The sequence below is a fragment of the Oncorhynchus nerka genome, linkage group LG6, assembly GCF_034236695.1.
Source record: "Oncorhynchus nerka isolate Pitt River linkage group LG6, Oner_Uvic_2.0, whole genome shotgun sequence".
Taxonomy (NCBI): domain Eukaryota; kingdom Metazoa; phylum Chordata; class Actinopteri; order Salmoniformes; family Salmonidae; genus Oncorhynchus; species Oncorhynchus nerka.
This window is the reverse complement of record NC_088401.1, coordinates 32,174,775-32,246,863: the sequence shown is the minus strand read 5'-3', so window position 1 is coordinate 32,246,863 and position 72,089 is coordinate 32,174,775. Positions and strand designations below refer to the sequence as shown.

Below are 72,089 nucleotides of genomic sequence, written 5' to 3'. Positions count from 1 at the left end.
TCACTAAACCCTAAACTTCAACTAAATCTTGTAAGAAATAAGGTGGAAATTGAGCAAGTTGAGGTGACTAAACTGCTTGGAGTAACCCTGGATTGTAAACTGCCATGGTCAAAACATATTTATACAACAGTAGCTAAGATGGGGAGAAGTCTATCCATAATAAAGCACTGCTCTACCTTCTTAACAGCACGATCAACAAGGCAGGTCCTACAGGCTCTAGTTTTGTCGCACCTGGACTACTGTTTAGTCGTGTGGTCAGGTACCACAAAGAGGGACTTTGGAAAATTGCAATTGGCTCAAAACAGGGCAGCACGGCTGGCCCTTGGATGTAAACAGACAGCAAATACTAATAATATGCATGTCAACCTCTCCTGGCTCAAAGGGGAGGAGAGCTTGACTTCATCACTACTTGTGTTTGTGAGAGGTAATGACATGTTGAAAGCACCGAGCTGTCTGTTTAAGCAACTAGCACACAGCTCAGACACCCATGCATACCCCACAAGACATGCCACCAGAGGTCTCTTCACAGTCCCCAAATCCAGAACAGACTATGGGAGGCGCACAGTACTACATAGGCCATGACTACATGGAACTCTATTCCACATCAGGTAACTGATGCAAGCAGTATCATCAGATTGAAAAAACAGATAAAAATACCCTTTATGGAACAGCGGGATTTTGAAGCAACAAAAACATAGGCACGCAATACACACACACGTACACATGGATATTGTGTTGTAGATATGTGGAGTAGGGGCCTAATGGCACACACTTACTGATTTGTGAAATCTGTTATGAATGTATTGTAATGTTTTTAAAATTGTATAACTGCCTTAATTTTTCCAGACCCCAGGAAGAGTTCAGCAGCTAATGGTGATCCATAATAAATACAAATACTACTCAGCCCATACTTTACACAGACCAGTGTGGCATAAACAATCAGAGATGCAGTAGGACTATATGCAAATAGACAATTGCCATATATGGATCTATGCCATTTACTTTGAACTGCACTGTGTTTACAGCATGAGTGGTCGTGAGGAGATGCACTTGTTTTGAAATCAAAGCGAGAGCTGCATGTAGCCATGTGTGCACATTTAGTTCATATCCTTTGCTAGTTAGTGAGTTATTAGCCCAGTTATATATCATTTGTAGTAAGCAACAGGGGAGTGATTGCTTCCTACAAGAGCACAAAACATGTACATCTGTGCAAATTGAGTCAGCTGAAGAGCTTTTCTATGTCTTAAAGGGGCAGTGAGACAGTTTGAGACAGGCTTGAATAAGATAAGTAGCCAATAGGCAGAGGGTAGCATAATTTGTCTGAATCTCTCTAATAATGGTATGGGAATAATAATGCATTTTATTTTGTAAAGTGGTTTCTGGCATCAAACATCACAACAACATTTTCAGTCACCTCCTTGTCTATCTCAGGTTAATGCATGCCCTGCATGTTCTTTTTTTCTCAAAAGTGTAATCCGTAATGGAATGTAGGCCTACAATAATACAATGAACACCACACATTGGCTTCTACTACAGGTTGAATGATAGAACAGCTACTTCCATGTTAAAATGTTATGGGATGCATTTTCTCCATTGTTTTTGATGGTAAGCCACTCTGGTAGGCCTACATTATGATCAAATGGCCACTGTTAAAATTGTAACTTAAAGTGGGTACAGCTTCAGTGTTCACAGTAAACGCTGGAAGTTGCACTGAATTTTCTTAGTGGCCAAAACATTGCATAAAAGGATAACCCCAATGCAATTCTGAAGTTTAATTTCAACAGATTATTATTTTTTTGTCAACTTAATTAATTATTGTCTTTTGTTTAATTTATATAACAACATACCAAACTTGTTTAGCATGATCTAATCCAATTCTGGCATAATTCCACAATTGTTATAAATTTGCGGCAGGCTCAATGGGGGACTTTTATTTTGAAGGCGAACCGCCAATTCTACTATTGTTGCTCACGCTAATGTTGTTCACGACACACACAACCAAATCGCGCCACACGTGGGTCGGCACATTAAAGCCCCCTCCCTCTGCCGACTCCTGACGTCATTCATTCTATTCTTAGGTAGGCAGAGTTTGTAGGTCTATGTATACGACTTTTCCTCAGGAGGAAAAGTAAAAACTATATCCTCCAGCAATTAATTGTTGTCTTCTCTAATGGACTTTTTGGTCCGTATCGCTAAGGCCAGTCATGCCACTGTCTTTGGTCATGTAGTCCGTTTGAGAGGACAGAACATTCTCGGCTTTTCAATGATTCTACATGTGTGAGGGTGTCACCTTGATAATGAGCGCGTTTGAACGTAACATGCTGACCACACCGTTGGCGTCGCGTGCGCCAGTGTCTCAAAATAAATGTACACCTACATGTTATTCAATCATTGCCCCCACACTGCTTGCGCAGCAAGCACATGGCCAGGCGCTAAAATAGAAATCGTTTCTATTTGTGAGCTCAACAGTTTCTATTTATGAGCTCAACAGACTGCAAGTCCGGCCTCTCCCAACTCCTCGTTGGTTTTAGGAGCATATACCCACTTGGGTGATTGAAAGATGAACTTAGGTCCACACTCCGGTCAGTTGTAATGCTGTCTATATAAAGTCCAAAGAAGAAAAAGAAGCCTGGAGGAAGGAGGAGACATGACAAGAAACTAAAACCGGTAAACGGAATATCTATGGATTAATTGTCGAGTAGACCTTGTGCATTTCATGTAAAATACCAACCTAATGTTTATATATAGGACAAATTATCTAGCGACCGCAAGCTAGCTAGCTAACCTGCCTTAAATGTTTAATGTTTTTTGACTTGTCCCCAAATTAATATAATTGGTTCAGAGTTTGTTTTGATATTTCAACCTGCATGTCCTGATCGCGTGAGGACAGACGCTGGAGACGAGAAGCAAGTACAGGGAGCAAACATTTGAATGAAACACGGACAGGAACAGAATACAGACAGGGGAAAACAAAAACGACAATAATGCTGACACCGGGATCTAACCAAGGAACAGACAGATATAGGAGGGGCAATCAACAAGGTAATGGGAGTCCAGCGTGCGCTGATGCACGTAATGATGGTGGCAGGTGTGTGTAATAATGGGCAGCCTGGTGCCCTTGAGTGCCAAAGAGGAGGAGCAGGCCTGACAGATTGCTTCTGGTGTGGGTGAACAAAATCAACATGCACGCAGATGTGGTCAGGTCAGCATATAACATGCTGACCAAACCGGAAACACGCGTAGGTTGATTTTTGTCCCCCAACACCAGACACGATCAGGACACCCAGGTTGAAATATCAAAACAAACTCTGAACCAATTATATTCATTTGGGGACAGGTTGAAAAACAAACATTTTATGGCAAATTTAGCTAGCTAACTTGCTATTGCTAGATAATTTGTCCTGGTATATAAACATTGGGAGGTTATTTTACCTGAAATGTCACAATCGACCAGTGTGGACCTCAGTTTATTTTTCAATCCCCCACGTGAGTATATGCTCCTAAAAGCCAATGAGGAGATTGGAGAGGCAGGACTTGCAGGGCGTCAAGCATCACAAAAAGAATCAAGTTCTATTTTAGCGCCCGGCCACGCAGACACTCGCTGACACGCGCAAGCAGTTTGGGTGCAATGATTAAATAACATATACATGTACATTTATTTTGTGACACATCCGGTCTGGTCAGCATAAAAATAGAACTCTGTTCTATTTGTGATGCTTGACTCACTGCAAGTCCTGCTTCTCCCATCACCTAATTGTTTTTAGGAGCAAATACCCACGTGGGAGATTGAAAGAGGTCCACACTCCAGTCCAGTTAGTAGTGTTAATGTACCTTAAAGTTGGTTTCCAACCGCCATATAAAGTCCGAAGAAGAAGCAGCCTGAAGGAGGAGACATTACTAGAAACAAACTCAGTTTACCCTTTTAACTGTGGATTAATTGTTGGAGTAGAGGACCTTGTGCATTTCAGGTAAAATAACAACCCAATGTTTATATCCCAGGACAAATTAGCTAGCAACAGCAAGCTAGCTAGTGAAATTGCCATTAAATGTTTAATGCTTTTCAGGCTGTCCCCAAATTAATATAGTTGGTTCAGAGTTAGTTTTGATATTTCAACCTGCATGTCGAAAGTCGGACACTAATGTGGTTTTCCAACAGCAAGGCTCAGATCAACATGGCAGTGTTGCCATTTGTTTTTAAAAGTTTTTCTGGCTGCAGGATGAAGTTGGTGAAGAGCAATTGCAGAAACTTGCAGTCAAAACTTAATGAATTTGATCACAGCATGTTTTGTAACGTTCATTCGACATGTAGGTGTAAGTCGGACAATTTGTAATGCAACACACATTGAAAGATGTGACCAATGATGGTCACTGACTTGACAAGTGATCCACTCGAACGTAACCAATGTTTTTTTCTGGTTCTTCAAAATGGCTACCATCACAATTACCATCATAATTAGCACATTTTATGGTAAGTGTGTGTAATTGTGTATTATAATTTTTGTGAGTTTGATATTCAAATTGTTTCTAATAGGTAAATATGTCAGGAATAGTTTGCTGAGTTTGCAGAGCAGTGTAATATTTAAAAAAAAAACTTTAAATAAGAGCTTGTTAATAAATGTCCTCTGTAGTGGACATAAGGATATGTTTTTTTCTATTGTCCCCATTTACTGTAATGTTTGATTTTTCATATGTACCCTCAACCAAGTCCTAATGGCAAATTCAGTGCACATTCAATAAAAAAAATCTATAAATATTTCACCCCAACACTTATGATGTAAAAACATGTTTAATCATAATCCAAAACCTTTTTTTGTTGTTGCTCAGTCTCAGGGGGATAAAGTTAGTCAGCTGAATACATTTTAAAACACACTACTAGCCTACATAAAATATTTTGACAGTATCCTCCAGATCCTCCACCACAACTTTTTATGGGGGTTGTGCAGTAAAAAGGGTTGAAAAAAGCAGCAAAAGGAATATGTCAGGAACCTAAATAGGAAATTGGTGCAATAATATACTTGTAAACTTACAACATTGTATGCCAAGGACAAGAACTCAGTAAGGGCAGTCCCAAGCATTCTAATCTTGGGGTGAACACTAACCACAAGGCCACTGAATTGTGAAATGGCCCTAAACAACTGTTGAATCAGTGGCAGTGAGTTAAAAAATAGTCTACTTTTTACTTCTGTTTACTTCTGCAAGGACTAGGTCTCAAGCTAAATGATATGAGTGATTCCATATGAAACCAGGACAAAACATTTTTTTTCTCACAAAAAGGAAGTAATTTAATGGTCCTTTGGAGCAAGGATTGTTGACATTTATTATAATTGTTTATCTAAAAGCATAATTGAGAAGTAATTAATAATAGTTGCCATATTTATTACATTTTGGCCTTACCCGGGCTTCCTTTAAGAGTCCATCATGTTGTATCCGTAGGTGCTACAAAGCACAGCTTGCTCTGTAATATTAGTATAGTATTTTGATTTAATAAAAATAAAAGTACATTAATTTATGAATATTGAAAAATATTCTGTCAAATATATTGTATACCACCTGCATTATCTATGGACATGACTTATTGTATACATTGTTTGTATACACATTTTATTAAATTGGAATTTAAAAGAATCCAAATCCAGTAGCATCAACTGGCCCTGACTCCACCTGCATTTATTAGATAGGGGCTATCTTCCATGCATTGTTTATCGATTTTCATCATAAACACTTTTAAAATCGTGTTTTAAGACCATTTGTCTCTATATTCATAAAATAAAATCTAAAACACCACCTGTTCTGATGTTGCACTGTCGAATTTTAGATGCCAGGGGGTGCTCTACAACCGTACAATTTATTTATCACAGTATGCACCATTGGTACGTTCTATCAATTTAACGGAACCATTCTCATATCTAGCGCATCACTACCACATGTCTGTTTGACCGCAGCATGGCAGTAGCAAAGCTGCATGGATAAGAGGTAGGCTACAGTGCCATGTCAATCGAACAACCGCCTGTTTTCATTGAGGACATTCCAATGTCGTTCTTCTCCTTCAATGTGTTCATTTTTTTAAACGAAACTTAGCAGTACATGTATAACTGGCCTGTTAGAAGCCAACATCTTATCTCCTCACTACTGATTATATTAACCTTGGTGTGGCCAAAGGCAAAGCTCATACCCGACACATATCAGGAATTATCAACTGGGTTCACCTGCAGCAGTAGCCTACCTAAACAAGCATGTCTTCTTGCTGTATGTTGCATGTCTTGTCAATTAAGGGTGTATCCATTATGCCGATTATGTTGCAAAACGTTTTCTAAGACCAAACGTTTTGCAACAAAAAATAGTTCATATTTGACAAATTCAGGTAGGCCCCTTTCATTTCCTTCCGTTTGCTTCTTAAACGGTAAAACGGTTTTGTTGCAAAAGGTAAATGAATACACCCCAGGCAAAATATTTCATCCCCTCCTATAGTCACCCTTACTTTGGGGAATTAACAGGGGGAAACATGTAGGCCTACTGAAAACCCTGTTTGAAACATTTATTTTGATGTATTTGATGACAGGCTTTGAAGTGTTGTGCACGTGAACTGGTCGTGCATCTTCTCATTCCCGCATCAGATTTAACTCAACTTTGGCAAGGTAAGTATGCTAAATAACTTTGTAAAAAATTTTTTGTAAATGCCAAATTTGAGGTCAGCAGTGGGCAGTACAATCTCTACTTTTATGCATGTATGCAATTTCCAATAAGCACTCTTTTACTTCTCATCTACTTCTGATTTTGTGTATTATGCACTGTGGAATAATGCACTTTTGAAACTCCTCCCACTTAATTCTCCTTCCGCAACAAATAGTTCCAGTTGAATGAGGATCTCCTGAAATAAATTCCGATGACTGAATTATGTGAATTCGAACATATATTGAAGATTGTAACGTGAATTATCATCGATAGTCAACACGGGACTCTTCATTATTTACTTAAAAATGCAGTGGGTGTTTGGCGGGAAAATTGTGGCGGAGGGATACGTCAAATGTAGAGCACAACAACCTTTTTATTGAACCCCGCGGAATACTCAGCTGTGATTCTCATGCAGCAATTGATAGGCAACGCATCTTTCTACATCGCGGACCAAGCCTGAGCGCTTTATGAATGCTTCTCAGACAGCAATCATTTTACTAGGAAAACATCTCACTGCCGCACACGCTGGCAGGGATTAACGTAACTATCTTGTTGGAATACTTCTTACAAGCTCCATTTTTCGCGTTTTCGACTTCGACATCTCGGAGTGAAGTACTCTCCACTTTGTTTTCAAAATTAAGGTAAGGAAGGTGTTGATGACATTGCATTCTCCGGTGTAGTTGACGGTTGGCTAAGTAGACTTGCTTGGTATCTATCTGGTAAAGATTTTGTGAACTTGTAAGATATGTTACATCTTTGCATATGTCTTATATAATAAATGCACTTTTACTAGCCTCTGTATTCTTGCGATGTCTACTCGGTTTAAATGTCCTGGGCGCCACACACCGACTAACTACTTAGTATTTGTATCAGCTGCTGCTGTTTGGTTTTGCATGCTTGCTAGCTGTTTGACAGGGCTTTTATGAACTGGCATTTTATGTGCATGCACCAATATCAGTTTGCATGCAAGTTGGTGCATTCGATTTTTTTAAAACCAACTAATTTACCTCAACCATCTTTTTTCACTCAGAAAAGAGCCACCATGCCGCTGAATTCAAGTTTGGCGAGTAAAAACTACGACTACGACTATGATTCTATCCAGCCATATTTTTATGTTGACAACGAAGATGAGGATTTCTATCACCAGCAGCCAGGACAGCTTCAGCCACCGGCTCCAAGCGAGGATATCTGGAAGAAATTTGAGTTGCTCCCCACTCCTCCTCTCTCCCCGAGCCGACCATCACTGTCTAGTATTTTCCCATCGACTGCTGACCAACTAGAAATGGTGACCGAGTTTCTCGGGGACGACGTTGTAAACCAGAGTTTCATCTGCGATGCCGACTACTCCCAAACCTTCCTCAAGTCAATCATCATTCAGGACTGTATGTGGAGCGGCTTCTCTGCTACCGCCAAGTTGGAGAAAGTGGTGTCTGAAAGACTCGCATCGCTCCAGGCTGCTAGGAAAGATTCAGCCGTTGGCGACAACGCAGAGTGTCTTACTCGGTTGAACGCAAACTACTTGCAGGATCCGAATACTTCCGCGTCAGAATGCATTGATCCCTCAGTGGTCTTCCCCTACCCAATAACTGAGACTCCCAAACCAAGTAAGGTGGCACCACCCACGGATTTGGCATTGGACACCCCACCCAACAGTGGTAGCAGCAGCAGCAGTGGTAGTGACTCCGGTAAGCTGAATAGCAGTGTTATAATTTCTTGCTATTTAGGATTTTTGACTTGACCGTTTTGTGTAATGGCAGTTTTTTATTTGAGCAAAATGCATTCTCCCTTTGCACATGTTAACGCTGATTTGACGCTGTCGAATATGCCTACAGACTAGTCTGAGGGGGAGGGTTTCAGGCTGCAATGTTGAGAAATCAGCTGATGTGGAAAAGGGGGTGGGGTGGAATGCAGTGATTTTTCTGACTAGGGCATGATGTGTTGTATGTTGCTGTTTCTCCTCAAAAATAATGTAAATGCTGACTAGTTTTATTTAATATCATTGCAGAAGATGAGGAAGATGATGATGATGAGGACGAAGAGGAGATAGATGTCGTGACTGTGGAGAAGAGGCAAGCGGTGAAGCGGTGCGACCCCAGCACGTCAGAGACCAGACATCACAGTCCCCTTGTGCTGAAGAGGTGCCATGTCTCCACCCACCAGCACAACTACGCCGCCCACCCCTCCACACGGCACGAGCAGCCAGCTGTCAAAAGGCTGAGGCTGGAGAACAGCAGCAGTCGGGTCCTCAAGCAGATCAGCAGCAACCGCAAATGCTCAAGTCCCCGGACATCGGACACGGAGGACTACGACAAAAGAAGGACTCATAATGTACTGGAGCGCCAGCGGAGGAACGAGCTCAAGCTGAGCTTTTTCGCTCTACGGGATGAGATACCGGATGTGGCCAACAATGAGAAGGCAGCCAAAGTGGTCATCCTGAAGAAGGCTACAGAGTGTATTTACCACATGCAGACAGATGAGCAGAGACTAGTCAACCTCAAAGAGCAACTAAGGAGGAAAAGTGAACATTTGAAACAGAAGCTGGCACAACTGCAGAACTCATGTTTGAGCTCAAAGCGCCATTGACTTATTGGGCTCCGCATTTTTATGCAAGTTAAGACTTGGTGTGTATAGTTGATATTGAAATGCGAAAGTATGTTTTTTGGGGGGGGGTGCTGTCTGATTTCAATGTTAAACTGACTCAATTGAAGTTATGGGCAGTAAAATATTTAAAGTTTATTTTTATTAATAAAATATAAAAAATAGGGCTACACATGTTGCATGCCCGATCTAAAATAAGGATTTTATGTTTTGTATATAATTATTGACTTTCTTGAAATGTATTTTTGGATCTCAATTGTCTGGAAGTTCTGACACTTGTTTTCGCTGTATGGTTTTCCATATGTTCATTTGAAATATAAATGCATTTCTTTTTGATCATGCCTCGGTCTGTTTTACTTATGGAGACACTTGCATGAGCTCTGTTTGCGTTGACACTTGACAGTATAAATACACATCTAAAATAGATGAACATATAAGGTGCTGATGGTAACCGTTAACAAATATATTTCACTCATGGGAAAGGGTGTCAAAAACTGTTAAAAGGGACACAGGTTGCACCAATGTATTCTCTCTGAAGTCTTAAGTTATAAAAGACCAATGGAATTGCAATCACCTTTATTCGCCTACGCATTTACACGTGTCAGGAATTTGACAAACTATTTCTATTTAGTGGTGACTAGCAAAACCAACTGACATTTTAAGGGTCATGGGTAAAATATATTTAGGGTGAATCAATTTCTTATTGAAGGTTTGGTGTTTTATGCCTCATTTCTATATTAGATGAGTGTAGGCCTCGCAAGAATTAGTGATGTCTTAACCTGTATGGTCCAGATGGAAGAAAAACCAAGGTAAGTTGAAAAAGGACCTGGACTGTCATGATTCTCCACCCTTTTAGAATTGTGCACTTGCACACTTCCTGTTATGGATTCAAAAGCATAGGAATGTAAGCATTTGCTGGAGGGAATTTTCACCCATTTGTTAAATCCATGCAAGAAGTTGTGCAGAATTTGGATACAACCCTCTTCATTAACTAAAGCCTTGAACCTGCTGACCTCTGAAGTTTACAAGATAAGTCTGAAATCATCTTCGACTAGTCTCTTGTGACCGAACATATGTTACCTGAGATTTTGTCCTGGGTTGCCAAAATAATTTTCCACACACCATTTTTCTTGCAGTCACTCCCTGCTCATGGTTGTTTCTTCTTGCGTTTCGCTGAGCAGCGCAGAGCTGTTGGGATTGCAGGACCTCTCGCCCTTATCTACCGTTGACCAATCATGTCTATGCTGAGCTATACGGAGCCCTACGCATTGTTTCAACATTTGGGATGTGATCGGAGATGCTGTACGGAGCCCAGTTTGACCTCTTGCTTGCCTTTGAAGCTGTCGCAATTGCATCACACCCTCCATATGGAGATTCCATCCACATTTTTGGATTAAGCATACATTGACTTTTAGTGACATCCACAGCATTCTCTTAATTCTTGCAGGAATTTGTCTTTATTATCCTTAGTTCTTTCATCACCAATGACCATAATAGGAGTTGTCATTCCTATATCCATTCCACTCCACTGGCCCTGTGTAACATATGGACACACCTGCATTTAAAATGTTTTTAGGTAAGGTTTTGTGTCACTGGCCTACACACAATACCCCACAATGTCAAAGTGGAATTACGTTTTTAGAATTGTTTACAAATTAATTGAAAATGACAAGCTGAAATGTCTTGAGTAAGTAAGTTTTCAAACCCTTTGTTATGTCAAGCCTAAAAAAAGATCTGGAGTAAAAATGTGCTCAATTAACATAAGTTGCTTGAACTCACTCTGTGTGCAATAATAGTGTTTTAACATGATTTTTGAATGACTACAGTACCAGTCAAAAGTTTGGACACACCTACTCATTCTAGGGTTTGTCTTTATTTGGACTATTTTCTACATTGTATAATAATATCTAAGTCATCAAAAACTATGAAATAACACGTATGGAATCATCTAGTAACAAAAAAAAGTGTTAAACAAATCAAAATATGTGTTATATTTTAGATTCTTCAAAGTAGACACCCTTTTCCTTGATGACAGCTTTGGACACTTTTGGCATTCTCTCAACCAGCTTCATGAGGAATGGTTTTCAAACAGTCTGGAAGGAATTCCCACATATGCTGAGCACTTGTTTGCTCCTTTCCTGCACTCTGCTGACCAACTCATCCCAAACCTCCTTCTTGGTCAAATAGCCCTTACACAGCCTCAAGGTGTGTTTTGGGTAATTGTGCTGTTGAAAAAACAAATTATAGTCCCACTAAGCGCAAACCAGATGGGATGGCGTATCGCTGCAGAATGCTGTGGTACCCATGCTGGTTAAGGGTGCATTGAATTCCAAATTGATCACAGACAGTGTCAGTAGCAAAGCACAATCACACCTCCTCCATGCTTCAAGGTGGAAACCACACATGCAGAGATCATCAGTTCACCTACTCTGCATCTCACAAAGACATGGCGGTTGGAACCAGAAATATCACATTTGGACTCATCAGACCAAAGGACAGATTTCTACCGGTCTAATGTCCATTACTCTTGTTTCTTGGCCCAAGCAAGTCTCTTCTTCTTATTGGTGTTCTTTTAGTAGTGGTTTCTTTGCAGTAATTCGACCATGAAGGCCTGATTCACACAGTCTCCTCTGAACAGGTGATGTTGAGATGTATCTGTTATTTGAACTCTATGAAGCATTTATTTGGGCTGCAATTTCTGAGGCTTGTAACTATAATGAACTTATCCTCTGCAGCAGAGGTAACTCTGGGTCTTCCTTTCCTGTGGCGGTCCTCATGAGAGCCAGTTTCACCATAGCACTTGATGGTTTTTGCGACTGCACTTGAAGAAGTTCTTGAAATTTTCCAGATTGACTGGCCTTCATGTCTTGAAGTAATGATGGACTGTCATTTCTCTTTGCTTATTTGAGCTGTTCTTGCCATAATATGGGCTTTGTCTTTTACAAAATAGGGCTATCTTCTGTATACCACGACTACCTTGACACAACACAACTGAGAGGCGCAAACACATTAAGAAGGAAAGAAATTCCACAAATTAACTTTAACAATGCACACCTGTTAATTGAAAGGCATTTAAGGTGACTACCTCATAAAGCTGGTTGAGAGAATGCCAAGAGTGTGCATTGTGTGCATCAAGGCAAAGGGTGGCTACTTTGAAGAATCTCAAATATAAAATATATTTTGATTTGTTTCACACTTTTTTGGTTACATGATTCCATATGTGTTATTTCATAGTTTTTGATGTCTTTACTATTATTCTACAATGTAGAAAATAGTCATATTAAGAAAAACCCTTGAATGAGTAGGTGTGTCCAAACATTTGACTGGTACTGTACTTCATCTCTGCTACCCCACACACAATTATCTGTAAGGTCCCTCAGTCGAGAAATGAATTTCAAATACAGATTCAACCACAAAGACCAGGGAGGTTTTCCAATGCCTCACAAAGAAGGGCACCTATTGGTAGATGGCTCAAAATTGTAAAAAGCTTTGAAATAAAACATTGAATATCAATGTCAGCATGAAGTTATTAATTACACTTTGGATGCTGTATCAATACACACAGTCACTACAAAGATACAGGTGTCCTTCCTAACTAAATTGCCAGAGAGGAAAGAAACCGCACAGAGATTTCACCATGAGGCCAGTGGGGACTTTAAAACAGTTACAGAGTTTAATGGCTGATATTGGAGAAAACTGACGATGGATCACCAACCTTGTAGTTACTCCACAATACTAACCTAATTGACAGAGTGATCAGGAAGGAAGCCTGCACAGAATAAACATATACCTAAACATGCATCCTTTTTGCAATAATGCACTAAAGTAAAACTGCAAAGAAATGTGGCAAAGAATCCCTGCCTGTGCCATTAAACCCCTACAACTCATCCAGAACGCCGCAGCCCGTCTGGTGTTCAACCTTCCCAAGTTCTCTCACGTCACCCCGCTCCTCCGCTCTCTCCACTGGCTTCCAGTTGAAGCTCGTATCCGCTACAAGACCATGGTGCTTGCCTACGGAGCTGTGAGGGGAACGGCACCTCAGTACCTCCAGGCTCTGATCAGGCCCTACACCCAAACAAGGGCACTGCGTTCATCCACCTCTGGCCTGCTCGCCTCCCTACCACTGAGGAAGTACAGTTCCTGCGCAGCCCAGTCAAAACTGTTCGCTGCTCTGGCCCCCCAATGGTGGAACAAACTCCCTCACGACGCCAGGACAGCGGAGTCAATCACCACCTTCCGGAAACACCTGAAACCCCACCTCTTTCAGGAATACCTAGGATAGGATAAAGTAATCCTTCTCACCCCCCTTAAAAGATTTAGATGCACTATTGTAAAGTGGCTGTTCCACTGGATGTCTTAAGGTGAACGCACCAATTTGTAAGTCGCTCTGGATAAGAACGTCTTCTAAATGACTTAAATGTAAATGTAAATGTAAGAAATGAACTTTATGTCCTTAATACAAAGCGTTATGTTTGGGGCAAATCCAACAACACAAAACTGAGTACCACTCTTTATATTTTCTAGCATGGTGTCATGTTATGGGTATGCTTTTAATCGGCAAGAACTAGGGAGTTTTGGGGGGATAAAAAGAAACGGAATAGAGCTAATCACAGGCAAAATCCTAGAGGAAAAGCTGGTTCAGTCTGCTTTCCAATAGGCCAATTCACCTTTCAGCAGGACAATAATAATCACAAGGCCAAATATACACTGGAGTTACTTACCAAGACGACATTGAATGTTCCTGAGTGGCTTAATTACAGTTTTGACTTGCATCGGCTTGAAAATCTATGGCAAAACATGAAAATGGCTGTCTAGCAATGATCAACAACCAACTTGACAGAGTTTGAAGAATTAAAAAAAATGGATAATGTGAAAATATTGTACAATCCAGGTGTGTAAAGTTCTTAGACACTTACCCAGAAAGACGCACAGCTGTAATCGCTGCCAAAGGTAATTCTAACATGTTTTGACTCAGGGGTGTGTGAATAATTATGTAAATTAGATATATTTCCCCAACTGGCAGCCCGCGGGGCTGGACGAATTTGGCCCGCGGGGTGGTTTTATTTGACCCCTCAAGTTTTCTGAGCATTTTCATTGTTGGACATAAAAGACTGTTAAAAACACCAGACATTGAGCTTCAAGTGGTTTTAATTTGGAAACATTTTCCCACCTATTCCCACGCATAATAGAGAGACACGTGATTGAATACAAATATAAGAAAGGTTTGAAATAATGATGTTTTAGCCAAATATTATATCTGTGTGGGCTTCTTGCGGACAATTTGCAGTCTACAAATGATTTGTAATTATGCCCTGGCCTGTGGCTAAATCTAGTTGATGATCCCTGAGCTATACCTTCCCTGTATGGGTTGAGTGCCCTATACTGCAGTGCAGGCTGTTGCCTTTTCATCAGGTTGTAATGGAGAAGCCCACCTGCCACTCCCAAAAATACTCATTTTAATAAATAGACAAGACACATGACAAGTGCTGAATGGTACATCCACATTACCATCAAGCTGCAAGTATTGGCAGTATGTGGTGGCTATTTATTATTGCATGCATTTGCAGAAATATGAATTACACCGACAGCATTTGCCTTATTTATAGCACGAGCCCAATAAATCATGCGTGCTGCACGTCGATACGCCGATGTGGACGTGATATTATCATCATCTCTAGACTTTGCAGCTCCTATGTGGCTCGAGCTGACTTATCGTGACGTCACCCACTGTATCTGACTGTATGCAGCTCTTCATGGAGCGCGTGGCTGCGAGCACATGGAAAGGAGGTCGAGATTTGTGCTTGAAAGACACGCACCTATTCATCCGAAATGGAATATAAATAATAATGCGCAAAATAGAGTCAGAGAACGGGTAAGAGCTCTCTCTATACTATCCATATCGGGTATACATCGCTTTATGTCGATGTATGTGTTAATGTTCAATCAAAATCCTTTCAGTGCATAGCATTCTAATAATGTAATCTAACTGCGGTAATGTTTTTATTCAAATGGAACCTGTAATATTTTTTTTTCATGTTAAAAGTTATTTTGTATTTGGTGAGCTTCCAGATGATAATTTAATGTTTTTTTTCAACATGTTACCACATTTTTGTATCACTTATCATGGGCTGGATGTTTATTTCGTACAATATCAAATGGCTCATCTATATAATATTGTTGTCCACAGAACTGTTTCATCTCATTTGATCCCATTTATAAATATAGTATTATGTTGGAAGATTTTCTTGCAAATACTCTACTGTTGAAAGCTTTTCTTGCTAATAACCTACTATAAATGCATTGTAAGATACACTGGATTTTTTGCAATGTTATTGTTGATGATAATGTTATTATGTTTAATATTTACTATATTCTATTTGTTTTATAATCATTTCCTAACATCAAAAACCTCCTCCACCAGCCCAACATTCATTAATGCATGAATACATTTAACTCATTTCCTTTTGCTATATGCCATGTTTGTCATATTTGTGTATGATGATGCACTCAGTTGCATTGTTTCACTTCTAGTTGTGTCCTTTTTATGTTGCAAAACAACAAATTCCAGAGGGTAGGCAGCCATATTGGATGTGATACTTTATACAGTAGCCTATAAGAGCAATCCATTGTCTGTCTCTGATATCAACAGAGAAATAAACAAAGGGGGACTATGTCCTATTATAGCAATATATATATATATTTCACCTTTATTTAACCAGGTAGGCAAGTTGAGAACAAGTTCTCATTTACAATTACGACCTGGCAATATGTATGTATGTATATGCAATATATTATATTCAGCACATCATTTTTTAAATGAAAAGATGTCAAGGGTTTAGATTTAATGGTGGAGCCGTTTATAGTCCTATTATAGTACTAGGCCATCAAGGGCATGTGCAGCGTTTCGATTCTATATTGACGTAATTACACACCATATCACATTTTCCTGAGCATTCTTGCTGATATTCATCCAGCCCTGGCTGCACATTTAACAAGGACGTCGATATGATCGTTGATGATTCAGATGCACACACCTTCCTTTTAGCACTTTGTGATAGGCGCACATGGCTCCGTTGGCACGTGTGTGTGTGTGTGTGTGTGTGTGTGTGTGTGTGTGTACACTAGTTTACAGAATACAAGGTCATTGTCCCCCCCGTGGTCAGGTTTCATAGGCGCAAAGACACTGGAGTGTCATACTTCTGGGATATTGGCACCCATACGAGTCAATGGTCAGTACGTTTGTTGTCACTTTATGGTATGTTTGTGCTGGTTTGCATGGTACCAAGATAACACACTGTCCCTTTCTGGAAAACAGATCCAGAATCATCCAGGTAGCGGTGCTCATTTGGCTTTTAGTCTGTGATGATCTGTCACTTACGACGAGGGCCTTGCCTCCCAGTAATATGACTGAAGACAGAAAACCTTGTGGCTTTCTTTGGGAATGAGCCAATAGGCATACTGAGCTATAGACACACTGAGGGATATCAATTATTAGAGGATTGTGGTGTTCTTATTCCTCTTGAAAATAGCCTGTTACTTCTGTTTTTCTCTTGCGCACAGATCAGCAGGTTCACTCCCTCTGATACACATGTTCATTATAGGGGATGACAGGAAAATATAACGCATTGGTCCCCTTTAAACCCTCAGAGCCAATTAAACAGCTTTTACATGTAATCAGTGCATCATGTTTTTGTTTTAGTTTGCATCCCATAAGGCACCCTATTCCCTATACAGTCAACTACTTTTGACAAGGGCCCTATAGCCCTGGTCAAAAGTAGTGCAATATATGAAATAGGGGAGCACGGCCTTCGAATATGATAGGTAAAGATATAGGTAAGAGTAGATTGCACAGCACAGGATGAGTTGTTATGAAAGAGTCTGGTGTGAAGCCAATGCACTACCTCACTATGTGCAAGCAGACAGCACATGTTGGGAGGCAGGACTACATGGGGGACTATCTGACGTTATGTAATTCAGCCTGTAAGAATGTGTTTTTTCAGCAGAGAGGAGCTGGAGTAGATTAAGCACACAGCTAGTCCTCCCCTACAGTGGGCTGGCTATGTGAAGAGCAGCCAACCCTACGCCCTGCTTTACAATAACGTCACTTTCTGATGACATCATCACTTTTCTACTCAGGTCCACTTATGTGTAGCTCTCTCTCTCTCTCTCTCTCTCTCTCTCTCTCTCTCTCTCTCATTTACTCTCTGTCTCTCTCTCTCTCTCTCTCTCTCATTTACTCTCTCTCTCTCTCTCACTCGTTCTCCCTCTCTCAACCCCTCCCTCCCTTGCGCTCTCATTCTCTCTATCCATTAGACGGCAGCCTGTCTGTGTTTTCTTTGGCAGCCGGGACCTGGGTCTGCCTGCCAAGTGCTTCCCTGCACAATGTTTTCAGTGTGAGAGATGGGTTATGAGAGGCACAGTAAGAAATAAAGTTGTGGAACCCAAAAAGGGTAGTTAGTTGCCCTGTTCAGTATTCAGCACAACATGTAAAGCAGAAAGCACCAAACTTTAGAAGTGATATGGATGTGGTTACCGTCTGATAAGGGGTTTCCCTAAATCTCCACCCTGCCATCCTCCAGTAAACAGCTAATCAGAAATGAATGTTGTGATTAATCAGCATATTGTTTTCACCACAAAATGTACTGTGTGAATGTTATTCATGTATTGCATTTGTTTATTTGGGGGACCGTTTTTATGAGATATAGGTCAATCTCTTCAATCACAGGTAATGTGACCATGGCAGATTTACATTTACATTACATTTAAGTCATTTAGCAGACGCTCTTATCCAGAGCGACTTACAAATTGGTGCATTCACCTTATGACATCCAGTGGAGCAGCTACTTTACAATAGTGCATCTAAATCTTTTAAGGGGGGGGTGAGAAGGATTACTTTATCCTATCCTAGGTATTCCTTAAAGAGGTGGGGTTTCAGGTGTCTCCGGAAGGTGGTGATTGACTCCGCTGTCCTGGCGTCGTGAGGGAGTATGCCATCTACAATATAATTCAATCCTATTTGCAGTTTGAAATCAAGTGAAAAACACACACTCACGTCAAAGAGGTTTTGGTTCACTGTGACTTGGCCTCTAATTGGTTGAATTTCCGTGTTTTCTTAGGCTCAAACGAGGGAGTTTTTCATAGTAAAACGCCTCCAGAGAGTTCCCTGAGTTCCTTGGAATGATTAAAAACATAGAGCAGAGCTGTGGGGTGGTCACAGGCCTGTCTATCTGTTATGTAATGCTACTCCCCTTGCTGAATGAAGTCACTGGCTAGCTTCAGGCACGTTGAAGGAATATTTAACCATAGAATTAGGAATGAGATAGGATCTCTATGTATTTAACTGAATAGGGGAGGGAGAAAGAGAAGTTGAAAATGCAGAAGTGATACAACATGAATGTGATACACTGGCCCCACAAAAACATTTCCATACAGAATGGTGTGCTACAGCACAACCTTGGAGATGAGATCACATTTTACATTGACTTTTGAATCATTTAGCTAGTAGACTATTAGGACTATATATTAGCACACTCTTATCCAGAGCAACTCACAGTCGATGCATTCAACTAAGTAAATCACCATACTTATAGGCTTAACTATGACAATACAGGAAGTGAAATGTCTCTTTCTCTTTATAGGCAAGATTTAGTAAGACGCTATAGCCTAGCATTTATATAGTTGAAGCAGAATGCTGCCTACAGTATGGAAACACGGAGGTACCAGACAACTTTTTTTGTCGCCTCGCTCGCGGAGTGGTTGGATTCAGAAAAAGGGCCACAGTGACCTCATAGAAAGTCAGCCTGAAAAGCCTTTTGTCACACCCTGACGTTTCAGACCCCTGTCGGTCAATCCATGTTCAGATGGAAAGCAGATAAAAAGCTGCTGAATGGCTGGAATCTGTAGAACCTTTTTGTATTTGGATGTGCTGGGTGTCAATGCAGAGAGAGCAGAATGGAGAGAGCATTGTCATGTGTTTTATTCCAATGATGCCTATCATGCTGTGTTGGCTGGATTAGAACTAATTCTCCTCTGAGATTTTCCTCCCTGCCATAGATGCATATTGCGCACAGCCTTATTTGTGCTGGGGTTTGTGAGTCAAAAGAGCACTGTGTTGAGTTTAAAGGGATAGACAGGGCCAGGAGAGGAGGGAGGGAGAGAGTGAGTGAGAAGAATGTCAGTGGTAGTGCTGAGCGATTATTGATTTTTGAGGTCGGTTTGATTATTTAAAAAGATATCACGGTTTTTCAATTTCAGTTTTGATCATTTTTTTCAACATTAAATGCATTCTGAAATATTTACATAAAAATTATTAGAGCTTTTTAATGGATATTCCAAAGACAACAATTGTGAACATTCAATTGCCCAAACATTTAAAATATTCCATTGTCTCAGTTGTGTGTATTACTTTGAATTTGTAATATTTCACTCCTTAAAGTCATCATCTCATCCCTGCTCAGGCAGTGCCAGCCAGACCACCATCTAACGTTATCTCTGCTCTCTCCATACCGTACTGTCTTTAGTCCTCCTATTTAGCTAGGCTAGCCTGCCTAAGTATTCTGCAGAGCTGTCTGACAATCATTTTACGAGTTTTCAAAGTAGATACTTTCACGAACTGTCTCTGTCCGCTCTCTTGTTGTTGTGTTGTGTACATTCCTCTCTCATGTGGCGGCGTATGCAGTCTGTGTGTATCCAACCTAACGTAGCAGGCGTAAAAGTGGATCCATCTCTGTCAGAGCTGGAAAAGAACAGGATTATGGTCATTGTAGTTAATTACCACGTTTCTGCACTGAACTAGGTTGAATATTTGAATAATAAAAACTACAACTCCATTCAGCACAGTGTCCCATATTGTTATCATGTTGTATTTTTGGTCTCATCTCCTTCGCTCCTCTGTGTGCACCTTCCCATTTACACCAGAGATCTGTATATAATGACAAGATGCACGTCTCCGCCCTAACAATGGGAGTCGTTGTCCCGAAGGCGGGGGGCAGGTGACAAGCTTAGGTCCAAAATAAGCCCATAGAAACGCATTGGCCTTATTTTAGACAGATTTTAGCAGTGAAACCACTTTCTTCGCCTCTTCCTCTATGGTTTACACACACACCAAGCTCCTCCCCCTGCCTCTCACGCCAACAAAGTTGCGAGATCACAACTTCCTCTCTGTTTTCGTATGTCCCCAGGGAGTCACGCACACACACACACACACACACACGAAACAAACATGGAATTACAGAGAGAAAGCAAGGACCTTAGCTGGCAGGCAAGCAGAGAAAAGCGGCTAACATCAGAAGTGTGATCTTTGCTCTACTTCCCAGGTTCTGCAGACGTGATGAGTCATGTTCTAAACAATGTGTTTGATTTTGCTGTCAGTTTACCTCCAGCTACAAGAGAAAGCAGCACAGTGATTCACACTGTTTGACTGACCCACATACAGCAATACATGTGCTGCTGCTGCCACTATTAGACTATGGAGCTGATCCATGAAAATAAATATAGTTCTCCAGCTCTAATGAATTGCAGTACAACCAATGATGTTAAAACACAACCAGCAACGTTTAAACACAATCAATGACGTTTGCACCGATGCAGGACTTGGGAGGGTTAACACAAAGCATAGGTCTATTTTATTTGCCAAAAAATAAGATGAGAGAAATCTTTCTAACATAAGAGAGAAATGTATCCCACCATTTCCAGCTTCAACCCAGCTAACAATTCTAGGGAGAGAGAACGTTTTTGTAATGTTACACGTAATGTTCCCTTGATGTTTGAATGTCCAGTTTTCCATTATTCAGGGGAACATTCTATGTATGTTAGCAAAAACCTCCTGAGAATGTATTTAGCATGTTTTGGCATTAGAGTTAGGAGAACATTACGTCAATGTCAAACAGAACTAACCCAGAATGTGATTACCATGTTCTCAGAATATCCAATATTAAGGTTCTAGACACGTTTCATGGGACGCTACAAGAACATTCATGTGCACGGTTTTCTGAGGGTTAGTAGAATATTCCATTAACCTTTTCACACGTGAGTTCCAAATATCTCTAACCGTCACCCCTGTTTTTTCACTGTTTCAAAATGTGATTGTTAAGCAACAGGATAGTTACCCGCGCTGCCCTCAAACCAAGGCACACTGCCTGCTAATTATCAATAGTCCATGTTTCAACTTGTCAATTTCAAATTATTTTCCAACAAGTTTTATTTTCTAACAACAGTTTGAATTGAGGTGTGTTCCACCTCCTCGTTAATTCCCATACGAAGTAGCCCATTTCACTCTTGCGGACAATTTATGTTTGAGGTTTTACTGAGCGGACAAACTTCTCTCTTCAAGTGAGCCCAAGCACTGCCCTAGTGTTTTCCCAGATCAAGTATGAAGACATTGAGCATCTCTAGTCAGAACAGGCCTTGCACAAACGTTTTTCCACAGCACATTTTCTGGCTGGCGCCCGCATTGCCTTCATTGTTGTTTGTCTTACAAATTGGACTTTGGACATGTGTGCATTCTTATCAAAGTAAGTGGCTTATTTTCTGTATATTGTTCTGTCGTGTCATGTTTTCAAGTACTGGTGACAAATGATGCATTCCGATTCTTGCATAGATTGATATGGACACTGATTATGATCAGCTAATGCTAAGCTATTTGCCGGCTATGTGTGGCACCACGTTTGTTGACATCATACAATGCATTCTGTTTGTCACGTAAGCATCTGTCAGACCAAAGATGTTATAACAAGGGATAGTTCACTCGACTAACTTATGGTGCTTTCAAGACAACTGTGAACTCTGAAAACCACTGCTTAAAATCATGACGTCAGTGATCTTCAGGTCGGAAAGTCGGAGCGCTAGAAAGAGGCCTGAGTTCCCGAGTTGGGATTCAGAGTTGGATGACCGTTAAAATCGTTTCTCCCGAATTCCCAGTTGTCTTGAACGTGGCATCAGATTGTAACTCTGGTACCTCAGGGTTTCCAGCTCAGACCCCCCTTTCCAGGGGGTTTATTTGTTTTTAACGTATAACCTTCTCTTGTGTTTGCCCCCATTTATTGTTAAATCCGCCATTATAGTAGTATTTCCTGCATCATATCCCCCCACCATACCTTCCCCCATATTTTTCAGGCAATGAGCGCAGCCATCATTGACTTTGTTTATTTGCGTCTTATGATGGCATTCTGGATTTGGGAGATTTCGCTTGTCAAACGTAAACAAACATTGCTGCCATTATAAAGAATGTAGGTGCTGTTAGCTTAGCTGACACACATTTATTTTCTAAACAACATTACATTAGTCTCTTGTGCTCACCAGATATGTGGTACATTGTAAACTAGTCTAGCTGTTAGGTCGCTAACTTGTGTTTTGCTTCGTTTTTTTGTCAGCGCAACCTGTTATTTAGACTGGTTTATGGAATGAGTTTGGCTGTGGATGTGTTCCGTGTGATGCTTGGATGATGAAGTTCGCATTTATCTTTTACAGAATAAGGTCAAATTGAGGAATAAAGTTTAAGACCTTCATTTTCCATTAGTACAAAAAAATATTTAGATGCTTTTTAGACAACAATGATGTTTAGACACGTTTGTTGCGTCATACGCTCTGTTCCAATCACGTATTTGAGATTGTACACTGCAGAGACCACTCAGCAATGATCACAAATACGTGATTGTACGCGTCAAAGGGTTAACATTACACCAAACATACACAGAGCATGGTTGCCATGTTCTCAGAATAAAAATATTGAGGAGCGAGCAGTCGCATCTGCACTTCGGTCTGCAGGTAGTATAACTTTTCATTACATTTCATTATAGTACAACGGTTTGATTTGTCTAATCTTAGCAATTTCTTCTTAGCTAGCTACATAGCCGTCTTTGTATCAAAGATAATTGCGTAATTATCGTATTTCGTCGTCCTAACGCAGTCTACACTGCTATCTGCCCAGCAGCTAGCCAGCTAGCTAACGCCCACTGTCTACATAGCTAGCTACATAGCCGTCTCTGTATCAAAGATAATTGTGTAGTCTAGAGCGATTTTCTAGGTTACCTAGCCAGCTATTGTCGTTCTTTTAACGCAACGTAACGTAATCAACACTGCTAGCTAGCCAGCTAGCCCCTGAATCAACAACGCAGCCACTGCCAGCTAGCCTACAAAGTCAACAATGCAGCCACTGCCAGCTAGCCTACTTCAGCAGTACTGTATCATTTTTTAATCATTTTAGTCAATAAGAATAGCAGCACTGTAGAAACTATTACCCTCAACTGAACGACTTGATTAGTGTAGTGTTAGCTAGCTACATAGTTGTCTTTGCTGTCTTCGTATCCAAGATAATTGTGTAGTTTAGAGTGTGTAGTTTTAGAGTGATTATCTTAATTTACCGAGGTTAGCTAGCCAGCTATTTGTCGTCCTTAACGTAGGAGACACTGCTAGCTAGCCAACAGCTAGCTAACGTCTACCGAATAGAACTCAACAACCCGGTCGCATTCCGCCTCGCTCCACAGGTAGTATCACATTTTCATTTCATTTCATTATAGTACAACGGTTTGATTTGTTTGATCGTAGCTAGCTACATAGCCGTCTCTGTATCAAAGATAATTGTGTAGTCTAGAGCGATTTTCTAGGTTACCTAGCCAGCTATTGTCGTTCTTTTAACGCAACGTAACGTAATCAACACTGTTAGCTAGCCAGCTAGCCCCCGAATCAACAACGCAGCCACTGCCAGCTAGCCTACAAAGTCAACAACGCAGCCACTGCCAGCTAGCCTACTTCAGCAGTACTGTATCATTTTTAATCATTTTAGTCAATAAGATTCTTGCTACGTAAGCTCAACTTTCTGAACATTCGAGACGTGTAGTCCACTTGTCATTCCAATCTCCTTTGCATTAGCGTAGCCTCTTCTGTAGCCTGTCAACTATGTGTCTGTCTATCCCTGTTCTCTCCTCTCTGCACAGACCATACAAACGCTCCACACCGCGTGGCCGCGCCACCCTAATCTGGTGGTCCCAGCGCGCACGACCCACGTGGAGTTCCAGGTCTCCGGTAGCCTCTGGAACTGCCGATCTGCGGCCAACAAGGCAGAGTTCATCTCAGCCTATGCCTCCCTCCAGTCCCTCGACTTCTTGGCACTGACGGAAACATGGATCACCACAGATAACACTGCTACTCCTACTGCTCTCTCTTCGTCCGCCCACGTGTTCTCGCACACCCCGAGAGCTTCTGGTCAGCGGGGTGGTGGCACCGGGATCCTCATCTCTCCCAAGTGGTCATTCTCTCTTTCTCCCCTTACCCATCTGTCTATCGCCTCCTTTGAATTCCATGCTGTCACAGTTACCAGCCCTTTCAAGCTTAACATCCTTATCATTTATCGCCCTCCAGGTTCCCTCGGAGAGTTCATCAATGAGCTTGATGCCTTGATAAGCTCCTTTCTTGAGGACGGCTCACCTCTCACAGTTCTGGGCGACTTTAACCTCCCCACGCCTACCTTTGACTCATTCCTCTCTGCCTCCTTCTTTCCACTCCTCTCCTCTTTTGACCTCTCCCTCTCACCTTCCCCTCCTACTCACAAGGCAGGCAATACGCTCGACCTCATCTTTACTAGATGCTGTTCTTCCACTAACCTCATTGCAACTCCCCTCCAAGTCTCCGACCACTACCTTGTATCCTTTTCCCTCTCGCTCTCATCCAACACTTCCCACACTGCCCCTACTCGGATGGTATCGCGCCGTCCCAACCTTCGCTCTCTCTCCCCCGCTACTCTCTCCTCTTCCATCCTATCATCTCTTCCCTCTGCTCAAACCTTCTCCAACCTATCTCCTGATTCTGCCTCCTCAACCCTCCTCTCCTCCCTTTCTGCATCCTTTGACTCTCTATGTCCCCTATCCTCCAGGCCGGCTCGGTCCTCCCCTCCCGCTCCGTGGCTCGACGACTCATTGCGAGCTCACAGAACAGGGCTCCGGGCAGCCGAGCGGAAATGGAGGAAAACTCGCCTCCCTGCGGACCTGGCATCCTTTCACTCCCTCCTCTCTACATTTTCCTCTTCCTTCGCTGCTGCTAAAGCCACTTTCTACCACTCTAAATTCCAAGCATCTGCCTCTAACCCTAGGAAGCTCTTTGCCACCTTCACCTCCCTCCTGAATCCCTCCCCCCTCCCCCTCCTCCTCTCTGCAGATGACTTCGTCAACCATTTTGAAAAGAAGGTCGACGACATCCGATCCTCGTTTGCTAAGTCAAACGACACCGCTGGTTCTGCTCACACTGCCCTACCCTGTGCTCTGACCTCTTTCTCCCTCTCTCTCCAGATGAAATCTCGCGTCTTGTGACGGCCGGCCGCCCAACAACCTGCCCGCTTGACCCTATCCCCTCCCTCTCTTCTCCAGACCATTTCCGGAGACCTTCTCCCTTACCTCACCTCGCTCATCAACTCATCCCTGACCGCTGGCTACGTCCCTTCCGTCTTCAAGAGAGCGAGAGTTGCACCCCTTCTGAAAAAACCTACACTCGATCCCTCCGATGTCAACAACTACAGACCAGTATCCCTTCTTTCTTTTCTCTCCAAAACCCTTGAACGTGCCGTCCTTGGCCAGCTCTCCCGCTATCTCTCTCAGAATGACCTTCTTGATCCAAATCAGTCAGGTTTCAAGACTAGTCATTCAACTGAGACTGCTCTTCTCTGTATCACGGAGGCGCTCCGCACTGCTAAAGCTAACTCTCTCTCCTCTGCTCTCATCCTTCTAGACCTATCGGCTGCCTTCGATACTGTGAACCATCAGATCCTCCTCTCCACCCTCTCCGAGTTGGGCATCTCCGGCGCGGCCCACGCTTGGATTGCGTCCTACCTGACAGGTCGCTCCTACCAGGTGGCGTGGCGAGAATCCGTCTCCTCACCACGTGCTCTCACCACTGGTGTCCCCCAGGGCTCTGTTCTAGGCCCTCTCCTATTCTCGCTATACACCAAGTCACTTGGCTCTGTCATAACCTCACATGGTCTCTCCTATCATTGCTATGCAGACGACACACAATTAATCTTCTCCTTTCCCCCTTCTGATGACCAGGTGGCGAATCGCATCTCTGCATGTCTGGCAGACATATCAGTGTGGATGACGGATCACCACCTCAAGCTGAACCATCGGCAAGACGGAGCTGCTCTTCTTCCCGGGGAAGGACTGCCCGTTCCATGATCTCGCCATCACGGTTGACAACTCCACTGTGTCCTCCTCCCAGAGCGCTAAGAACCTTGGCGTGATCCTAGACAACACCCTGTCGTTCTCAACTAACATTAAGGCGGTGGCCCGTTCCTGTAGGTTCATGCTCTACAACATCCGCAGAGTACGACCCTGCCTCACACAGGAAGCGGCGCAGGTCCTAATCCAGGCACTTGTCATCTCCCGTCTGGATTACTGCAACTCGCTGTTGGCTGGGCTCCCTGCCTGTGCCATTAAACCCCTACAACTCATCCAGAATGCCGCAGCCCGTCTGGTGTTCAACCTTCCCAAGATCTCTCACGTCACCCCGCTCCTCCGCTCTCTCCACTGGCTTCCAGTTGAAGCTCGCATCCGCTACACGACCATGGTGCTTGCCTACGGAGCTGTGAGGGGAACGGCACCTCAGTACCTCCAGGCTCTGATCAGGCCCTACACCCAAACAAGGGCACTGCGTTCATCCACCTCTGGCCTGCTCGCCTCCCTACCACTGAGGAAGTACAGTTCCCGCTCAGCCCAGTCAAAACTGTTCGCTGCTCTGGCCCCCCAATGGTGGAACAAACTCCCTCACGACGCCAGGACAGCGGAGTCAATCACCACCTTCCGGAGACACCTGAAACCCCACCTCTTTAAGGAATACCTAGGATAGGATAAAGTAATCCTTCTCACCCCCCCCTTAAAAGATTTAGATGCACTATTGTAAAGTGGCTGCTCCACTGGATGTCATAAGGTGAATGCACCAATTTGTAAGTCGCTCTGGATAAGAGCGTCTGCTAAATGACTTAAATGTAAATGTTAAATGTAATAAGATATTATGTTCTAGACACGTTTCATGGGACGTTGCACGAACATTGTGTCCAGTTTTCTGAGGGTTAGTAGAATATTCCATTAACGTCCCACCGAATATGTACACTGAAAAAATGGTTCTCATTTTCTCAGAATATAAGGGATATATCCACTGTCCAGAAGAATACCTAACTGCTCCTCCCTAGGCACTTGTGTCAATCTGAAACAACTTGATAGGTGTAAATGCACTTTGAAGTAAATCTCAGCTCTTTGAAAAGAACACTCAAGAAAAACTTTTATTGATCATAGTGATTCAGGAGAATCGTTAAAATAGGTTAATATTCCCCACCAACATTAGACATCTATACACAAAGACCTTAAATTGCTGAAATAAGAACATCAAATCAATGATGAGAGTATAATCAGGTTAACTAATATTTGACATGGACATGGTGGCGTAGATCGGACTACCGCGAAGATCAGACTACCATGAACCAAGAGGTTGTGAGTTCAAATCCCAGGTGAGGACATGTTGAACAATAATTACTATATACATGCACAATGTAATCATGTACTGTATGTCAAATATGTAAGTTAATTGGCTCGACAACAGTAACAAGACAAGTCATGATGTGTAATAATGTTTCTTTGGGACTGTCAGGTGACGTCCTAACAACTGATACACAGAAATGTTCTTGCAACGTTCCCATGAAATGTGTCTAGAACATTAATATCTTGAGTTCTTGAGAACATGGTAACCACGTTCTGGTAAGTTCTATTTGACATTAAGGGAATTGTCTCTTGGAAAGTGTCCTTGCATATCACTGGAACATTCCTATGAAAACCTTAGATAATGACCGAATAAGACTCCTAATAGAATGTTCTTTAAAGTTATGGGAATGTTTGTTGTTAGCTGGGAACTTATCTTAATTTACCTAAGAGGTGATTAATAAATGTAAGAGACTTCAAAAAATGTGTCATTAACTAATTATGAACCATTTAGTGCTAATGGCTGTTATTTTAACAGCCTTTTCCATCTAACACATGCCGTTGGAAATGAAAACCAAACCTATCAGCAAGACAGTCTGACAGCCTAGGGATCACGTGTGCTGCCTAGTGAGGGCCGCACTATCCCTAGGTACAGATCTAGGATCAGCTTACCCTCACCAATCCTAACCTTAACCATTTGTGGGGGAAGTGCTAAACTTACCCAAGATCAGTATCTAGGGGCAACTTTCGCCTTACTCCATGTGGAGCCTGTTCACTGTGCATTTTAATGAGAGTTTAAACAACATGAATGAAATATTAATGACTACCTTTCCGGATCTGCGCCAACTCTCTCCATCACCTGCTCATCAGGGGTCTTGGGTCAGTCTGCTGTCGGTCTGTCTCACAGGATTAATTAGCCTGATTGACAGACTGCAGTAGGTTATTGCACACACAGAAGGTAAATGCACACACACACACAGACACTCACTCACACACACACACACACACGTTTGTTTTATGATCTTTGTCTGGACCAAAAAATTTACTCCCATTCAAAATCCTACTTTCCCTAACCCCTAACCCTGTTTTGTTCACCATCTGCCCTTGCCTGTCTCCAATTGTCGGGTACAGGTACCTCCACCACACTCACTCCTCTCTGCCGAGCTATCGCTCGCCTCCAGCACACACGCACTGTTGGGGCGAGTGACTCTGAACTTACAATGGCTAGCCCCAAGTCGTTCTATATATTTAAAAAAATTATTGTGCATTTTGCCTCATGACTCCTGCATGCTTTGTTGACCACAAACTTTCTTTACCCAACCGTGGGACAGACTATGTTTGTTCCCACATTCGAGACTCTGACTCTCTATTGATTACACAAACTTTTGGCCTCCCGTCCTATTCTAACCACCTCTCGCCAGCTTTGTATTCATGTTCCATGATGAAATTGCTGTACAATATGATCTTGTTGCCATCTAATGCACATTCAGATGTCATAAATCAACACTGCAGAGCCCTCCCTGTCCTCTGCCATGCCTTGATTGTATTACTGTTGATGATCTGGAAATGTGCATGTACACCCTGGCCTATCTACTGTTGCTAGTCCCAATTCTGATATCTGCTTCACTGATTTCTGCTCTTGTAAAAGCCTGGGGTTTCTGCACTTAAACACTAGAAGCTTATTACCTAAAATGGATCAATTGAAAGTGTGGGTTCACAGCTCCAATCCAGATGTGTTGGTCATTACTGAGACGTGGATAAAGAAGAGTGTTTTGAACACTGATGTTAACATTTCTGGTTATAACTTTTTTCGGTAAGACAGATCTTCCAAAGGTGGGGTAGAGGCAATCTTTACCAAGGATCACCTTCAGTGCTCGGTTGTCTCCACCAAGTCTGTCCCCAAACAATTTGATTTGCTGGTTTTAAGCACTTTCAAATAGCTCTTTGTTGACTGTTGATGGGTGCTATTGTCCCCAATCAGCACCGGCCTGTACCCTACCTGCCCTAAGCTCTCTCCTAGCCCCTTATACTAAGTCTGAATTTGTCGTGCTAGGTGACCTAAACTGGGACATGCTTAAACCACCTGACCAAGTCCTAAAGCAATGGGACTCCCTAAATCTTTCTCAGACTATTACCAATCCCACAAGGTATGACTCCAAACACCCAGAAAAGGCTAGTGAGAGGTATCACTCTGGTGTTTTCTGTAATGACCTTAGTGATCACTGTTTTTACAGCCTGTGTTCGTAATGGCTGCTCAGTGAAACGACCAGTCCTGATTTGTCACAGACGCTTGCTAAAAAACTTTAATGAGCAAGCCTTCCTTTATGAACTGGCCTCTGTGAAATGGTATAGAATCAGCTTGATCCCCTCTGTCGAAGACGCTTGGGCCTTCTTTTTTGATATTTTCAGTGGTATTGTTAACAAACACGCCCCTATAAAGAAAATGAGAATTAGAAACAGGTTCAGCCCCTGGTTCGACTGTGATCTTGCAGAGATACTCCACCTCAAGAATTGTATTTGGCTAAAGGCTCGGCACACGCATACTCAGGCTGACATGCGTCTCGTTCAGGCAAATGAGAAATAAGTGCACTTAGGCTATCCGGAAGGCCAAAGTTAGTTACTTTAAGGAGCAGTTCTCTCTCTGTGGGTCTAACTCCAGATGGTTTAGACCCTTTCTTCTTTAAGATTGCTGCCCCTATCATCGCCAAAACTATCTCCGACCTTTTCAACCTGTCTCTCCTTTCTGGGGAGATTCCCATTGCTTGGAAGTCAGCCACGGCTTGTCCTTTATTTAAACGGCGAGATCAAGCGGATCCTAACTGTTATAGGCCTATTTCTATTTTGCCCTGTTTATCATAAGTGTTGGAATTACTTGTCAATAATCAACTGACTGTCTTTCTTGATGTCTATAGTATTCTCTCTGGTATGCAATCCGATTGCCTCTCAGGTTATGGATGTGTCACTGCAACCTTAAAGGTCCTCAATGATGTCACCATTGCCCTTGAGTAATGTTGTGCTGTTATTTTTATTGAATTGGCCAAAGCTTTTGATACGGTAGACAATTCGATTCTTGTGGGCCGGCTAAGGAGTATTGGTGTCTCTGAGGGGTCTTTGGCCTGGTTTGCTAACTACCTCTCTCAAAGAGTGCAGTGTATAAAGTCAGAAAATCTGCTGTCTCAGCCACTGCCTGTCACCAAGAGAGTACCCCAAGGCTCGATCCTAGGCCCCACGCTCTTCTCAATTTACATCAACAACATAGCTCAGGCAGTAGGAAGCTCTCTCATCCATTTATATGCAGATGATACAGTCTTATACTCAGCTAGCCCCTCCCCGAATTTTGTGTTAAATGCTCAATAACAAAGCTTTCTTAGTGTCCAACAAGTTTTCTCTACCCTTAACCTTGTTCTGAACACCTCCAAAACAAAGGTCATGTGGTTTGGTAAGAAGAATGCCCCTCTCCCCAAAGGTGTGATTACTACATCTGAGGGTGTAGAGCTTGAGGTAGTCACATCATACAAGTACTTGGGAATATGGCTAGATAGTACACTGTCCTTCGCTCAGCAAATATCAAAGCTGCAGGCTAAAGTTAAATCTAGACTTGGTTTTCTCTATCGTAATCACTCCTCTTTCACACCAGCTGCCAAACTAACCATGATTCAGATGACCATCCTACCCATGCTAGATTACAGAGACATCATTTATAGATTGGCAGGTAAGGGTGCTCTCGTGCAGATAGATGTTCTTTACCATTTGGCCATCATATTTGCCACCAATGCTCCTTATAGGACACATCACTGCACTCTATACTCCTCTGTAAACTGGTCATCTCTGTGTACCCGTCGCAAGACCCACTGGTTGATGCTTATTTTTAAAAGCCCCCCTATCTGAGATATCTACTGCAGCCCTCATCCTCCACATGCAACACAAGTTCTGCCAGTCACATTCTGTTAAAGGTCCCCAAAGCACACACATCCCTGGGTCGCTCCTCTTTTCAGTTCGCTGCAGCTAGCAACTGGAACGAGCTGCAACAAACACTCAAACTGGATATTTTTATCTCAATCTCTTCATTAAAAGACTTAATCATGGACACTCTTACTGACAGTTGTGGCTGCTTTGCGTGATGTATTGTTGTCTCCACCTTCTCGCCCTTTGTGCTGTTGTATATTTGTACCATGTTTTGTGTTGCTATCATGTCGTTGTCATTGCTACTTGTGTTGTGTTGCTACTATTCTGTGTTGTAATGTGTTGCTGCCTTGCTATGTTGTTGTCTTAGGTCTCTCTTTATGTAGTGTTGTCTCTCTTGTCGTGATGTGTGTTTTGTCCTATATTTATATATATATATATTTATTTTTAACCCAGCACCCGTCCACGCAGGAGGCATTTTGCCTTTGGGTAGGCCGTCATTGTAAATAAGAATTTGTTCTTAGCTGACTTGCGTAGTTAAATAAAGGTTAAATAAATAAATAAAAACAAATCTTAATCCCAAACCCTAACCTAGCCATCTTCAGATCTCCTTAGAGATTGTCATGCTGTAGTGGTCTACTCAGTGGATGAATAGAATTCATACAGGGAGGAATCTAATTTTAGATACGGGAGTGTATCTTGAATTGTCACTCAAATCTCTCTTTGATATCAATGCATGTTTCATGTAAAACTTGGAGTTAGAGTTTCCATTCAGCCAGCCAGGTGGAAATATCTTTCTGTAGTTCCTCTGTTCTCACTGCCTGGCACAGTTGGGCTACGGCGTTATTTTAGGGGTTGCAGGGCAAGTGGGACAGCAGTTGGCTCCGAGGAGCAGTACAGTGTCAGTTGCTGTCAGAATATACACCAGCGCAGCGTCGCCAGGTGTCAGAGCGTGTCCCCTCGCACGTCAACCACTCTAAATGTAGCCTGTGTATGGAGCCTTGACCTGTCACTCAAACCCCCAGCTGTCTGCGTGGATGGATGCAGGCTTGCTGAGCAGAGGGGAACTCAGCTGAGGTATGATCCCTGGGTGATCAACTTCTCCTGGCACATTTCTTCCACGGATGCCCCATCAAAACATTACACCTTAGAGCATACTTTTAACAGCAGGGAATGTACCCCACTAACCGCAGGTCCTCATCGACTCGTCATCCCAGTGGTTGAAGGTCTGTTTTTAGACAGATCCTATTCTCAGTAAGATGAGTAATATTTCCGCTCTAGAAAGGAGAGGAGTAGATGTATTCTGAGCCCTCAGGCTTTGAACCACATCAGACAGAGTGTTCAGTGTTGGATTTGGAGCATGGAGCCATGGAGAATAACCTGTGTTGCCGAAATCCATGACAAGTTCCCTGGGAAAGCATGCATGGTACAGTGTATCAATCTGCCGTCTTGTTCCGGTTGTTAGACTTTTATGGTGCTTCATGGACCTAAGCCCCCTTCAGCCCCCTCTCCTGTTGGCTTTGATGGTTAGCTGGGGACACACTGATCTTGTTCCTCTCTGAAGCACTGACCGACCATCCCTAGGGAGGGATTGATTGCTTTTGTACTCCCCCATACTGTACGTACCTCTATGTAAAGCAATAGGAGATAGCCTGCCATCTGGGGGAAGTGATACCTCTGTCTGCTGAATCATACTATTAAATTGGTCCCTATTCCTATCTGTCTCCCTCATGCCTCTCCTGTGCCCCACTGCCCCCATCTCCCTCCCAGAGAAGATAGTGCGTTTACTGGGCTAGAGGGATGTAACTTATCTTAATGTGGTAGTTGTGTCACGCTTCGGGGCCTATCTGCACAGAAAACCTTTAGACCGTCTTGTTGAAAGTGGTGGAGAGGTTGGTACAATATGTGTTATGTAGAGGATTTGTAGAGTGCAAAATAGACTTGTTTCCCCATCACATTTTTAACAGTACAAATGTAAAATATCAAATGAAAATTTCATTTTATTGGAGATTGGAGAGACTCTGCGAAAGATAGTATGTCACATTCTTAGCAAAATATGTTACTCATTATTGCTGTTTTGAATTTATCGGTCATTTTAATTGTTTATATTGAAATTTCTTTAGAACACTTGGAAATACTATTTATGCATCTTTGTTCACTCTCATAATGTGTATAGATTTCTTTCACGCATTTCTGAAACTTTGGCTACCAGTTTTGTGCCTTTGTGCACAACTTCCCGATGCTTTTCCAGGTTTGATATGGTGTTTCTGGATGAATAGAACAATGGTGCCTTTGCAGTTTGCATTTTACTAAAATGTTGTTCCCTTTCTCCTCGATTAACTCAAAATAATGGGAGCATTTCCACAAGGAAACGGTTAAGCGGGGTATCAACTCAGATGCCATGTTTATTTGAACTAGGAATGTTACAGATAGAAATGCATTGACGAAAGCTAATGTGATTCCTCAAAGACACTGCGTTTGTGGTATGGATTTCAAAGAGACGACAGAGAGTTCTCTTTGAGATGCTCAAATATCTATAATTCTACCGGTTCCCATCTTTCAATGAGAAACTCATTTTAGATTCTTCAAAGTAGCCACCCTTTGCCTTGATGACAGATTTGCACACTCTTGAAATTCTCTCAACCAGTTTCACGAGGAATGCTTATCCAACAGTCTTGAAGGAGTTCCCACATATGCTGAGCACTTGTTGGCTGATTTTCCTTACTCTGTGGGCCAACAAATCCCAAATCATCTCAATTGGGTTGAGGTTGGGTGATTGTGGAGGCCAGGTCATCTGAATGCAGCACTCCATTTGTCTCCTTCTTGGTCAAATAGCCCTTACACAGCCTCAAGGTGTGTTTTGGGTCATTGTGCTGTTGAAAAACAAATGATAGTCCCACTAAATGCAAACCAGATGGGATGACATATCACTGCAGAATGCTGTGGTAGCCATGCTGGTTAAGTGTGCCTTGAATTATAAATAAATCACAGAGAGTGTCACCAGAAAAGCACCCCCACACCATCACAACTCCTCTTCCATGCTTCACAGTGGGAACCACACATGCAGAGATCATCCGTTCAACTACTCTGCATCTCACAAAGACATGGCGGTTGGAACCAAAATCTCAAATTTGGACTCATCAGAACAAAAGACAGATTTCCAACGGTCTAATGTCCATTGCTTGTGTTTCTTGGCCCAAGCAAGTATTTTATTCTTATTGGTGTTATTTAGTAGTGGTTTCTTTGCAGAAATTTGACCATGAAGTCCTGATTCATGCAGTCTCCTCTGAACAGTTGATGTTGAGATGTGTCAGTTACTTGAACTCTATGAAGCATTTATTTGGGCTGAAATCTGAGGTGCAGTTAACTCTAATGAACTTATCCTCTGCAGCAGAGGTAACTTTCCTTTGGCGGTCCTCGTGAGAGCCAGTTTCATCATAGCTCTTGATGGTTTTTGCCCGTGCACTTGATGAAACCTTTAAAGTTCTTGAAATTTTCCAGATTAACTGACCTTCATGTCTTAAAGTAATGATGGACTGTCATTTCTCTTTGCTCATTTGAGCTGTTCTTGCCATAATATGGACTTGGTCTTTTGCCAAATGGGGCTATCTTCTGTATACTACCCCTACCTTGTCACAACACAGCTGATTGGCTCAAATGCATTAAGAAGGAAATACATTCCAGAGATTAACTTTTTACATTGAAATTGAAATGCATTCCAGGTGACTACCTCATGAAGCTGGTTGAGATAATGCTAAGAGTGTGCAAAGCTGTCATCAAGGCAAAGGGTGGCTACTTTGAAAAATCTCAAATATAAAATATATTTGGATTTGTTTAACACTTTTTTGGTTACTACATGGTTCCATATGTGTTATTTCATAGTTTTGATGTCTTCACTTTTATTCTACAATGTAGAAAATTGTAAAATAAAGAGTAGGTGTGTCCAAACTTTTGACTGGTACTGTATGTTGTTAAGAATGTGAGTAGGGTGACTCCCATAGCAGGCCTCAAACCCAGGACACTAGCACCAATAATGAACACCCTAACCACTGTCCTAATTTGGGATATCTCTAGGGCATGTGCTTATTGGGCCAGTATAGTTACGCCCTGTCCAGAAGAATACCTAACCCCTCCTACCTACTGTAGGCACTTGATAGGTGTTAGCAATAGGGTGAATGCACTTTGACACAAATCTCAGGTCTTTTAAAAGTACACTCAAGAAATACTTTTATTGATCATAATGAGTCAGGAGTGTCGTTATTAAACAGGTTAATATGCCCCACCAACATTAGACGATACAGAAAGCCCTTAAATTGTAAATCAAATAAATGATGAGAGAATTGTCAAATTAACTGATACTTGACAAGGACATGATGGTGTAGCAGGGAGATAGGAGTACAGTGAACCAAGATGTTGCGAGTTCAAATCCCAGGTGAGGACATGTTGCATAATAATTACTGTAGAAATGAACATGCTCAATGTAATCATGTTTGTCAAATATGTAAGTTGAAAACACTATGTTAAAAGCACAGTTTGTGAGTGTTCCTAACCTTGCCAACAGACAAAAAGAGTTCTGAATTGATCAGTGGTTCACCAATCAAGGCCTTGATTTGTCTTGGCAACAGTAAGAAGGTGTGTTGTGTAATGAAACAAACATCTTTTGGAGAATGTTTCTGTGGGACAATCAGGCGACATCCTGAGAAATGATACTGTAGCGACCCGCACAGACAGCTGTGTGTTATGTGCTAGGCTAGGAGGTGGTTGTGTTGTACTGACCAGTACCCGGTGTTCGCGGGGTCCGACATGTCAATCAACCTGCTATCTGCCAATCACGGGAATGCCTGGAATGTTCTGATGCCGGGCATCCTGGTGGTTGGCGGAGTGGCGTGGAGGGGGGTTGGGCATTGGAAGTTAAGACCAGGTTCAGCCTTTGTTCTCTCTCTCTTACGTCTGGGCTTCACAAGAGAAGGTCACGATTGGCTTGTGGGTTATCTGTCATCTATTTGGCGTGTGCTACGGCCCAAACAGTAGCCTGTGTAAAGTTGGTTCAATAAACCGTCAATTCGCAAACTCAAGCCTCTGTCTGGACAATTGTTCATTTATGATCTAGTCAGGTCATTACAATACACAGAAATATTCTTGCAAAGTTCCCCTGAAACGTGTCAAGAACATTAATATTCTTACATTCTGAGAACATGGCAACCATGTTCTGTGTATGTTTGGTGGGATGTTGATGAAATATTCTTCTAACCATCAGAAAACTGGACAAATTAATGTTCTTGCAACGTCTGATGAAACTGTCGGGAACATCAATATTGTATCGTCTGAGAACATTATAACCATGTTATAGATATATATTTTTTTTTACATTAAGGGAATGTTCTCCCACCTTTAACACCAAAACATGCTTGAAAGGTTCTCAACGTTTTCAAAATGTTCCCAAAACTAATGTAAAACCGGACTCTCAAACATTAGGGGAACAGTACGGGTAACGTTGCAAAAACCTTCCCCCTAGAATTGTTAGCTGGGTAGCTAGGTAGCTAGCTAGCAAACATAGCTACACACAATAATACCGGAGTCAATATCAACATGTGAAGTAGGTAACTAGCTGTAAAATCACCTAAACAAACTGCTCTATCTATCTCACAGAGTTCATCTTGCCGTTCGCTTCTTCCCAGAGTGAATGCAGAGTACGTTGCTATGGCAACAACGAACCTCCTTTCCCACGTTTCCCACAGACACACAGGGCGCATTGCGAGATGGTACTTGAAGGAGAAACTGAGTTTAATAATTTAGTACACTGTTTAGATCTAAGCGAAATATATACTTTGTCATGACGATATAAACAGATGGATGTGTTCTAGACAAGTATGCCCATACCATCCCATGCAGTCAGTGCAGTAGCTGCAGTACACTGAAGTATAACTGCAGTTAGAGTGCAATATAACTGCAGTATGCTGCAAATACTGCGTCCAAAATAACACAGTTTTTCCCCCAGTGTAACTGCAGTTCAACTGTAGTACATTGCAGTTATTCTGCAATTACTGCATCCAAATACCACAGTTGACTGCAGTTACTGCACATTACCTGTGAGGAGAACCATGTAGCTACAGTTGAAGTTGGAAGTTTACATACACATAGATTGGAGTCATTAAAACTCCACAAATTTCTTGTTAACAAACTATAGTTTTGGCAAGTCAGTTAGGACATCTACTTTGTGCATGACAATTTTTCCAACAATTGTTAACAGACAGATTATTTCACTTATAATTCACTGTATCACAATTCCAGTGGGTCAGAAGTTTACATACACTAAATTGTCTGTGCCTTTAAACAGCTTTGAAAATTCCAGAAAATGATGTCATTGTTTTAGAAGCTTCTGATAGGCTAATTGACATACTTTGAGTCAATTGGAGGTGTACCTGTGGATGTATTTCAAGGCCTACCTTCAAACTCAGTGCCTCTGCTTGACATCATGGGAAAATCAAAGGAGACGCGTTCTGTCTCCTAGAGATGAACGTGCTTTTGGTGCGAAAAGCACCAATCAATCCCAGAACAACAGAAAAGGACCTTGTGAATATGCTGGAGGAAACAGGTACAAACGTATCTATATCCACAGTAAAACGAGTCCTATATCGACATAACCTGAAAGACCGCTGAGCAAGGAAGAAGCCACTGCTCCAAAACAGCCATAAAAAAGCCAGACTACGGTTTACAACTACACATGGGGACAAAGATTGTACTTTTTGGAGAAATATCCTCTGGTCTGATGAAACAAAAATAGAACTGTTTGGCCATAATGACCATCGTTATGTTTGGAGGAGAAAGGGGGAGGCTTGCAAGCCGAATAACACGATTCCAACTGTGAAGTGTGGAGGGGGTGCAGCATCATGTTGTGGGGGTGCTTTGCTGCAGGAGGGTCTGGTGATGGCATCATGAGGAGAGAAAATGATGTGGATAAATTGAAGCAACATCTGAAGACATCAGTCAGGAAGTTAAAGTTTGGTCGCAAAGTTTGGTTCCAAATGGACAATGACCCCAAGCATACTTCCAAAGTTGAGGCAAAGTGGTTTAAGGACAACAAAGTCAAGGTATTGGAGTGGCCATCACAAAGCCCTGAATTCAATCCAATAGAAGATTTGTGGGCAGAATTGAAAATGCGTGTGCGAGCAAGGAGGCCAACAAATCTGACTCAGTTACACCAGCTCTGTCAGGAGGAATGGGCCAAAATTCACCCAACTTATTGTGGGAAGCTTGTGGAAGGCTATCCAAAATGTTTGACTCAAGTTAAACAATTTAAAGGCAATGCTACCAAATACTAATTGACTGTATGTAAACTTCTGACCCACTGGGAATGTGATGAAAGAAATAAAAGCTGAAATAAATAATTCTCTCTACTATTATTCTGACATTTCACATTCTTAAAATAAAGTGGTGATCCTAACTGACCAAAGACAGGGAATGGTTACTAGGATTAAATGTCAGGAATTGTGAAAAACTGAGTTTAAATGTATTTGGCTAAGGCGTATGTAAACTTCGGACTTCAACTGTATGACTCGTTCCTGGAAGTGGATTAGCCCTTTAATGGGTGTGATCAATCACAGTCTACAAATCACTTCTTCACATCTGTCTCAACTTTTGGTTTTGCGTTTTGTTGGGGGGTGCATTTGTGAAAACACAGGTGACAACACCAGGAACAACAGAACAACAACGGCAGTTAGTACAGCAGTGAGCTCACACCTCTGCCCTGTAATGGACTTGCAATGGGGGAGGAAAGGAAAGCGTGAAGCACTCTTGACTGTCATGTCACCCTGGGGGCAGGAGGCTCATCCTGGAGGTGATTTATGGAGCTGTCGACTATGTTCCCTGAGGGGGAGAGGAGCACAGGAGCAGGCCTTTTTCTCAACCATTGACCCAACTTTTTTTTCACCCATTGACCGTTTATTTTCCCACAACAGATGGGCCCCCTGGGGCCCTGGGTCGTTTGCACCTCTTGGCAGCTGAGCATCCTCAATCTTCCTGAGCCCCACTGGTTTCCCTGTATAACAGCCTGTCCCATAGGTCACCTCTGTGGCTTAACTACCAGTCCCAAGTTACTAGGCACACTATTCATTATTCTCCGGCAAACATTGTTACAACTTTGTATTTCTCCATTGTACTCACTGCAATGTGCTCTGGGAGTGAGACTGAGATCTGGTGGTGGTGTCACCCCATGGGTATTTGTAGATGTGCTACTGCTGAGGCATTCAAATATGCCTCATTCAAGAGGCTCTCCCATCGACTCTCAGCTCTACTACCATATATCATGTAGTAAACCCACATACCCTGATTACAGGCCCCCTCTACAGGGCAATATGTGGACATATCTAGGACATTATGTCCCATCAGTCCCTGAGCAGAAATGATTGCTCCTAAAATTTCAGCCATCAAGCTTCTAAAACTTTATACAGTTTTAGAATGCATTTATTAACTAGCATTGGAGTCCCTAACTGATCTCTCTCTGTTCATATAAGGAAACATATTTGAGGTCAGAGGTCACAAAGAAGGGGCTAACCAGGGCCACAGCTTCATCCAAGGTCCTTCATAGTGGTCCTTCATAAAGGAAAGTTTATCTGTGTTCATATTTTCAATTCCAGAGAAAGTAGTGCTTCGAACCTAAGGGTTTCTACTATATGAACCATTACTAACGAATCAATCACAAATCAGTCAACCTTTGTCATTGTATGAGTTTCATGGGTCTAGCAGACAGATGTATTATACTCACACGTCCTGAACATACTAGAACTGTGTTGCATTAAATCTAATAACTGGACATAATGCTCTGCAGACTCTGACAGATTTACTGTAAAGCCCCTCCATTCTTCAGCCATCCAAGTGCCAGTGTCGGTCAGGAGCTGTTCATTGCCTGCACAGATAGTCATTGTGTGTCTGAGATTTTGGTGGCAAACTCTGCTCAACAAGACAGTTTAAAAAGCATTTGTTTCATTTATCCACATACTGTAGCGTGTAGCCTATGTCTGCTGCCTTGTCAAGGCAAATAGCTCCTCGACAAGGACATTAGTAAAATCAATTATTTTGGCCATTCTAACCGATTTCAGGAGTGCCTAATTCTTGTATAGCAAATATTGTTGTACTTGCGCTTGGTCAGCTGTTTTCTGCTGAACTCATTGAACGGACACACTGTAGCTAATGTGTTTCCTGTTGGAGACTAGCCATTGGTTGGTCGTTGTACTCTAATCTATCAGTCAGCAGCAGGAACGGAGCAGTTTTCAGTTGCTGCTGATTCACTTTGAAAACAATACCTGCCACCCACAGATTACAGAGTGCTCTTCCAGAAAAACTGATTATGACAACGACTTAAACAAACCTTTTGTGGCTGAAAGACAATGGCGCTTTATTTCTACTGCTTGCTTTATTTCCAAAATCGCTGTGTTCAATCCAGTAGCGCTCCAGTAGCACTCACTTCACGAGCTCAGGGCATGCCCGACCCAGCATGCATTTGTAGTCTACTTGTGTGCACTGCTGCTAAAGCCCTTTGCTTTAGCTACTGTCATGGAGTTTGCTAAATATTTTCATAAAGAAACTGATAAAACACACAGGTGCAAAATCAAGGTGACTTACAAAGAGTACCAAGAGCAAGAGAGGGAGTGTGGTGTCCACAACTAAATAATAATTATTTAGCCTAAAAAATGTTAGACTACCGATATATATTTTTTTACAACAACTCTACATCTCTTCCCAGCCTGGAACACGTTGATCCAGGGCATCCCAAACATGCTCAACGGGTGACATGTCTGGTGAGTATGCAGGCCATGGAAGAACTGGGACATTTTCAGCTTTCAGGAATTGTGTACAGATCCTTGCGACATGGGGCTGTGCATTATAATGCTGAAACATGAGGTGATGGCGGCAGATGAATGGCAAGACAATGGTCCTCAGGATGTTATCATGGTATCTCTGTGCATTCAAATTGCCATCGATAAAATGCAATTGGGTTCGTTGTCAGTAACTTGAACCTGCCCATACCATAACCCCACAGCCACCATGGAGCACTCTGTTCACAACATTGACATCAGCAAACCAATCGCCCACACGATGCCATACACCCTGCCTGCCATCTACAATTGAAACCGTGATTCATCCGTGAAGAGCACACTTTTCCAGCGGCCATCGAAGGTGAACATTTGTCCACTGAAGTCGGTTATGACGCCAAACGGCAGTCAGGTCAAGACCCTGGTGAGGACGACGAGCACGCAGATCAGCTTCCCTGAGGCGGTTTTTGACAGTTTGGTCAGAAATTCTTTGGTTGTGCAAACCCACAGTTTCATCAGCTGCCCGGGTGGCTGGTCTCAGACGATCCCGCAGGTGAAGAAGCCGGATGTGGGGGTCTTGGGATGGTGTGTTTGCATGTGTTCTGGGGTTGTGAGACCAGTTGGACGTACTGCCAAATTCTCCAAAATGACGTTGGGAGGAGAAATTAACATTAAATTCTCTAGTAACAGCTCTGGTGGACATTCCTGCAGTAAGCCTGCCAGTTGCACACTCCCTCAACTTGAGACATGTGGCATTGTGTTGTGTGTCAAAACTGCACATTTTAGAGTGGCCTTTTAATGTCCCCACCACAAGGTCCATCTGTGTAATGATCATGCTGTTTAAACAGCTTCTTGATATGCCACATCTGTCAGGTGGACGGATTGATTTGGCAAAGGAGAAATGCTTACTAACAGGGATGAACACAAATTTTGCACATTTTATAGAAATAAGCTTTTTGTGTGTATAGAATTTTTTTGTATTTGTTTGTAGGCTATAGCCTTGAAATAATTGAAATACTATAGCCTAAATAATTAATTTCCCTTCTTAGTCTCCCTGTCTGACCTATTTAGAGTGTTTATATGCTGTTTAATATGACATGTAGCCTATTTGAAATGATGAAAGCTTCTTTACATTCACCTTTTCGTGTTTATTCAAATACTTTTCATTCAAGTCATATGGTTTGGTTTTAATACTTCAAAACCAAGTGGTAGGTCCAGGTTGTCAGAAAAATATAGATGCGTGCTGGTTAAATTGAGATTTTAATGAATGGAGCGATTTTGAAGCAGCAGTTTTCTTTCCAATGAGCACGGAGCGTTTTTTTTAGCGCAGCGGTTGAAAGGACATGGAGCACCGAGCGAAGCTCTGCTCCATGGGCAACGAGCGGGATTTCCAACTGCTCCACTCCGCTCACAATACCTCATAATGTCAAAGTGGATTTGTGTTTTTTGAATCTTTTACAAATTAATAAAAAATGAAAACTCATTCTGTTTGCAATAAGAGTGTAGTGATAGTAAATACTACCTTATCGATGTACCCCACACATACAGATAATTGTAAGGTCCCTCAGTCGAACAGTGAATTTCAAACACAGCTTCAATCACAAAGACCAGGGAGGTTTTCCAATGCCTCGCAAAGAGGGACACCATTGAATATCCCTTTGAGCATGGGGAAGTTATTTATTCCACTTCGGATGGTGTATCAATACACCTAGTCACTACAAAGATACAGGTGTCCTTCCTAACTCAGTTGCTGGAGAGGAAGGAAACCGCTCAGGTATTTCACCATCAGGCCAATGGTTTAAAAAGTTACAGTTTAATTAATGGCTATGATAGGAGAAAATTGAAGATGGACTAACAGCATTGTAGTTACTCCACAGTACTAACAGAGTGAAATGACAGAGTGAAAAGAAGGAAGCTTGTACAGAATAAAAATATTCTAGAACATGCATCCAGTTTGCAACAAGGAACTAAAGTAATACTGCAAAAAATGTTGCAAAGTAATTGACTTTTTCTCCTGAATAAAAACATTTCTGTTTGGGCCAAATCCAATACACATTACTGAGTGGCACTTTCCATATTTTCAAGTATAGTGGTGGCTGCATCATGTTATGGGTATGCTTGTAGGCCTAATCGTTAAGGACTTGGGTGTTTTTCAGGATTAAAAAGAAACTGAATGGAGCTAAGCACAGACAAAATCCTAAAGGAAAATCTGGTTCTTAAACTTAAAACAGAAGGCCAAATCTACGCTGGAGTTGCTTACCAAAAAGACAGTAGCCGAGTTAGTGACCGAGTTACAGTTTTGACTTACCTATAGGCCTACATTAGTAAAATGAACTCTCTGACTCATATACTGAAGCTACTCAAACAGGCTCTTATCTGTATTAGTTGTGAATGAGAGACAGTCAGACGCTTGGAGGGAGAGAATAATCCAGATTTGCAAACACATGTAAAATGATTAAGGATTAAGAGGGAGAGTCAATAGAAGGCTCTGGCTGCAATCTCTCTCTCTCTCTCTCTCTCTCTCTCTCTCTCTCTCTCTCTCTCCAAACCTTATTGAAATGGCAACAGTAAAGTCATGGTTCTACGATGTTCCACCCCATTAAGAATACTACGTGTGAAGAAATGAGATTCTACAATAAACTGACTATGAGAACATTTGCATGACGTGTTGACAGCAAGGCTTAGAGAGAGCACTTTTACCCTGAACTCAGGGAGAATAAGTGAGACAGAGTGTCACTTTATGGAGCAATGAAAGCATATGCGGATATGACATGAAACCCTACCACCATCCGACTACAGCTGCAATCTGTCCATCTCACCCTATACTGTAGCGACCCGCCGCAATACTCTGCGCTTTTGTCAGTCTCATTCAAGCAGCAAAATGCTGGGTACTGATCAGATGGTAACGGTTCTTTGTTCGTAATGCCCTCACATGATGCTCTACACCTCTGCGTAATCTCATAGAGCCCGAGCCAACTCTAAATGCGTTGATCTCTTCTCTATGGAGAGACAGAGAGAGAGACAGCAAAGTCAGCAGTGTTCTGGCCCTCCAGCGAACCCCCTGCTAGCCCCCTGGTTCCCAAGTCCACATGCCCTCAAAAGGAGGTTGAACCTGGGGAGGCCAGCTCCACAAAGTGGCCTGGCAGCCATCACATGCCTGAAGGTGTTTTGTCTAAACCTTTTTCATTCATTTACTCTACGGCGCAAGTGTGTCTGCAATGTTAAACAAGCAGGGTCCCACGTGTAAATATTTAGCCTTACATGTTTAAGCGAGTTCAAAGGTGGCATGTACAAGTGAATGGAAGACATTCTCCGGCTTCCCAATAAACACTGCATTATATCTAAGCTCAGATAACAGAGTCTGAAATGAATGGCCACATCTGAGTGTTAATAGGAGAACAAAGCAAATTCCAGGGCTCTGTAAACTGGAGAAGTAATTTGCTCCCTAACTGGCGATGGCCTCATTATGGCAGAGGCAGTAATTAATCACAAGCACATGCCTTTTGTGTTGCATGTTGAATAGAGGACACACACAGGACCAACCACAGAGCTCTCGCTATAGTTTAAACTCCAATCTACCAGATCAAGGGTCCCGAAAGGGACAGGTTTGTTGTGTTCATGTCAACATTTAGAAGGACTAAAATCACACCTGTAGGAAGCATTACACAGCTTGATGTCGTGGAATGTGCCTTGACGTGACATTGAAAAGTCCTGCTCCGGTGCGCATTTAGACACGAGTCGTAGCCTTCAGATACTGTTGGGTGTCCACTGTCCAGATGTCCAGCTGAACTTTCAGGTCACATGACCCCTGTTGAACCTAAGAACTTCCTGACGTTAATCAGTTGGGGAGAGGCTATACGGACATGCCTGGTGCCCAAATTGATGACGTATGTCGTTCAGCTGAGAGTCGAGTGGAGACGAATGGATTTGGTTCAGTCAGTTGTGTCAGTCGACCCTGATGAGCCCTTTCCAACTAGCTAGTTTATGCTGGCTAGCTGGCAACAGCAACAGCATGCGCTAGTTGAAACTTGTAAAAGAAAGTGTTGATTATCTCGATGGCCGATGGATGTCACGTGACATGCCAATTAGCTAAGGGTAACGTCAAGCCGGTGTAAATGACCATTGCAACGGTGTTGTATTGAGGTGCTTCCCACTGTATTATATTTATAGTAGGATAGCAACCTATACGAGAAATAACTTGTAATATTGACAACCATCTGGATCTCACGTGATACAGTCAACTGCTGCTCAATGGGGAGAGTTTGCGATGCAAGCCGGCAACACAACAACACAGGGCACTGCTGTCCTACAGTAACATAGAGGGAAGTAGCTAGATAGTGTAGCTAATATCAAGCCAGGGTGACAGGCAGCTAATGCATAATTTGTTGCTTTTCTAGTCTGTTAGAAACAATGATTCTGAACACTCCCAAGTCCCAACTTCGCTGAAGTTTCTAGCCACAAGCATAAGCTAGCTAGCTGGGGAGGGCTCATTAGGAGGACTGTGCGAACTAAACTGACTGAAATGAATGCGTTAGTCCTCACTCAATACATGATACATTTTGGGCACCAGCCTCAGTTGGGGTTAGAGAGCTATATTGATCCCAAGTTTAAAGTGTAATATATTTGAATTAATCATCATAGACATTTGATGCCGATAGGCCAGTCTGGACCATTTCAATCATTTATATGATCTGTGGTACATTTTTGAATGGTTTATTAGTTAGGCAACCTGAAGGTTCAAATGCAAATCCAAGTAGCAGACGACTCACATTAGATCAATCAAACTTGTATTATGCTAAGCCACTTCTATTTCACTGACTTGTCATTCCCTGGCCTGCAAACCAAATATCAGCTCCTACCCTGAGACGATATCATTTATCTCATGCAACATTTATCATGATGTACCAGAGTAGCATGGCCTGAGAATCTGTTTTGGAATCACAAAAAGAGTAAAGATGATAAAATCAGAAAAAACATCTCGATTATCTACAACAGCAGAAGGATCATTGAACCGACCGCCCGTTAATCATAACAAATGAACGGTGGGAAATGTCACAGCTGTCTGGAACAGCTATGCATATCTAATCGACTTCAAAGACAATGCAAGTAAGGCTGTGACGGTCATGGAATTTTCGATGATGGTAATTGGCCAGGCGTATGACCGCGGCCTCCATAATAACCATTCGAAAAGCAAAGATTGACGCTGCCCTAGGAATAGAATGACTAGAACGAGTATCCCCATTCAAGTAAATGATGGCATAATGGGTGGACTGGTGGGCATTGCCAGTGTAAACATGTCAGCAAAGCAGGAAGTAAAAGCAGGAAGTGTAGCCTTCAATATGTACTGTACTTTGTTGATTCAACTCAACTGACGTTACAAAAATGACATTCCATTGCCACATGAGCCACATCAGTTGACATCATTTGAATGAACAGTCTACATTACCATGAAAATTATTGCATCACTATACCAGGCAGCCATTGCAAGTGTACCCATGAGTTTACCAGTCAAATTGCCAGGGTTAGAGGTTCCAAGCCCATTCTATTCATTCTACTTCTATGTGTGCTGCTGCTACTGCTGTTGCATTGGGGGGTTGTTTGCTACAACACTTTGCTTGTTTCAGCAAGGAGCAACAAAGTTTAATCTTGTTGTTTAGAGTCCATGTTACCACAGAAATGGACTCAACTGCACAGATGCCCGGCCGTCCTGTCTTCAGTCAGCTGTTCGTTACCCATTTTTAGGTAGGTATTTTTTTATAGCGCAGTATTGGTTGAAGCTCAGTGTTCAATTCAAATCTCCCTACCATCATATCTAAGCCAATGTGACACCAATCTCTCGTCATGAGCCATCTGTCTGTTACCGAGAACCAAATTTTTCAAATTTTTGGACCCAGAACTAGCTCAATATCTAGGCATCGGATAAGAACGAGTGTAAAGAGTCTATAAAGTGACCATTAGACTTGCTACCTTTTGAACTGCATACACTTCTAGGGTCAATAGTGTTTATTACATGTATCGCTTTAGAAAGGGTAATGGGGATACCTAGTCAGATGTACAACTGAATGCATCTTCCGCATTTAACCCAACCTCTCCGAATCAAAGAGGTGTGGTGGGTTGCCTTAATTGACATCTACGTCATCAGTGCCTGTGGAACAGTGGGTTAACTGCTTTGCTCAGGGGCAGAACAACAGTTTTTTTTTACCTGGTCAGCTCGGGGATTCGATCCAGCAACCTTTCGGTTTCTGGCCCAACGCTCCCACCTGTCAGGCTACCTGCCGCCCCAGAACCAACTATGTGCTACCTTTTTGTAGCATTTCTGACAATGCTAACATATTTTCAGCCTAATCTCAGAGTTCTAACACCGCTGCTTGCACCATGCTGCCAGTCATAAGAAGTGTATTCAGACTCTTTACTCAGTTCTTTGTTAAAGCAGCTTTGGCAGCGATTACAGCCTCGAGTCTTCTTGGTTATGACGCTACAAGCTTCTCACACCTGTATTTGGGGAATTTCCCCCATTCTTCTCTTCAGAACCTCTCAAATTCTGTCAGGTTGGATGGGGCTGCACAGATATTTTCAGGTCTCTTCAGAGATGTTCAATCGGATTCTAGTCCGGGCTCTGGCTGGGTTACTCAAGGACATTCAGAGACTTGTCCTGAAGCCACTCCTGTGTTGTCTTGGCTGTGTGCTTAGGTCGTTGTCCTGTTGGAAGGTGAACCTTCACCACAGTCTGAGGTCCTGAGCGCTCTGGAGCAGGTTTTCATCAAGGATCTCTCTGTACTTTGCTCCACTCATCTTTGCCTCAATCCTGACTTGTCTCCCAGTCCCTGCCGCTGGAAAACATCCCCACAGCATGATGTTGCCACCACCATTCTTCACCGTATGGATGGTGCCAGGTTTCCTCCAGATGTGACACTTGGCATTCAGGCCAAAGAGTTCAATCTTGGTTTCACAGACCAGAGAATCTTGTTTCTCGTGGTCCGAGACTCTTTAGGTGTCTTTTGGCAAACTCCAAGCAGGCTGTCATGTGCCTTTTACTGTGGAGTGGCTTCCATCTAGCCACTCTACCATAAAGGCCTGATTGGTGGAGTGCTGCAGAGATGGTTGTCCTTTTGGACGGTTCTCCCATCTCCACAGAGGAACTCTAGAGCTCTGTCAGAGTGACCATCGGGTTCTCGGTCACCTCCCTGACCAAGGCCCTTCTCCCCCGATTGCTCAGTTTTGTTGGGCAACCAGCTCTAGGAAGAGTCTTGGTGGTTCCAAACTTCTTCCATTTAAGAATGATGGAGGCCACTGGGTTCTTGGGGACCTTCAATGCTCATCTGTGGGACCTTATATAGGCAGGTTTGTGCCTTTCCAAATCATGTCCAATAAATTGAATTTACCACAGGTGGACTCCAATCAAGTTTTAGAAACATCTCAAGGATGATGAATGGAAACAGGATGCACCTAAGCTCAATTTCGAGTCTCGTAACAAAGGGTCTGAATACTTATGTAAATAAGGCATTTCTGATTTTTGTTTTAAATTTACAAAGATTTCTAAAAGCCTGTTTTCGCCACAGTCATTATGGGGTATTGTGTGTAGATTGATGAGGAAAATGTGTTATGTAATCCATTTTATAATAAGGATGTAACGTAACAAAATTTGGAAAAGGTCAAGAGGTCTGAATACTTTCCGAATGCACTGTATATATAAATAGTAAAAATAAAGAAAATCCCTTTAATGAGTAGGTGTGTCGGAAGTTTACATACACTTAGGTTGGAGTCATTAAAACTCATTTTTCAACCACTCCACAAATTTCTTGTTTACAAACTATAGTTTTGGCAAGTCGGTTAAGACATCTACTTTGTGCATGACACAAGTAATGATTCCAACAATTGTTTACAGACAGGTTATCTCACTTATAATTCACTGTATTACAATTCCAGCGGGTAAGAATTTTACATACACTATTTTGACTGTGCCTTTAAACAGCTTGGAAAATTCCAGAAAATGATGTCATGGTTTAGAAGCTTCTTATAGGCTAATTGACTTTATTTGAGTCAATTGGAGGTGCACCTGTGGATGTATTTCAAGTCCTACCTTCAAACTCAGTGCCTCTTTTCTTGACATCATGGGAAAATCAAAAGAAATCAACCAAGAACTCATAAAAGCAATTGTAGACCTTCACAAGTCTGGTTCATCCTTGGGAGCAATTTCCAAACGCCTGAAGGTACCCCGTTCATCTGTACAAACAATAGTACGCAAGTATAAACACCATGGGACCATGCAGCCGTCATACCGCTCAGGAAGGAGACGCGTTCTGTGTCCTAGAGATTAACGTACTTTGGTGCGAAAAGCACCAATCAATCCCAGAACAACAGCAAAGGACCTTGTGAAGATGCTGGAGGAAACAGGTACAAAAGTATCTATATCCACAGTAAAATGAGTCCTATATCGACATAACCTGAAAGGCCGCTCAGCAAGGAAGAAGCCACGGCTCCAAAACCGGCATAAAAATGCCAGACTACGGTTTGCAACTGCACATGGGGACAATGTACTTTTTGGAGAAATGTCCTCTGGTCTGATGAAACAAAATTATAATTGTTTGGCCATAATGACCATCGTTATGTTTGGAGGAAAAAGGGGGAGGCTTGCAAGCTGAATAACACCATACCAACAGTGAAGCATAGGGTGGCAGCATCATGTTGTGGGGGTGCTTTGCTGCAGGAGGGACTGGTGCACTTCACAAAATAGATGGCATCATGAGGAGAGAAATGATGTGAATATACTGAAGCAACATCTGAAGACATCAGTCAGGAAGTTAAAGCTTGGTGGCAAATGGGTCTTCCAAATGGACAATAACCCCAAGCATACTTCCAAAGTTGAGGCAAAATGGCTTAAGGACAACAAATTCAAGGTATTGGAGTGGCCATCACAAAGCCCTGACCTCAATCCAATAGAAAAATTGTGGGCAGAACTGAAAAAGTGTTTGCGAGCAAGGAGGCCTAAAACCTGACTCAATTACACCAGCTCTGTCAGGAGGAATGGGCCAAAATTCACCCAACATATTGTGGGAAGCTTGTGGAAGGCTACCTGAAACTTTTGACCCAAGTTAAATCATTTAAAGGCAATGCCAATGAAATACTAATTGAGTGTATGTAAACTTTTGACACACTGGGAATGTGATGAAAGAAATAAAAGCTGAAATAAATCATTCTGACTTGCCTAGTTAAATAAAGGTAAAATAAAAAATAAAATAAATTCTCTCTACTATTATTCTGACATTTCACATTCTTAAAATAAAGTGGTGATCCTAACTGACCTAAGACTGAATTGTTCCTAGGATTAAATGTCAGGAATTGTGAAGAACCAAGATTTATATGTATTTGCCTAAGGTGTATGTAAACTTCTGACATGAACTGTATATATATATATATATGTATCCTATTTTCTACATTGTAGAATAATAGTGAAGACATCAAAACTATGAAATAACACATATGGAATCATGTAATAATCAAAAAATTGTAAAACTAATCAAAATATATTTTATATTTTAAATTCTTCAAAGTAGCCACCCTTTGTCTTTATGACAGCTTTGCACACTGTTGGCATTCTCTCAACCAGCTTCATGAGGTAGTCACCTGGAATGCATTTCAATGAACAGGTGTGCCTTGTTAAAAGTTAATTTGTGGAATTTCTAGTCTTGAGGTCTTCACTATTATTCTACAATGTAGACATTTGTAAAAATAAAGAAATGAGTAGCTGTGGCCAAACTTTGAACTGGTACTGTATACATATATTTATTTAAATGTTTGTTGTGACAGATATTGTATTTTCATGACGGTCTTCATCCATAACCTTTCTTTACGCGGTTATACGCTTAATCGTGCCAGGCTTAAATGCAGTTTCTCACGGAAATATTCCCTACATTTTCCATAAAAGCATTCTTGGAAATGCTTGTGGTTTGGAACGTGTACCACCTGAGGGGTATTTTCCTAGCCTATGCTGTTAAAAAGGAAACCGAGATGTTTCATTGAAGTTTTCCATGAAGTGGATGCAGCATACAGTATGTCAGTGAGTTTAAGTGGATGATATCAGTGCAGTGCCGGGAATTATGTCATCCCTTGTGCCTCAGTGACAGTTGTGCTTCTGACTAACAATCTCTCATTCCAGAGGAAGTACACATTAGGAGGAGAGAAACGGAAAGACCCGGATTCCTCCAGAATGACAATAGGGTTATTCATTTGTCAGGAAGGAAGCGGTCTCTTGTAGAATGCTAATGTAAGGCTGGCTGTCCATTTATTTAATTTGCGTGGGGACACATGCTTAAAGACTGGAAGTGGATGAAAGAAGCATAGCCTAATCACAGAGAGATGCAGAGAATATAGAATATAGCCTTTGGGCCGAACTGCAGAACAATTGGTCTTGTATAGACGATAAGGGCTGTGATGTAATCTACTCTATGGGTACACCGTGAACTCTGTATTACAGTATTATTAGCTCTCTATATGACTCGAATTAAATAGACACTTCACATGTGTAGTGTCTATCAGATTCTAATATATATACCTCTTGTCGCTGATTCTCTGTGACATCTCCAGCGCCATAGACTTATAAAATGGCATGAATAATCCACATAACAGTAAAGAGTTACTAGAATATTCCGTCTTGTCTACCATTATTTCATTTTCACGACCCTATAGAGGAGAAGAGGTAAGCCCTAAAATATACTTTGGAAATCGTATTAACCGTAGAATCATGGTCCGTAAATGTGTCAATGGAACATACACAGACATACATTGTGCACCAACAACGAGCCTGATTGAGCATCAGAACGTTTCTATACACTAAATGCTCCTTTCTTCCTCTTCTCTGTATCTTTGTATCTCTTTAGAAGAAAAACCCTTCTCCATTCATTCTAGATCTGCAGCTGTTGAGTAGGGTGGCTGTCTGTCCTTCATGTTTTACGTCCTGAATTTATCGCCCTCAGCTGTAGAGAGACAACCTTAAACTTTGTCTTCTATAGGATGGCCACAGCAGCTGCCTGGGATGTCCTCGCTGGCTCCTCATGTAAAAGACATTGATGAAAACGACTCAGGCCCTGAAAGTTGATAATGCTCTAATTTGATATGGCATCAGCTGTTAGTGAGGTTCTTATCTAGTTCTGTTGGTGTTTAGACCATCACAAATTAGGAATATAACATGGATATAGTTTTCCTTGGATGTTAATCGTTGTGGAGCTTTAGTTTACCACCCATTGGTGACTGCTGTATTTCACTGTCTTAGGCTGCGTTTACACAGGCAGCTAAATTCTGATCTTCTGCCACTAATTGGTCTTTTGACTAAAAATATATTTTGCCGATAATTGGGCAAAAGATCAGATTTGGGCTGCCTGTGTAAATGCAACCTCAGTGTCTTGTTATAGTCTTCTAGGGCAACTGGTTGTGAGAGAAGAAAAGCTGCATACATGTATCCAATCATAGACAGGTTGTAACTCTCTTTCCGCTAGCTATAGTTTAAGATAAAACACTGACTGAACACCGTTGGGTTGCCCAGCGTAAACAAAGCCACATGCAGATATACGCCCATTTGTGCAACGTAATCATGTAAATCACATGCTAAGAGACTACCGTGCTACCTCTGTCTCTGCTGTAGCTGTGTGGGCTTTGGCATCAGAAGAAGGACTCATGCTTTTACGAGGCAAGCAGCTGTGAGGGACAACATTAGCCACGCTGACTCATTACACAGAGTGGCCTGAACACATTGGACCAATTTATTCCCGGTATTATTGGCAGCAAATGCAGGGAAACAGTCCTGGCTGGTTGTCTTATGGTTTTAGGAAATCCACATAAGGGGGTCTTGCGACTCCCTTCACCCCTTCCAGCTCTCTATCCTGGCCCTCTCTCTTTCTCTCCCCAGGCTGTACTGGAGCAGCTGTTGGCCAGCATGTCAGTGGGTAATCCCTAGAATAGAGACTACTAATGAGGCCTGAGCTCTTCAGGAAGACCTGGCCCTCAACTCTCCAGAGGAAAAGCCACATCACACAGCCCATTAAGTGATGAGGTTCCCCTGCTGCCTCCGGGGGTCTCCTGGGGTATCCGGGGGGACAGGGGGTCAATATGACGTCAGATCACATCCATAAAAAACATGGATATTCTGTTCAATCTTTTGCTCAAGTTGACTGATATTATTGCTCATATGTGGTCTAGTTTTGGTAATCAGTGGCTGTATCTCCTAGGCAATCAGCAATTAGTACAGGGAGGTGTGCTCTTCACCTCTGCTAGGCAATTAGCAATTAGTGTTAGTACTTCAGTCTCCCCTGTCATTGGTGGTCTCGTAAGCAAAACTAAGACCGTTCAGTCAAGATATTCGAGGAAGGAAAGAGAGGAAGGTGCCACACCACCCTCTCACTTGAGTATCATAGCTGGTTATTTTCTGATGGTCTCATTTTGCTCTTTTATAGCATTGTCAACTGCACTATATAGACAGAAGTACGTGGACACCCCTTCAAATGAGTGGATTCTGCTATTTCAGCTGCACTCATTGCTGACAGGTGTATAATGTCGACCACACAGCCATGCAATCTCCATAGACAAACATTGGCAGTATACGGCAGGGTAGCCTAGTGGTTAGAACGTTGGACTAGTAACCGGAAGGTTGCAAGGTCAAACCCCCGAGCTGACAAGGTACAAATCTGTCGTTCTGCCCCTGAACAGGCAGTTAACCCATTGTTCCCAGGCCGTCATTGAAAATAAGAATTTGTTCTTAACTGACTTGCCTGGTTAAATAAAGGTTCAAATTTTTTTTTTTAAATACAAAATAAAAAAATAAAAAATACTGGCCCATACTGAAAGGCTCAGTGACTTTCAACGTGGCCCCGTCATAGGTTAAATGCCACCTTTCCAACAAGCCAGTTTGTCAAATGTCTGCCCTACTAGAGATACCCTGAATCAACTGTAAGCGCTGTTATTGTGAAGTGGAAACGTCGAGAAGCTCAGCTGTGAAGTAGTAGGCCATACAAACTCACAGAGCGGGACAACCGAGTGCTGAAAATTGTATGTCCTCGGTTGCAACACTCACTACCAAGTTCCAATCTGCCTCTGGAAGCAACGTCAGCACAACTGTTTGTCAGGAGCTTCATGAAATGGATTTCTGTGGCCGAGCAGCCGCACACACACCTAAGATCGCCAAATACGCAATGCCAAGCGTCAGCTGGAGTGGTGTAAAGCTCACCACCATTGGACTGGAGCAGTGGAAATGCGTTCTCTGGAGTGATGAATCACGCTTCACCATCTGGCAGTCCAAGGGACAAATCTGGGTTTGGGGGATTCCAGGAGAGCGCTAACTGCCCCAATGCATAGTGCCAACTGTAAAGTCTGGGGTTGTTTTTCATGGTTCAGATTAGGCCCCTTAGTTCCAGTGAAGGGAAATCTTAACGCTACAGCATACAATGACATTCTACATGATTCTGTGATTCCAACTTTGTGGCAACAGTTTTGGAACGGCCCTTTCCTGTTTCAGCATGACACAAAACGCTCCTCTCCCTGTAGGCTTTACAGATGTTCCCCACCCCTTGGCTGCAACCCTTCTAATTTAATGTACGCGCACAACGTGGAATTCCTGGTCTCCGGCAGCGTTTGGAACTGCCGCTCGGCAGTCAAGAAGGTCGACTTCATCTCAGCCTATGCTGTCCTTCAGTCTAGACTTTTTTTTGGCCCTGACGGAGACATGGATCACCCCAGATAACACTGCTACTCCAGCGGCTATCTCTTCATCTGACTAGTTGTCCTCTCATAGTCTGAGAGCATTTGGATGTCGCGTGGTGGCACAGGGCTACTCATTTCTCCTAAATGGGATTTTCTCTTTTCTCCCTCATTCACCTGTCCATTTCTTCATTTCAATTCCATGCTGTCACTTGTCCACTCAAGCTCAGCATTGTCATCTATCGCCTACCAGATGCCCTCAGAGAGTTCCTCAATGCGCTTGACACCTTCATAAGCACATTTACTGATGATGGCTCATCGCACATTGTACTGGGTGACATCAGCCTTCCGATGCCTGCCTTCGATTCATTTCTTTACACCATTTTCTTTCTGTGTCTGCACCACGTACTCTCACAACTGGTTTTCCAGAGGGCTCGGTTCTAGGCCCTCTTCTCTCTATACAGTCACTCGGCTCCATCTTATCCTCACATGATCTCTCCTATCATTGCTATGCAGATGACACACAACTACTTTTCTCCTTCCCCCCTTCTAACACCCAGGTGGTGACACGCATCCCTGCGTGCCTGTCAGATATCTCAGCTTGAATGTTGGCCCACCACCTCAAGTCAGAACTGCTCTTCCTCCCAGGGAAGGCCTGCCCACTCCAAGACCTCTCAATCACGGTTGACAACTCCAGTGTCCCACTCCCAGAGTTCAAAGAACCTTGCATTACCCTGGACAACACCGTTGTTCCCTACAAACATCAAAGCAGTGACTCGCTCCCGCAGGTTCGTGCTCTACAACATCCGCAAAGCCTCAACATTGCACAGGAAGCGGTGCAGGCCCTAATCCAGGTAGTTGTTGTCTCCCATCTGGATTACTTCAACTCGCTGTTGGCTGGGCTCCCTGCTTGTGCCATCTAATCCCTGCAACTTATCCTGAGCGCCACAGCCCGCCTGGTGTTCAACCTTCCTAAATTCTCCCATGGCACCCCGCTCCTCCACTGGCTTCCAGACGAAGCTCGCGTCCATTACAAGACAATGGTACTTGTCTACGGAGCAGCAAGAGGAACTGCCCCTCCCTACCTTCAGGCTATGCTCAAACCCTAAACCTCAACCTGAGTACTCCTTTCTGCCACCTTTGGATTCTTGTCCATCCCACCCCTACAGGAGGGCAGCTCCCGCTCAGCCAAGTCGAAGCTTTTCTCTGTCCTGGCACCCCAATGGTGGAATCAGCTTCCCCCTGAAGCTAGGACAGCAGAGTCCCTGCCCATTTTCCTAAAACATCTGAAACCTTAACTCTTCAAATAGTATCTTAAATAATCCCGCAGCATCCGCACCCCCTTCTCCTATAATCTAACACGCACACTTTTTTACCCCCTACTAGAACTGACTTTGCTGATTGCTACTTTTCTAAGGAAAAATAACTTAAATATGTGGTTGTCCCACCTAGCTATTGTTAGATGAATGCACTAACTGTAAATTGCACTGGATAATAGTGTCTACTAAATGACTAAAATGTGAACATAAAATGTAGTGTCTTCCAGTGTGCTGTGCACTGATTTAGTCGTTCCATGTTAACTGCTTTATGGTGGTTTAACAGGTTGACCAAAGTGGTTACTCAGTCAGTGAGGTCCTCTAAGCTGTCATCAACCAAGTCATAACCTGAAGATAATTTCCGCTGTAGGGGGAGGGAGGAGGGGAGTTGAAGGGCTCCCTCCCCAGGGTGTTAATCTCCTCTTATGAGTAAAGAGCTTGTTGTCGATGACTGACGGGCACCAGATCACGGATGGATGGTGTGGCGCTGCTGGACGGGCGGGGACATAGATACGGTTGCACATTCCGTTGGTGTCATGTTACAGCTGAGATATGAAGCACCTGGCTGGAGTTGGACGCGTTCAGTAACTGATCACTCGAGGGGGCTGACATGGCTTTCAGGGAACTAGTTGATAGCAGATCACCGTGAATCCCCTCCCGGCCGCCCCACTCTCTGAGAGGAGACAACTAGAGTGGGACCAGGAAATGTATTTTCTCTCCGATACAGGGCCATTTGTCACTCAGTATTGGAATTGTGAGAAGGTTTTATGATTCAATGCCCGCCTCCATGTCATTGCTTATCTGAATCAGTGAAGAATGAATCTGTACAGCAAGAAGCAGATTTCCCAATAGGTGGGCTGTAAAAAAATAAGTATGTGTTCTGCTAGAAGAGGTAGAAATGCCCCTTTGACTTCACTGTTCTGCTCCGTAAAAAAAGTGTGTGGGCTGCAGCCAAAGCCTTCCTCCTCAGGGCAGCCTTTTAACACCATTGTTATCAGGTGACCTGCATGAATCAACACCACCAAGTCAAAATCGGATTCCCCGTTCCCACTGAAGCATGGCATAGTAAAGGAAAGGCACTCTGTCACCTTGGCGGGAAAGCTCCTTTGATGCTTTAAACATTAATTAAGCAGTTTCAGTGTAGTTATTCTTTAACGTTTTATACTTCCTGTGTGCAGTCTGTGTGCGTACAGTATCTACAGTGTAGCTGATAAGTAACACACGACAGACTACATTGTGTGCGAGGGTATGTGGGTGCACAGTCGCTTCCCTGTTGTGTGCTTAATACGTATGCTTCGTTGCTGCATCTACATGTGACTGGAAACTTCACCTCTGTGCTAGTTTAGCCAGGTCACTCATAGATACCACCCTGACAGAAATAGGGTGCAATCATCACGTGAGTGGGGACAGGGCACAATACCAGTTTGGTCCAGTTTTAAAACGACGACCACTCCCCTTACTCACACACATTCCTTTCAATACTTTGTCACCCTCCTGAAATACACTCACACTGAGGTGTAGCCGCCATATTTTTACAATCAGACAGCTGCCCAAGCAGTCACTCCCCTGAGGGGAGGCGTAAAGTGCCCTGCATGCAGGACAATAATGGAGTCAATGAATATGAGTGAAAATACAATTTGTGGAGGGAGTCTTGCTGTGAGTGAAGGGTTCGTTGAGCCTACTTGATTTGACTACTGTATATCGTAACCCTGGGGAGACACAGTGTGTACCATCGAGCCACATTAACATCCACCACTAGAAACCAAAGACGTGCTGTTATATTGCGCTCAACATGAGCAAAATGTTCCTAACAACTAAGTGGATACTGAATCCTGATATTAAATGTTCATATGTACTTTGTAAGTTCATTCACGGAATATTGTGTCATAATTCAACAACAAAAAATAAGATTTATAGCATGGGGTATTAAAGAGATGTCCTTGAGACTGATGTCACCCACAGAAAATGCGTGGTATGGATTCCATTCTGCAAAGAGTTGGCCTATTCCTTGAAAAATATGATTCAGAGGGCAAACAATAACCAAGAACATTGTTCTATTTGTTAGAAAAACGTGTTTCCCAATACCTGAACAAAAGTGAACCAACGGTGTGTCTCACCATTGTCAAGATATGACATGTTCCTCGACAACGGTGTGAGTCTCACCGCTGTCAAGATATGACATGTTCCTCATAGGCATTCCAAAAGTGATGTTCCCTTCAGCTAGGCAACATTAGGTGTAGCGTAAATTAATAAATTTAAAAGAACAGAAAGCTCATTATATTGTATTTTCTTTTTGTCTCCTCAATGCCTTGATTTGTCTCAACTCTCCTAACCCCATGTATGCAAGAACACGCTTGTCATTGGAGGACATCAGCACATTCTGAGTTTATGACCACCCAGAGCTGTAGAACTAGCTGCTCTGGCTATTCATTTGCATTTTACTGTGCAGACCTGTCAAAGGCTAATATGTTTGAACTGTTGCATGGATCGAAAGTAGTGCACTATAAAGGAAATAGGTTGCCATTTGGGACGCATGCTAAAAGTGTGTACACCCTTTGGCCTTTAAGTCACTAAGGCTGGGTTTAGACTGATCTATATCAGTCATCGGTCTTTTGAAAAAGTACTGGCACCTGTGATTGGTCAAAAGACCAATTAGTGGGAAAAAGATCAGAATGTGGCTGCCTGTGTTAATGCAACCACAGTTCTGCTTTAAGAGGGCTGCTTTTAGACCAGGGGTAAAATCTGCCCACTCTCATTGAAGCCATGGACCACGGTACTGCAGGCATTATTAGCAGAAAACAGCATCCCCATTATAGTGAATGAAAAAATGACAATCTTCGCGGTAAATGTTTGTGTAAGCAAAACATTTTTTTGAAGACAATCATGGTACCAATAATTTATTCTACACCAGATGTATGTCCTTGAACCGATTATTTAAAAAATCGCCCACAGATTAAGTTATTAGGATAATTAAGTTGCTAATGGCAGCCTGCAGTACCACGGTCGGCCTTCAACTTGAGTTACCTAATGAGAGGGGGCAGCACTGAGCTAGCCTGCAACGTCACTTCCTGGAGTAGCTCAAACTGTGCATGATATGTCTCCATGAGACCCCATCTGAACCGACCTAATTTGGCTTCAATGCGCTAGTGACATAGGAATGAATGGTGTCACATGGTCGATGGCTTTGTCCATTCATATATACAGTCATTGGTTTACAGTGCTTGATTTGGAATGAAATAGGTGTCGGTACTCATTTTGGAAGCCAGTACTGTTTATATTTAGGTGCAACAGCTCCACAATACTTTTGATAATGTTCTATAAGAAGAACAGGAGCTCAAGCAGAGAACATTTTAGGTGCCGGTAGTCCTGCACCTAAAATGTAGGTGCTGGAACTCGTGCCCAAGTCAAGCACTGTTGGTTTAGACAGGCTGCCCAAGTCTGATATTTTTTCACTAATTGGTCTTTTGACCATTTAGATCTGAAAAAGATCTGATGTGAAAATATCTGATTTGATTTGTCAAAAATATCAGATATGGGCTGCCCGTGTAAACGCATCCTAAACGCAGCCGAGGAGTGATTCATAAATCAATATGAAACTAGGGCCAAGTGCGAAAGACCCAGACAGTTCTTCTGGTAAACGGTTAACCTTATATTGAGAGCAGCTTTAGCATACACACTCATATAAGTAAGGAGGGTAATACTTTCACTCTTGCTTTATTGCCTTTGATGAGTTCATTTTTCTCTGTGTTTGCAGGAAGACTGTTGAAGACCCTTCCCGCTCTGCTCTACTCAGCTGTCAATCAACGAGGATCAGCAGATTTATAATGAAAATCAAGACACCTGGATGGAAGTTATGAAAAGGTGAAAAAAGCATAAGGGATTTGTTTATGGTCAATATGTGATTTTATGTTGTCATGTCTGTCCCTTATATTATGTCAATAGTCTGCTGTATGATAGGAAACCAGGCCCAGAGAGGGTACCTATGAATAAAGTCAACTAAAAGAACTCAGACATTAATACAGACACACTCTCACATACGTACAAATCCCCTCATTAACACATTATCAGAAGTGATTTCACTTCACACCTCGTCAGGAACCTGACCCCAGGTCTAGACAGGGTTTGAGGGATGTCACGAGGGAATATTTAAACAGTGGTCATCACCTGATTGCTGATCTAGGATCCGTTGTTCCTTTTAGATCATAATGAATACGATCACATGGACAAAGGGGACCTGATCCTAGATCAGCACTTCCACACAGAGACACTTTATGAATACAGGCCCAGGGGTTTTATGAGGGTCAGAATTGAAATAAAATAAATGAATAAAAAGGAAAGAAATAAGTAGCTTTGTGTTGTTGCACGCTGCTCACTTCCTCTTTTCTTAGAGTCATGCTGATGTTGAAGACCCACCCTGAAACGGTACACTGTGAACTGTGCTGTGACCGGGAAGTACCTAATGTCACAAATATCATGTACAACCAAATCCACTTACCACAACCTTATTCTAGTGAAAGGGACAGTCCATATACAAAGTCTCACCTACCGAAGCGAACGGTGGTATGTGTGTACTATACAGAAAGTGCTTCATTATCATAGTCTTGGGGAAAGGGTAAGCAATAGACCATGCACTACTACATGAAAAATGTATTTATCTTCATAATTCCCTAACAGGCAGGCCTGCAAAACCCATGGGGTCTATTCAATGATGTCATATTCACATCTATTACGCTTAAGATAATTTAACAAAAGTCAGTTCTCAGTGGAACGGAACACTGGGATATAAAAGAGGATATGATAAGTTGTGCAATGTATTGTTTTATGGGGACTGAGGTCAGTCCCATGTATGTACATGTACGTGTGTGTGTGTCTGTGTATGTGTGTGCGCGTGCGTGCGCATGCACGCATCTCTGTCTCTGTGTGTGTGCCTGCATGTCTGTGTATGTATCTCTGTGTATCTGTTTGTCTGTGTTTGAATGACAATGGTACAGTATAGTTCAGCGTTTCCCAAGCTCAGCCTTCTTGCATGTTTTTTCCCCCCCCTAACACTACACAGCTGATTCAAAGCTTGATGATTAGTTGATTATTTGAATCAGCTGTGTAGTGCCAGTGTAAAAAACAAAACGTGCACCCCTTGGTGTCCAGAGGACTGAGTTTGGGAAACCCTGGTCTAGGCTGAAATATGTTGAGGCCATGCTCCTGCTGCCCGTATTTTCCACTTTTTATTGCCTGTATTTTCACTTTTTATTGCCTGTGTCCTGAATGCTTTGTACTCCTGTGACTGGTCGGTGTCAGTAGCTGTCACGTTCCATCCATCTGTACTAATCAGTCTTTGTCAATCAGAAAGAGACTGGAGCAGAATGCTTGAGTCTGAATAAATCTCTCACTTTGGCAGAAGTTCATTTGACTGTTTGTTTCTTACAGGCAGTCAGCGTTCATTCTTTACACTGAACCAAACACTGACACTGAACCTGGATTTTCTGTGTGACCACCTTCTACACTCTTAGAAAAAAAGGTGCTATCTAGAACCTAAAAGGGTTCTTCGGATGTCCCCATAGGAGAACCCTTTGAATAATCATTTTTTGGTTCCAGGTAGAACCCTTTTGGGTTCCATGTAGAACTCTTTTCAGAGAGGAGTCTACCTGGAACCAGAAAGGGTTCTCCTATTGGGACACCCGAATAACCCTTTTTTCTAAGAGTGTAGATAGACTTGATAGACCACATGCACTTACAAAAGTGTCACAGTAACATACAATACATACAAACCATACCCTCACCTGTGCACATTCTCTTAAAACACGAGAGTTAAACAACATCTTTCTCTACAGTTACAGGGATTTTTATACCAGTCATTTACAGATTACATTGCAGACACACGCTTGTTCAAACATGACGCAAAAATGACTCACAAAATGGATTATTTTAATTCCACCCCACCCACTCCTTAATCTCCATTATATAACTTTCACTAAGGTACTGTAAATTCCCCAACAATAGATGTTGCCTTTGTACAGGAAGCCACAGAACCACAGAAGATGTCTAGATTAGACACCTCATTTTGTTTCATTGTGCTCTCCCTCGCTCACTCGGTTAACTTTTAAGTTCAATTGGAGCCGAAAGAAAGTGAGAGAGTTAAACAAACAGAGATCTCATTAAAAGACACCGCTGTCAACTCCATCCTCTCACTCCTTCCCTCCACAGGGGGACTGGAATGTCCTGTCATCCATTTCCTCCCACTCAGAAACACTGTGCTGGTGTGGTGATAGCATCTAGAGGTACAGGATCTAGGTAATGAATGAACTGGGATGCCCACACACTGACGATGGGACCCTGGACAACCTGACACCAAGTATGGAAAAGGATGACTGACTTTCCCACCAAAGTCCCGTATCATCGGAGGTGGCTACAGCCGATTGAACACACACACACACACACACACACACACACACACACACACACACACACACACACACACACACACACACACACACATTCTCACATTCCACACAGGCAGATGCCTTGCCACACACAGGACTCAAACCTACACTGACATACTGCGTACACAACTTATCTAACTTGTGTATGCTGTGTTGCGGCATTGCCGTGGGTGACCGGTTTCTTTCCCCCCAGCAGCTGCTCTTGGTCTTATTAAGGTGTTCCTGTAACCTGTACTGTTTAGCAGCTGAAGATAGTCTACCCACACAGTCTATTTGATGAGTTTAGGACTCACTGAGGGAGATTCTGACGATTAGTGATTGAGAAATCACCTCCCTATGGTACGGATTCATTTGAGCTCTTACTGGAAGGATCTTTATGTCAACTGAGAGTGAAGATATAAGTACATTTTGCCAATAACATTTTTGTCTGTGTCTACATGTTTGTGGTACAAACCAAGGCCTAATAGGAGATCTAGCTTTACAGTCCTCACATTTCCTTCCCAATCTCTGTGAATAGAATCATGTTCTATTGTTGCCTAACCTGTTTCAATGGGTTGGCTTAACATACATGTGCAGTGCAGGGAGCTAATTAGGACAGCAAAGGAGGAGAGGGGATCAGCTCTCACACTGAAAGGCACATTTGTGTTAACACTGTTGCTATACTCATACATTACCCTACATTATCTGTCCATGATCTGCAGTGGTATGTGACTGAATTTCCATACATTTGATAACAACAGTTTCACACTGTGAAGCATAAACACGTGTTCACGCTATTCACAAATACATGTAGAGTATATTCCTACATTATCTGTAACTTAGCCATCGTGGAAGTGGACTGAATTTCAATACATGTGATAATGTCTATGTTATCTTGATTTCAGCCATTAAATCAAGGCCTTATACAGGGCAGGGTCATTGTCACTATTTGAGTTACAAGGGTCAAATCAGGGTCATGTCTGTTACTCACCCCGGCAACACAACGTTAAAGGAAAAGGTTGTTATGGCACATGGCACATGAACATACTCAGAATGTCATAAACAAGTACAACAGCCACCGTGGGGAAAAACAACTGCCCTTCACCATCTGGCCAGTTCAACATAGGCTAGATTTACGTAGTTACTACTAAGAAAACAAAAAATCCTGGCGGGGTTCACATAGGCTTGCAATGTTGTTTTGATTATTGCTTGAAACAGTCGCTAAGATTTATTTTGGTTGCAATGGTTACAAAATAACTATTATTGACATAGGCTGTGGCAAAGCTAGCCAAAGAGCCATTTTACTGGATGAAGTTGAAGTATTTTTTGAAAGTATAATGCAGTTGATTTATGATGTCGACACAAACATTATATTAAGCAGGACATTCATATGAGCCTTACAATTCAGTGATAATCCAGAGGTCGTGTGAAATGCACACGTAAGCAACATGTACATTTTTGGGGTCGGTGGCCTATGAGAACTCCCCTATGTTTTCCCTCACAGTGGGGAAATTGAGTGCAGCAGGTGAGAAGGAACGTAAAATGGCCCAAACCGCAAGATATCCTGCTGTTCATTTCAATGGTCATTTTGATTTGAATCACTTAATAACTGTGTAACAGCATGTTACGACAACGATAGAACTGTGTTAGAGAACAGGTACACAAGGGAACTTTATGTAAAGCATTGGTATTCAGACCAGAAGGTTAATATGTATGCATTAAGTAGTGATTATATGTACAACCATGTAAATGTTAATAATAATGGTGGTTAACAATGGCAAAATAAATGACAGAATGTACTGTAAAAGTAGATTTTATACAGTGTAACCCCTCTCTTCACAAACCCCCCCCCCCCCCCCCCCCCCACCAATTAGAAGTCACATAAGAGTTGTGAGGAGTTTTAATCCAGCTAAGTGATAGTCCACTCTTTGATGTCAGGTCAATACCTCTTTCGCGGAGGATGAAAGAACAAAACTTTCTTGCCAACAATCAATCTCACAATGTATGACCATGTAGTGTTTTAAATGCAGCTCTTTATCAGCAATAGTGACATTATGGATGAAATCAAGCTTTATTGCTCAGGCAGGAAAAGGCTGGGCTGTCTCTCTCTCTCTGATCACGCTCACTGCCTTTTGATGTGGCCCTCTGTTTGTTCACCAGCGCCAGTGGTCTGCGCTCCCATTGAGCAATCTGCCACTGGCTAAATCCCTTTCTCCTCGCTGGGCAGCAGCAGCATTGTTTGCCTTTACACTGGGAGGTGTGAAACATGCAGTCTCATTCACACCTCCCCAGCGCCAGTCCTTTTTTTCCCTTTTCGTCGGCTCCGCTGCCCAGTCCACACCTGAGGTCAGACACTTCAACCACTGATCGTAATACCTCTTTACGGTGACCCAGTATTCTGTTGTGAAGCCACTCCGAAAGGTGAGGTGCCCATATTAGGACATCCTCAGTCTCAGCATGAGTTATTTCACATTTCGGCACTTCTTTCAGTCAAATTCAAATGTGGGTCTGCAATGAGAATGCTTCATCGACAGCATAGTTCTCACTTTGTGACTAGTTTCACTATCAATCGGTAGAATCTACTAAACTGCTTCTGTAATAAATGTTGGCTTCCTCAAAAAAGCTCCACATTTTCCCAAAATAGAGACAGCGCTAGCCTCTGTATTTCATGTGTTGTATGGAGAGAAACTGTATTTATGTGTCCGAAACATCAAAAACAATTTTCTCAGCCTAATTCTTACATTATCTGTCTATTGAAGTTCAGGGTTGTGAGAGACTGCTAAACTTTGAGTACAGTATAAGTACTAGTCAATGTCTCAGGCAACAATCCAAAGCGTTCACTACAAGTGATATGGATCCCAGACTGAATGGCAACCTTGTAATTAAAGATCAAAGATTTATCTGAGATTTCAACCCCCCCCCTGAAAAAAAGAAATATATATATATTATTGTTGATATTCCATTGAAATTCATTGAGCAGCACACTGTATACAGTATTTTGTATTGATCAGAGAAGTTACACTACTCGTCCTTCACCACCATCTGAGACATTTGCTAAGCTCAAACACTTCCTAAAGCGGAAACCAAAACCTCTGAGTTCAGTTCCTCATAGCCTGAGGACTAGAACTTACACACCATAAATGGAAGAGAGTTTCATTCACAAATTGCACTTGGTCAGACCATGACATAGAACATGGAGAAGAGCTGCAGTGCTTGCCAACAGCCTGGGATTTGTTTAATTGGGCTTATAATGGCACTTTTGTAATGACAACGTGCATAACTTCTCACGCCCTGATCTGTTTCACCTGTTCCCGTGATTGTCTCCACCCCCTCCAGGTGTTGCTTATTTTCCCCAGTGTATTTATCCCTGTGTTTCCTGTCTCTCTGTGCCAATTTGTCTTGTATGTTAGTCAAGTCAACCAGCGTGTTTTTCCCGTACACTTTTTCTATTCTCTTTTTATAGTCCGGTTCTGACCCCTGCCTGACTCTGGACTACTTTCCTGCCTGCCTGATCATCCTGCCTGCCCTGACCTCGATTCTGCCTGCCCTTCGGTACCTATTGGACTCTGATCTGGTTTTGACCTTTTTGCTTGTCTACGACCATTCTCTTGCCTACCCCTTTGGATTAATAAACACTGTAAGACTCCAACCATCTGCCTCCTGTGTCTGCATCTGGGTCTCACCTTGTGCCTTGATATAACTGTTAAAATGCCTTGATATAACTGTTAACATGGTTTCTCTTTACAATAATAATTAGAAAACAAAGAGTGGGAAATAGATACAAGAGTATGTGGACACCCCTTCAAATTAGTTGATTTGGCTATTTCAGCCACACCCATTGCTGACAGGTGTATACATTTGAGCACACAGCCATGAAATCTCCATAGACATACTGTACATTGGCAGTAGAATGGCCGTACTGAAGAGCTCAGTGATTGAAGAGCTCAATGTGGCACCGTCATAGGATGCCACCTTCCCAACACGTCAGTTCGTAAAATGTCTGCCCTGCTAGAGCTGCCCGAGTCAACTGTAAGTGCTGTTATTGTGAAGTGGAAAGTCTAGGATCAACAACAGCTCAGCTGCAAAGTGGTAGGCCACACAAGCTCTCAGAACGGGGCCGCTGATTGCTGAAGCACGTAGCGCGTAAAAGTAATTCGTCCTCGGTTTCAACACTCACTACCGAGATTCGAACTGCCTCTGGAAGCAACGTCGGCACAATAACTGTTTGTCGGGAGCTTCATGAAATGGCTTTCATTGGCGGAGCAGCTGCACACAAGCCTAAGATCAACATGCGTAATGCCAAGCGTCGGCTGGAGTTATGTAAAGCTCGCCGCCAGTGGAAACGTCTTCTCTGGAGTGATGAATCACGCTTCACCATCTAGCAGTCCGACAGACAAATCTGGGTTTGGCGGATGCCAGGAGAACACTCCCTGCCCCAATGCATAGTGTCAACTGTAAGGTTTGGTGGAGGAGGAATAATGGTCTGGGGTTGTTTTTCATGGTTCGGGACTAGGCCCCTTAGTTGCAGTGATGGGAAATCTTAAGGCTACAGCATACAATGTCATTCTGGACGATTCTGTGCTTTCAACGTTGTGGCACCAATTTGGGGAAGGCCCTTTCCTGTTTCACCATGACAATGCCTCTGTGCACAAAGCGAGGTCCATATAGAAATGGTTGGTCGAGACCGGTGTGTAACAACTTGACTGGCCTGCACAGAGCCCCGACCTCAACTCCGTTGAACACCTTTGGAATGAACTGGAATGCTGACTGGGAGCCAGGCCTAATCGCCCAACATCAGTGCCCGAACTCACTAATACTCTTGTGGCTGAATGGAAGCAAGTCCCCACAGAAATGTTCCAACATCTAGCGGGAAAGCCTTCCCAGAAAAAGGGGGACCAACTCCATATTATTGCCCTTGATTTTGGAATGAGATGTTCGACGAGCACCATGTAGTGTCGTTTGTTTTAATGTATGCGCTCTTTCATTGCTAACGCATACAATTGGACTTTTTTCTTCTATCAACAGTTGGCTTATGAATTTTTGAGAAATCACATTCTGAGTGGACAGTGTCTTCACAATGATTCTATGTTGACACGTTGTACCAATTACCCTTCTGTGAAACCACATTACTCATCCCTTTGTAGTTTCACAAGCGTTTGACTCTAAGCCGCGGTATCGCTTTACAGTTAAGGTGCCCTAACTTTCTGGGAGCAGATTTTTTTTCTTGCAGCATCTTAGTCATTTGAATCTAAACAAACGGGTGTTTACCCAATGAGAGCAGAGTGGTTAAAACACTGTGGGTATGTCAAGGTATTGGCCTTGGTCTGTCAGAAAACCGACAATGTACAATTGCATTAGTGGAAGAGAATTATGATCATTAAACATTGTTAAAGGGACATTAAAAGCCTCCCATTTTTCCTCTTCTCGATGTAACCATGTGCATTAGTTAAGATCCATGGGGTAATTCTTGATGGGAGAGACAGGTAGTGCTGCCATGACATAGACTGACTGACCAGGTGAATCCAGGTGAAAAGAATGATCCCTTATTGATGTCACTTGTTAATACCACTTCAAATCAGTGTTGATGAAGGGGATCAGACAGGTTCAAGAAGTATGAAGTAGTTTTTAAGCCTTGAGACAATTGAGACATGGATTGTGTATGTGTGCCATTCAGAGGGTGAATGGGCAAGACAAAAGTTTTAAGTGCCTTTGAACGGGGTATGGTAGTAGGTGCCAGGCGTCGGTTTGAGTGTTGCGACTGCAATGCTCCTGGGTTTTTCATGCTCACTAGTTTCCTGTGTGTATCAAGAATGATCCACCGTCCAAAGGACATCCAGCTAACTTGACACAACTGTGGGAAACATAGGAGACAACATGGCCCAGCATCCCTGTGAAACGATTTCGACACCTTGTAGAGTCCATGCCCAGATGAGGCTGTTCTGAGATCATGTCCATGCCCAGACGAGGCTGTTCTGAGATCATGTCCATGCCCAGATGAGGCTGTTCTGAGATCATGTCCATGCCCAGATGATGCTATTCTGAGATCATGTCCATGCCCAGATGAGGCTGTTCTGAGATCATGTCCATGCCCAATTGAGGCTGTTCTGAGATCATGTCCATGCCCAGATGATGCTATTCTGAGATCATGTCCATGCCCAGATGAGGCTGTTCTGAGATCATGTCCATGCCCAATTGAGGCTGTTCTGAGATCAAAAGGGGTGCAAACTCAATATTAGGAAGGTGTTCCTAATGTTTTATCCACTCAGTGTAGTAAAAGTGTGATAAATAGTACAGTAGTGTATAATTAATCACAATACTTATGGCTCACTTAATCAAATTGTCTTAAGCCTAATTTATACCTTACGCACATACGCAATGCAAGTATGCACTACGCTAAACAAAATGTAGCATATGTGTGCAGCAACACAATTTGTAACCTGACACTACTTGGCAGGGTTGTCATTTTGCTTAGCGAAATGCGTTCTTGCATTGTGTACTTACAGAAGGTACAAATCAGGCTGTGCCAGTCTCTACCACCACTGATTCCTCACCAACAATAGATAGATGAGTCTTCACCTTGCAGTGAGGATAGTGAGGACCCTGTACAGTGATATAAATAGAACATACCTATTAAGCATTTTGTGTCCTTACCAGCTAATCCTCAATTAAATTGGCCTCTCAGAACGCCCCTCATTTAATCTCTTTATTTTATGGATCAGGTTGTAGCTGGCTTAGCTGCTGTTTGCATGATACACTATTAATATCAATGTGTGTATGCAATGCCATGCAACCTATTCCAACTTTATGTGTAAATCGTGCAGCCTGTGTGTGGCAAGGCATCTGCCTGTGTGGAATGTGAGAATGTGTGTGTGTGTGTGTGTGTGTGTGTGTGTGTGTGTGTGTGTGCGTGTGTGTGTGTGAGGTCATCCAGTGCATATACTTGGCAGGAGCATGTGCTCCAAGTATGCCCGCTCCCGATTCAAACCCTAATGCAGGCTGATACTTGCTCCCTCCGACCTCGCTGATCCGCCCACATGTGGGAACTCACTCTCCAGGAAGCATGCATCACTGGCCTCCATGCTCAGCCTGGCTCTTTTTATTTCATTTAAACCCATCACTTTGTTTGGGTTAGGAAGGTTTCTTAGAATAGCACGTGCAATGGTAAAACATAGTAAAAGTTCCAATGTAAATTCAAACGGTGGTTTTTAATCAGACATTTGGTCTTCTTGGCTTCGAGGCTCACAAGGCTACGATAACTGAGCTAAGAAATGTTAGCATTGTTCACACACACTATACTGTTCACACACACTATACAGGCAGGAGGCATTCAGAACTGTATACCTCCCCACTTCCAGCACATCACTGTGCTTTCAGTGAGTCACTTTTCATCAACTGACTAGCGTTGCCTCTTGAACTGTTGCCATTTCCTACTCAAGTGAGAATGTCCAAATGACAGTATGGTTTGATCAACACAGCTCTCTATTTTACTACACAGCCCTCTATTTTAGACTTCTAATGAACCCTTGACCTTTCCAAGGCTTTTTCAGATCTGTGGTTTTGTCAGTTGGCCCGTCAATGTCACCAATCAAAGGTTTTTCCTGTAAACTAATAATGGGGTCAATTTGGCATGTTTCAGGATGTTTAACACCCAGGTGTTATTGTTAAATATTAAAGCATTAAACATCTCACTAAAAGCTTCACTCGTACATAAGTTATAATTAAACCTAAAATGGTTCTCCAGTAGATTATTAAGAAAGGTCCATCCTTTGTTCAAAATTTTTAGTTGTGCATTTATTCAGATTACAACTTCTCCTTTCCGACTAATTGAAAAAGTAATTTTGTTTAAAGTATCGGCCTTTCTTAATTAAACAAGCCATACAAAGCTGGTTACAATTTCAGATTTATCCCCCAGAAAAGATCCAAACTTACAACTAACTGCAGCATTATCACAAAAATGGAGGAGTCAAGGGGAAGAGGGAGAAGGTAGGGAAAAATGTTGTCTGCCAAATATTAAAGATACAAATTGGCTGAAAAGGATTGGCATAAATAGAGAAATATACCAGTTTCCTTTGACGACAAACATGTTGACAGCTGCGCCAAACAGGTTGTAAAACAAATGGGAAGTGATTTTCAATGTACTGATTCCATGGCACATGGTATATGAACATACAAAGAGTTTTTCAATTGAAATTATTATACAAACAGAATACTATATCTATGGGGCATACAATAATCTGATTTTGCTGCGAAGAGACAGAATCACCCGATCATTTATTCTGGTATTGCCCCTAGGTAGCTTGTTTCTGGCCAAAACTAGCCTACCTGGTTAAATAAAGGTGAAATAAAAATAAAATAAAAAGGTACAGGAATGTTTCAAACATCCCAACGTTCACTTAAAATGAGCCTTACAAATAGCAGTGATGGGCGATTTGGAAAGCCATAGTCAATTAATCAATAATATAATAATACTCGTAGGAAAGGTTTAAATCTTTAGCTCACAATCTGTGGATACTACACTAATAGAAAGGTTCAAAATGTATGTGAAACATCACAGAAAAATATTTGGCACATGGAAACCAAACGAGAGTGGCCTATGGTGATAGGTGGGATGTGGGATGGGTTCGCTAATGTTTTATTGTGATTGCTGTATATAAAAGTAACTTGTACATAAAATGTGTATGTAAAATGTATGTAGCAGAAAATCTGTAAAAACAAAAAAGATATGTCCTCCAAAAAGGGCTGGTGGTGAATGGGTTAATAAAAAATACATGTCAAAAACCCACCCAGGTGAGGTGGAAGTGACCATAAATGCTTGTTTTCAAAATCAGTCTGCCTGGTTGTTTCCGTGTCACCAAAGGATCTGAACACCAATGTTGTTATAATCTGGAGTGGAAAGAAAAGACCATGCAGGTGGAAATGTGTGAAACAAAACTGATACAAACAAAGGCATTTTTAATTTCAAAGAAAGCGCAAGACTCGCTATTAATCACAATACACAGGGGGGAGAATGATGGAAATGTTCTGTTTATTATATATTAAATATAAATATGTTGTTCTCTATAAAAAAAAAAAGTGCCATTTGTGGAGGTTGACTCATTGTTAGGGGGAGTTCATCCACTGTGTATGTATATTAAGGGCCATGAGCTACCGACCCAGGGATTCCCCCTGGTCCCAGGGATTCCACCTGGTCATTCACCCTGTCAGATCTACTGACAGCTCTGATATGCATCA

The 72,089-nt window shown here is 42.4% G+C and overlaps 1 protein-coding gene and 1 long non-coding RNA gene across 2 annotated transcripts; both read left to right on the top strand.

Moving 5' to 3' along the window:
- Nucleotides 1-6,937: 6,937 nt before the first annotated feature.
- LOC115130353 (transcriptional regulator Myc) lies at nt 6,938-9,606 on the top strand. The gene is made up of 3 exons (XM_029661418.2): nt 6,938-7,313; nt 7,703-8,357; nt 8,678-9,606. Exons 2-3 carry the CDS (start codon nt 7,715-7,717, stop codon nt 9,253-9,255), a joined length of 1,221 nt encoding a protein of 406 aa, XP_029517278.1. The 5' UTR covers nt 6,938-7,313; nt 7,703-7,714; the 3' UTR covers nt 9,256-9,606.
- A 5,375-nt stretch (nt 9,607-14,981) lies between these two features.
- LOC115130352 (uncharacterized) lies at nt 14,982-66,507 on the top strand. Its single transcript, XR_003863760.2, has 3 exons — nt 14,982-15,142; nt 60,197-60,303; nt 66,322-66,507. It is a non-coding gene; the product is annotated as an uncharacterized LOC115130352 (long non-coding RNA).
- The last annotated feature ends 5,582 nt before the right edge of the window (nt 66,508-72,089 follow it).

What these genes read in the sequence shown, in the direction of transcription:
- LOC115130353 (XM_029661418.2), top strand. Translation starts at nt 7,715, where the DNA reads ATGCCGCTGAATTCAAGTTTGGCGAGTAAAAACTACGACTACGACTAT. An exon ending in CAGCAGTGGTAGTGACTCCG is followed by an intron (nt 8,358 to 8,677) that starts GTAAGCTGAATA and finishes ATATCATTGCAG; the next exon opens with AAGATGAGGAAGATGATGAT.